General features: G+C 42.3%; 1 long non-coding RNA gene across 1 annotated transcript; it reads left to right on the top strand.

Moving 5' to 3' along the window:
• Window positions 1–23,057: 23,057 nt before the first annotated feature.
• Window positions 23,058–68,671, top strand: LOC144589172 (uncharacterized). Its single transcript, XR_013545118.1, has 2 exons — window positions 23,058–23,139; window positions 65,900–68,671. It is a non-coding gene; the product is annotated as an uncharacterized LOC144589172 (long non-coding RNA).
• Window positions 68,672–72,089: the final 3,418 nt, after the last annotated feature.

The raw sequence follows: 72,089 nt of genomic DNA, 5'->3' as shown, positions 1-72,089 counted from the left end.
TGGGTGAGATCAGACATAAGCACAACCCAATGTCAAAATACAAATGTGTGCAAGAATTACAAAGAAAACATGAGAAACTATGATTTTTAGATATTACTTTATTAAGCCCAGAGATACTGTATATTAAAGGAGAGCACTGGAAGTAATTTTGGATATATACATTTTTAAAATGGATACATGGCAGTTAATCTCAGTGAGCTCGGCTGATGCATAAGTGAATGCCAATTATTAGTTCAGACATTCCTTAATGATACAGAGTGATGTGATTAGAAAATGCAAAGCCTAGGCAGAAAGCCTTAGTGGAAGAGAATTTGCACAGAGATATTTGGCTTTTCTCTTGTAGTGCCCAGCAACTTCTTTGGGCCGAGACTGACCAGGCAGAAATTGCCAAAGGTGAGTTGTTGGGTGCCCCTGTCAAATTCATCATAGTGGCAAAAAATAATGTTCTCCCCAGAAAAGAGGACATATACAACCCGCATCTCAGAAGTTAATAATGCTCCCACCTTACTTCTAGTGAAAATGTACATCCAGGAGGCTTCTGCTCCATATTGAGAGATGTCATGTGGGCCATGTGTAATTTGTTTCTCAGTAAATATAAAGAAAACTGGAATCTTCAGGATAACAAAGGCTGCCAACACATGGTTCAGAGCCATTGGCCCACATCCTCTGTTCTGTGTCCCACCCAATATAAGGATGTTCTTATTAGCTTTCTCTTCACTAGTCTGAGGTACTGCTATTTTGGCAATCAGCTGGCGTGATTCATATACGAAGCTTTGCATATATAAGCAGCACTGACTGACATATTTTATTTAGTAGTAAACTGCCTTAAAAATGCAAAATCATCTCGATACCTTTTCATATTTACCCAGGAGTATTAGATGGTAAAAATAATGCATAGAAAATGTGCTTGGTTGACAGTAGCAGCTCGCCTGTCTCATTACAGTTTTGCTGGAAAGTGATTTTTATCTCATAGCATTACTTATGAATCAATACAATATACAGGATACCAAAAAGCTGCATGTTGCAATTCCCCCCCCTTCATTCTTCTGTATACAGAGTCATGTATATAATGAGGGGGAATACATCTCTGCTTATTGAACACCATTCAATGATTTATTAAATTATGTTATACCTTTTAAACAGGAAAGTAGTTTTATGCATTTGTGAAACCAAGAAAACTCATTGCAGACTGCAAACTTTCAGAAATTTTGCATAATCTAGACAGGCTCTTTTTCTAAAACCATGCAGTGTTGAATTGCTGCAGGGGGAATACATTGTAGATGTGATGCAAGTAGGGAATTTAAATTCAAATCTTATGTTTTGCAAGATGGGGGCTGATCTTCTGCTAAGATGACTGAGTTTATTTATCAATATTTTAAAAAGTTATATCCCTCCTTCTCAGCAAAGAGTCTGGGTGGCTAACAGCAATGAAACATCCATAAGAACAGCAGATTAAATTCAATAGGTAGCTGTTATTAGAGCCATCTCCCCATCTGACTAATGCCTCTGTGGCTTTTGATACCATTGACTGTGGAATCCTTTCGTAAGAAGGAGGTTGGGAGCACTATGCTGTGGGTTCCCACAAAGATCCACTCCCATGATGCTTATGTATCTACATAACGAGTGTTGCAAATTGGTATCCATGGGCTATGAATTTGCAAATGAAGCCCAGCTTTTTTTATATGTTTGAAGGAAAGGCTCTGCACCCGCAGACCATGGCGAGCTACATAAGGCCAATATCTGAGGCTGAATAATAGTAAAATGTAGGACCAATATGTCGGTGGTTCTCCAGCCGGAGAGCCATTGTAAAATTTCTGGCCAGTAAAAGTTTACTATTGTGCACAAGCCACAAGAGATACTGCCTTGCATTTTACCGTTTGCCCTCTTTTTATCCATGGCAATCAACAGGCAATTCAAACAGAAAAGCAGATGAAATCTTTAGTTCATTCTTGAATGGAAGATACTGCCTTGCAGTCTTGGGGAACTTTACACTTAAAGAGTATTCAATTGTTCCTTGCCTGAACACACAGACTATGTAGCCCCTACCTGCTCCTTTTGTGTGGAAAATTAACAAATCTGAGGAGATGTTCCTGCTCATGTGAAGGCTGATACACATGCACAGGAACCATGGAAAACCAGGGCTCCTGTTGATGTGCAGGGCTTACACAAGAGCAGCAACATCTCCTCTCCTCAGTTCCACCACCTTGCCTTTTAAATTACTTTTAAGTTACTTTTAGTTAATTTTATGTTGCTTTTTTTGTATGTGTACTGATGTTTAATTTTGATTTTTGTATAGCTGTTAAGTTTAAAGTTTTCAAATTGTTATTGTGTGATAAACCACCCAGAGTGGCCTTGGTAGCCAGATGGGCAGTATAAAAGCCAATCAATCAATCAATCAATCAATCAATCAATCAATCAATCAATCAATCAATCAATCAATCAATCAATCAATCAATCAATCAGTCTTTACTCTTGCCACTTTTCACATGTAGAAAGTGACAATGCAAAAGGGAGGAGCAAACTGCTCCTCTCTATATGTTGTGAGTTATGGCCAGGTAACTGAATGCTCGTTCAGCACCACCCAACATGCCCACGTGACACACATTTTGTGCCATGGTCATAAGGAAGGGAATATAGCTTAAAGAGGAGACGTGTATGAATAGTTACCAACAATAGTTACCTACAATGAATAGTTAACAGAAATCCCACAGATACCAAGATAACTCCATAAATCATGTGAAAGAGGGACTCCGTTTCAGCGCCACAATAACTAGCACCGAGGGCAGCAATTTGTTACAGAAGGAGCCTCCATGACATCCAGAGCATTGTGGAAGGCTATCATTTGCTGGATGTGTCACATCCTCAGAGCAAGAGGAGACCCTTGGCAGATTTGATAGACAAGAGTGCTGTGGGGTGAACCATTCTACTAGGGTGTGTCACATTTCTGGTGGCAGGAGAAGGACATCTAGGCCATTAAGGAAAGCATTCCCAGTAATTAAGGAACATTAAGGTTCTTTTGACAAGTCCTCAACTACCCATTAGTCTGTCAGACAAAACCATAGTTATTGGCTGTTCATGTTAATCTAGAGAGAAAAGCCTCATAAAGTACATTCAACACATTGGCATAACTTCCAGTGTAAGCAGGGAAAAGCGCAGCGGCTTGGCACCTCTTGTTAATGGAGTCATCAGAGAATGTCGGCGTAATCACCTTTTACATCACTATCAACTCCATTGTACAGTATTGTGTTAGGATTGGACTGGCGAAACTGCAATGCACACCCACATATGTATACAGTACTTGCCATGTACATACATAGGGACAATGTTGTACCATCTTAAGACTAAGGGTTCACACATGTAAGACTGCAGACAGAAACAATGGCTTATGAAAGATCCTAGTCACCTTGGTTGTTTCCCCTCCCCCCTTACCACAATGTGTAGACATCCAGTTCTATAATTATTCTATCTATTACAAACACACACTCTTTTCCCCTTTCTCTCTCAATTTCTGTGAATTCAATGTAAACAGTGAGGTACAGCGAGGTCTGGAGTACATAGTAATCTGGTGTTGCCACATTTGCTCATTTCATGCATGGTTTTACTGACACAGTTTCAATATTCTGCCCTCTCAAGGCTGCCTGCTAGCCCTATTCTTTTATGTTCTGTTATCCACTAAAGGCCCCAATACTTTGGCCATCTTATGAGAAGAGAAGACTCCCTGGAAAAGACCCTGATGTTGGGAAAGTGTGAAGGCAAGAGAAGAAGGGGACGACAGAGGATGAGATGGTTGGACAGTGTCATTGAAGCGACCAACATGTATTTGACCCAACTGCGGGAGGCAGTGGAAGACAGGAGGTCCTGGCATGAACTGGTCCATGGGGTCACGAAGAGTCGGACACGACGTAATGATTAAACAACAACAATCCACTAAAACCAGACAATGTTTTCCAGAATTATCCATTGTACATACAAATGTCACTATTAACTTTCATGATACTTGAAAAAAAAGATCCATGCTGTGTGATTACAAAAAATGTGGCTCATCTTTCGTCATATTTTCCTGTGCAGACGAGTTCATTCATGGTCAGATAAGCAACAAAGCCCAAAATGCGAAACATACCTGTGGCCCAAGATATGTTGTGTAGTATTTGGGGTTTGTAGTATGTGTTTGTGTATGCTTATGCCTCGCACACAAGCATACACACAAATATGTGCATCCACTCATTCATTGCTTGAAGAAAGAATCAGGAGTTCTAGCTTGAAGGAACAGCTCTTTCGGCATTCAGCAGTGCTAGCATGACCATATTCCAGATTCCAGATCCCAAAGGACTCTTAAGGGCCTGATCCGGATCCATTTCATATCGGACTGGATTCCAGACATCGGAGGGTTCAAACTAAAACTGACCTATAACAGGGAACCATCTACTCTTTCTTGTGCAAAAACACAGGCACTCTCACCTCTGAAATTGCAAACTTTGCAGGCACATCTCATTCAGAATTTGAAACTTTCTGTAACTTATTTTGGCACGCCTTCTATGTATTTGCCTTCTCCCCCACCCCTACCCCTTTTCACCAACTGGAAGCTGTTTAGTTCAGAAAAAATCATCAGGGCTGGATTACATGGTTTTAAAATGAGCGTTCAAACAAGCTTTTTAGACCATGTAATGGTGGCCCCAGTGAATTCCATGCATTGTGCTCAGGCTGAGGCTGAAATAAATGAAAATGTGACATGGCAGCAGAAACGCGTTCAGTTGAGAAGACGCCAAATTTTAGTTCTTTCTGGGGATCAGCAGTTTATCCCAGGCGTAAGTGTCAGGTATTTGAACTGTACACCATTGTAGAATCCCATATTTAAAACTTTGGGTTTTCTTTCTTTCTCCCTCTGAAGGGAAAATATCCTCTCATGTTGTGTTGTCTCTAGAGTGAGAGGATTCAGTACCAATTGAGTCTGACACGACTGGCAAATGCCTTGGCTGCCTCAAAAGTCCTTTGTTGCAAAATTCCCTCAGCTGTTTGCCCAGTGAAGCTGGCTTTTTGGAGACTGCTCCGATGGCCTGATGCCAACACCGAGCACTTCGTAGACATTGGGATGGAACTGCAATCGATAGTAGAGCAAAGCTTTGTACGAAAGTTTCCTTTCACACATTTGTTTCAGCTGCTTTTCTCACAGCGGAGAGGGATCGACACAAGTCCATAATGAGGGAAATGTCAGCTGGGAACGTGACAATTTCAAGCCACAACATTTGCAGTCTTGGAAGCAATAACATAATATAGCACAAAAGGTTTTCCTCCTTATGGATCAGCCAATACTTTGTATATAATTACAGTAGTGCAGGAGAAGTTTCCTCCCAGGGCTGGCTGAAAACATGTTGAAGCCCGAGGTGAAGCAGCAAATGGCATCTGTTAGGTATGGCACTTTTGGAATTTTTGGACTACAGCCCCCAGATGTCTTCAGGAATTCCTTCAGCCAGCATTCTGGGGGATTTGGCCGAGAAATCAAAGTCCTTACAGTTCTTTTTAATTGCTTACAGGCTGAGAATGGAGGGTTCTTCTTGGCCATGCTGCTGAGTTCATGAAGACAGAGGAAGTGGCTGGGAGGGACGAAGCTCCACAGAAGCGGCAAGGGCTCTGGGGCCAGGCCTTCCTTTCTGTTCACTGTACTCCCTAGAGCAGCAATGGCGAACCTATGGCACACGTGCCACAGCTGGCACGCAGAGCCCTCTCTGTGGGCACACGAGCCATAAGTTGCTGTGGATCACTACCCCTGGCAGCCAAAGCTGAGGAGGTGTCTGTAGCTGCAGTGCTAGCACCCCGACAGGCAGAGGGCCAGGATCGGGAGCAGCTGGTGCTGGTGGCAGCAGGCCGGCTGAGCTATAGGCAGTGGCGGGGTTGGGCATGACTGGAGGTGGATCCAGAGTGGGGTCTGGATGCACCTCTGTGCCCGGGATTCCACTTTCTGCCACCATTTCCGCTTCCACTGCCGCTGCCACCCACCACCTGCTGGGTAGTGGGTTTTTTTCCCCCCAGTTTGGGCACTCAGGCTCAAAAAGGTTCGCCATCACTGCCCTTCTCAAAGGATTACCAGGCCCCTGTGCCTTGCATTTTGCTTGTTAACCTCCCTGAAATTTAGCTGATGGAATTTCTGCAGACATCTGGGTAGTACAGTCTGCAAATTCTGAAAGTCCTCTATCGAGTATCCATCTCATCAAATTCCTAGGCTTAAATTCAACAGCTGACAGTAGTCAGAGTCTGAAACCCTGTTGTGCATGGGTGTGGGTGCCATGGTGATGACATCAGCTGTAGTGGTGAACTGTATTGATTTAAGGCACCCTTTGGGGTGCCTTCAATCATAACTCATAAACATTCCACTATTTATGAGTTATGTATACTCCAAAATTGCATTTATCTGCAGTGAATTCCCTTTAATCAGCAGCAATTTGACATTGCTGATGACATCATTGTGCACCATTGCGGATATGGAGCTGCACAGCAGGATTTCAGCCAGAATGTACTTCCTGAGTCAACTGCTCAATACTTTTGTAAATCCATTTAGTTCAATGAGTTTTGAGAAAAAAATGGCTCATTATAACCACTCTTTTGCTCTACAGAGCTTGTGGAGATGACCGTTAAGCCAGAACCATACCAAAAATTAAAATACACACTTTATTGAAATATGAGACATGTTCTTTTTCTTGTTCCAAGCTCTTTGAACTAGTAACAGATAGAAATGCATATACTGGCATGGATACCACTAAGCTTCCAGGTTAGAGACCTGCATTGAATATACAGTGGTGCCTTGCATTACGATGTTAGTTCGTTCCAGCGAAATCGCTGTAGAACGAAAACATCGTAAAGCAAAATTTAAAAGCCGATAGAAACGTATGCTCTGGTCCATGGGGTCACACATGCTCTGGTCCATGGGGTCACGAAGAGTCGGACATGACTAAACAACTAAACAACAGAAACACATAAAAACCTGTTTAATGCGTTCCGATGGGCTTAAAACTCACCGTCCATAGGGCGGCCATTTTCGCTGCCTGTCTTGTGAGAAATCCGTCCCTAAACACAGCGTGGAGCCATTTTATTTACCTGGCGGCCATTTTGAAACCGCCGATCAGCTGTTGGAAAATCGTCGTTTTGCAAAGAATCAGAATCGGTTCCCAAAGCAGGGAACCGATCATCGGAAAGCGAAATTCCCCCATAGGAAACATCGTTTTGCGATCACAAAAGTGATTGCAAAAAGTTCATCGTAATGCAATTTTGTCGTTAAATGAAGCAATCGTAATGCGAGGCACCACTGTATATGGGTATTGGTTTTCTCTGAATCCCAACTAGCACTGATATTTAGCTTTTAGTAACACTTGATCAGAAGAGTGCCGTGGGTCCTTTTGTCATTTAGGCTCATGTCATATATGGGATCCTTTCCTTCTAGTGTATGAAAGTAATTGTGAAATTGATATCAAACTTCTAATAACTGAGGTGCATTTTCATATGAGTGGAAGGGGGTATTGGAATGAGTACTGGGTAAATGTGTACTGGAGTGGATGGAGAGAAAAAAGAACAGTATTGGGAGACAAACAAAAACAAACGATTTGGAATTTTTGAATTACAAAACCCATAATCCTCCATTCTGGGAGTTTCACCTGACAATGTCACCTACAGATACCAAAATGTGTCTTGTCTGGATAGAAGGCCTAGCTGGTAAGGCCTAAGAAAGACCTAACTCCACCCTAGTATCCTGTTAGAAAAGCAAGCTTCCCCATGGTTTGCTATGAAGTCTTTCTTTTCAAACAAGACGCTAGGGGAGAGTTTGGCTTATCTGAGGCCATGAAGCCTGCCAGCCAGACTTTTTCTCCAGGAGAGATGCATTTCTCTAGGTTGTATCTCTAGGTATGGGATGTGTAGTCCCAAAAAAATCTGAATGTCACCCCCCTATAAAACAGTTGGTTGGAGGAAAATCACACACATGAAGCCTGCCTTTTCTTTGGCTGCTGTCTGCACATTGTGCCACTCGTAGCAGTCTTTGTAGTATTGAACAAATTGATCCTGATTTATGTGATACATGTGGAGTATCTCATAGGACTGTCTATTCTAAAAGCATAGTGAGGAAAGTGGCCTTCTAGCCTAGACAAAACTGCTTACATGAGCTGGTACATAAATAATACGGGGGGGGGGGGCATTTACAGAGGAGCACACTTGTCTTTCTTCATATGATAGACCCAATCTAGGTTTGGAGTTCAAGCTACTTGAATATACTTTTTTTAAGGAAAAAAAGGACTGTAGCATCTTTTTTTATTTTTTATGCATAGGCACTTGACAGGATTGGCCATAATTACTCAATATCCCTTCTTCCCCTGCATGAAACCACTTTCTCAGTAGTTTGGCAAAGGATTTCTCACTTTACTTGCCCCATATTGCAGATCCTGTCAAGGTTACATATGATAATGCTTGTTGTGGACTCACAGACAAGACTTTAAATGGCTGTCGTACATTACAGGGGCTCCCCTTTGTTATGTGTTCACTGTGGTTGGCTCTAATTAGAGCACCAAAATTACTTAAGAAAACAGAAGGAGTAAGGTTGTTCTCAAACCTTGTAATTATCTATCCACTGCATGAGCTTCACAACAGATCAGTGATTTCTCCTTAGTCTTCCTTAATGCACAATCTTTGAAAACTATTTCCACAAGTTAATGCTCAAAAACTTTAACACTGCCAAGTCTTTATCCATTGCCCTCCCACCCTGGAATAACGAGATGAGATGCAGGTGATGGGTAAAACTAGGGCCACACTTTATTGAAACATATCATAACATGAAATGCAGGGGCCTGCGGTAGTGAGGAATCAGGTTTGGTGCCAAAGGTCTTACGAGACCCCTCACCAACCTTATATGGGTGAGTCTCACGCCCCGTTGTTGTGCTGTCCTCCAGACAGCATGACCACGGGTGGCGTAATTTCAAGTCCTCCCCCCCGGGCCTGTAAGCCGCCTCTTTTTTGGTGGCCCTCAGCTTGGGGAGCCTGTAACCTCACAATCTGCAGTGCCTAGAGGTTCGACCTACTAACCACAGCATTTAACTGCATGGGCACTCACCGATTCAATTTCCTTCCACACTACCTGCCACGGAATGGGCTAAACTAAATATGCCCCATTCCCCCCATCGAGCCGAAAATTTCGGCATGCAGGCCCCTTTGCAGGCCAGTCAAAAAAAAATCTCCAGCCCATCATCCGACAAGTGAACACCATCACTCCTGTAAAGCCATGGTCGATCCAAACGGATGTCCGGGTGTCTAATAACTGAACCTAACTCATTAACAACTGCTCTACAAACTTCCTTATTAAGTTTCCTATGTGCCCTATTCAAACAGCTGGCACTGCAATTTGCAGGCAACACAAAATGTGGTATGATTGTGGACTAAACAACTCTGGAACTTGGATACTTTGTCTTCCAGCTGCGCAAGTCTCTTAATATATCCAGAACAAGTGACTTGCCACTTTGCTTGGCTAAGTCATTGCCACCCAGATGGATCAACAACACATCTGGGGGTGTACTGAAACTTGCCGCTGATAACAACTCAGTGAAATCTCGCCAACGCATTCCTCTCTGGCCGATCCATCTCAACTTAATGAATGGTCCAAGACCCAAATTACAGCCCCAGGCCAACCTGGCTGCATACTTTGCTGCCCAGAAAATGAAGCTGTGTCCCACCTGCTGGATCAACCACTGCCAGCCAGTCCATTCCACTCCTGAAACAAAATACCATATTTTTTGCTCCATAAGATGCACTCCCCCCCAAAAAAAAATGTGTGGGGGGGATGTCTGTGCGTCTTATGGAGCGAAGGTGGCGATTTTGCCCCCATTGGCCCTGTGGGGGGGAGCCTCCCAAGGGTCTGATTGAGCCTTCCAGGACCCTTGCGATGCTCCCCCACCCCCCCAGGGGGCCAGCGGGGGCAAAATCGCCACCTTCCAGGACCTTTTGTGAGGCTTTCAAGCCTCTCAAAAGGTCCTGGAAGCTGGCAATTTCGCCCGTGCTGGACCCATGGGGGGTGGGGGGGAGAGTCGCAAGGGTCCGGGTGAGCCTTCTAGGACCCTTGTGACGGCCCCCCCACCCCCCACGGGGCCAGAACGGGCGAAATCGCCACCTTCTGGGACTCTTTTGAGGCTTGGGAAGCTTCAGAAGAGTCCCTGAAGGTGGTGATTTCACTCCCTCTGGCCCTGGGGGTGGGGGGTGGGGGGAGCCTCCCAAGGGTCCGAGTCTGCCTTCCAGGACCCTTAGGAGGCTCCCCCCACCCCCCACAGGGCCAGCAGGGGCGAAATCGCCACCTTCCGGGACTCTTTTGAGGCTTTGCAAGCTTCAGAAGTGTCCCTGAAGGTGGCGATTTTGCTCCCTCTGGCCCCGTGGGGGGTGGGGGGAGCCTCCCAAGGGTCCCGGTCCACCTTCTAGGATCCTTGTGATGCTCCCCCCACCCCCACGGGGCCAGCATGGGCAAAATCGCCACCTTCTGGGACTCTTTTGAGGCTTGGGAAGCTTCAGAAGACTCCCAGAAGGTGGCGATTTCGCCCCCTCTGGCCTCCGGGGGGGGGGCTGGCTGAGCCTCCAAAGGGTCCTAGGGTGTGTTCCATAAGACAGACCTCTCCATAAGGCTCACCAAATTTTTAGGAGAAGAAAACAGATTCTTTTTTCCTGTTTTCTTTTCCTAAAAATTTGGTGTGTCTTATGGAGAGGTGCGTCTTATGGAGCGAAAAATACGGTACAAAGAGCCAGAACACCGGCCTACAACTGCGGCATGTCACAAACATAGAGCTTGTATTGGTTACATGACAATCTACCAACGCTCTTGACTTCATGGTTGTTTTTCGGGCTCTTTGGCCGTGTTCTGAAGGTTGTTCTTCTTAAAAAATCAATTGAAAACTTGGATGTTTATGCAGGCCTTCCCTCCAGATAATACCTGATTCCCTTTTCTTTCTTACTTTCTTTTTTCTTGTATTTTCCCCTCTTTTTTCCTCTTGAATAATTTGTATACTAATGTATAAATATTTTGCTATATTTTATATGTTGTGTTTGTATGTTGGAAGCCACCTAGAGTGGTCGTTTGGCTAGATAGGCGGGGTTTAAATACAATAAATAAATAAAATAAATAAACCCCTGCACTAACATATGGGAGCATCCAATGGTACCAAAAGAGAAAGCAGAAAAGAGGAGATATAAGGTAAAACCCCAAAAGCTGTCCTATCGGGAAGAGAAGGAAGCAAGAGAGTGAGGAAGAAAGATAAGGGAAGAGAGGGCTAGAATAGCCAGAGAGAAGCAAGAAAAGTCTACATGGCAGAGCCCTGTTGGGATGGAGAGATTTGAAACCCCTTAGCATGGGAGACCCAGGAGCCGAGGGCCAGAATACCTGGAGTTGAGACTCCCCGGGGAGAAAGCCAGTGTCCTTGCTGCCATTTTCATCAAACCTTACATTAGGGGTCTATAACCTGAAACCCGAGCATGGACAATTGGACTATCTCATGGAAAACACTTTTACAGTTTAAGATTATAACCCTTTTCTCTTGCCGTTACACACGGAAGAGAAGTTGGCTGTTCCAGTTCATGTTAAGCTTTTAGATTTACCAAAAATCAACATTATGAATTTGAATCCACCAAATGAATCATTATTTCCTAATCCAAAGGAGGAATCCAAAGAAAACTCTCTGGAAGCCCCAAATGAATCCTCCCACAGCACGGGATTTATTTACCTTACACAAGAGGATGGATCGAAAATGTCTCTGCGAGTGTATCCTAATAGGCATGATGGCAAAAACTGGGATACCTTTAAGTCCAGCTCTAGTTAGAGGGAAAGGTGTACTGTCTATGCTTAGCAAGATTTACTTCCCACAAGATGATTTCCTCAGTGATATAGCCCTCAGCAACCAGGCATGCAAATTAAGTCCATGTTTACTGACAAATCACAAAGCAAAGCATGACGAAACCAAGAAAGCATCTGCTATGAAAAACAAATGTTTTTGACCACTTGAAAAAGAACTCTACCAAAAGCAAAACAAAGCAAAGCATGCTGCTCATATACCACCCCATAGTGTTTAGAGCACTTTCTGGATTATACAAGCTACACATCCCACCCCTGCAAGCTGGGTTCTCAATTTACTGACCTTAGAAAGATGAAAGGCTGAGTGAACCTTGAGCCGGCTACCTGGGATTGAACCTGGGTTGTGAGCAGAGTTTTGGCTGCAGTACTGCAGTTTAACCACTGCGCCACGATGCTCGGATATCAGCTATTTTCCATATTTTTATATTTCCAGAAAATGTTCTGAAGATTAAAGCAGTTAGATTTCACGGTCACATCCCAATACATTTTGTATCTTGAGTCAAGGGTCAAGACTTTTCTACCCTCCAGCTCCATATGCAAAAGGCCACAGGCCTGGTAGCTGAGTGTTAGTAGCAATGAACAGGCAATAGGTCAGAGTACTCCATAATCTCTGAGGGCAGCAAAGTCGCTTAGGTGGTTCCCTGCGGAATTTGCCACCTGTGGGATCTAACTCACTCTACCTAATGGTGGGACCATCCTCGAAGAGCTGTAGAACTGAACATTTTTGTCAGAAGAAAAGTCTTAAGCACCATTCGTATGGGCTGTAGCGCAGCCATGTTCAGCTGTTTGATCAAGCCATGTGATGACTGTACTGATCCAACTGTTCTGTGACCTGTGGGAACTGATGTCCTTCACATGCTGACAAGACTAATGTTAGGAAATGGCGTTTGTTATCCCTCATTTTGTCAGTGGTTATGTGAGGCTCTGAAAACTTTCAAAAGCCACCTGCTCTTCACCCACATAACCAATCAATTTTGTAAAAGTGCCCATGACAGAAACACACTGAAAGTAAAGAAAAATTGACTCTATGAGAGCGAATCTTGAAAGGACTGGTTCTGAGAAACAGGCAAAGAGGGTTCTCTCCCCCTCACTGGTTTCTAAACCTCTTTTACAGTAGATTTGCTCATGAGTTCATGCATATACATTCTAATAAGCTAGTAGGAATACTGGTGTAAGAGCCACCTCTGTGAACACTGTCTTGTGTTCTTCCAGAAATCAAGAAACCATCATTTAGTGAGAAAAATGCAAAGCAGGTAGAGAACACATTTGTGAGTGCCATGGCCTGCTTTGTAAATGAAGAACGATCCCCACAGACCCATCTTTTGGCACGTTAGAACCATATGCTTCCGTGCACAGTCTCTTTATCTCCTTGGTTACACCAGAAGAGTGGGTTTAAACAACAAAAAACAACAACATATCCCTTCTAGCATGGTTGCTGCTCTCAACATTTCTGGTCTCCCTGTTAATAACATGAAGTTAACTAATTAACTAATTAACTTAACTGGTGCCTGTCATTCAAAACCCGAAGCACTACCACATAGAGGAGAACTGGGGGGGATTCTTTTCCAGAAGTGTCTTTAATTCAAGTTTTAAACATAATGATACCGAAGCAGCTGCCACTCTCATCAGGACTCGAGGCGATCACCTGTGAGGCACTTAAGGCGGTTGTCCTACGTTCAGATATTTTAACGAGTTTCCTGCCAAGTCTGCTTGATGTCCTCTTGGGTCCGGAAGCCTTCAGGAAGATAACCATGATTCGCCCAAAGATCCTAACAAGATTCTTGTTAGAAATGAGAGAAGGCGGGTTGGTTATTGCTTGTTGTTTCTAATAGTGCTGACATCTGTGGGGGTGATCAAAGATGCAAAGAAGGGCAGGATCCATGGACCTTCATTTGTCACTTGTGTAGGTAACAGAATTGTGCCATGCAGTGAAAGAAGCAGCCTCTTCTCCCATATTTCCTCATCCTTGTTGATGTTAGATTGCAGATACCAGGTACTCTTCTTCTGGAGAATGGTTCTGCTTCCCTTGACCCACACCCAGACCATTTGCTGTACTGATGAATGGGGCAACTGGGTTTATTAAAGATGGAGTTTCAAGCTCCCGGAGGACAGTCCCCTCTTTTATATTGGGGAAACTTCTTAAGATCAATTTTTGAGAGAATTCCCCCTCCAACATTGTTGTTATTGTTAAGGTTATTGTTAGGAGCAGAAATTTCTAATTGTCTCATTTGTAATTGAAAATCCATCTCTTTTTGTCTTAGTTCCATTTCTCTTTGTCTTAATTCCATTTGTCTAGCCTCTTGATCAGCTCTGATTTCTAGCTCCCTTTGTTTGGTCTCTTGCTCAGCTCTGAGCTGTAGTTCTTTAAATTCTAATTCCCTGGCTTTAGCTTTGAATTCCTGTTCCAGCTTCCATTTTTCAAACTCCTGAGGGCTTAATTCCTTTGGTTTCTCTGAGGCACCCTCATCAAATTCATCTTGCTCTATTTCAGATAAAGGGTCATGAGAGAGGGTCACTGTTTCCCTCCATTTCTGGAGGTAAAACCTCAGCCTCAGGATTCCCCCTTTTGGTACGTTTGGGTGGCATATTTACTTCTGAGATGATTACTACAGAGTGTGTACTTATTTTTAAAGGACCTGTCTTTCTTCTTTTACTTCCAGTCACTAAAATAGTTCTACTTCAAGCAAAGGCTTTCTCCTCTCTTCCGTCACATCTGCTCTGACCCCTGGCTTCTGCTTTTTCACAAGCGCTCTCTACTCTTAGAGCCTAGAGCCTTAAGCTAGCCTTCTGGTCCTCAGATCCTGAGGTAAAACACAAGAATTTTCTTTTAGAGTCGTTCCTTAACTTAGACCCCCCAGATCTGGGTTCAGAAGCCCCCACTACTAAGATTTTCCCAAAAGCTCTAGTGAGGAACCAAACTTCTTTGCCACAGACCTCTGTCTAAAAGGTACCCTTGACTCCAAAAAAATTCTTTTTAAACTCAGGCTTGACTGGAATTCTTTGAGTTCAACTCAGGCTTCACTGGATTTCTTCGAATCCCACCACTGGTCACCAAATTGTGACATCCACCCTCGTGCCCCTTTTGCTTGACCTTCAAGCCTCAGAGCACATGAAGGTAAACACTCTCCTCTTTAACACTGCTGCCACCAGGTGATCCCTAAATCACCATTACCTCAGAAAGATTCATGTCCACTCTTCAAGTTCTTTTAAATACAACTTTGGTTTATTGATTACAGAGATTGATTCATAAATATCTTCAGCAGCTAATCACACCTCAGAATTTCCCAAACTACACACTCTATTACTTTCTCTGACTTTTCTCTACTGCCTGACTCTTACATTTCTCTTACTTACTCAATCTTGCTGACTCTCTGACTCCGCCTCTTATAGCATTTCTCTTGGCTCCGCATCTCAGCAACATTAATATGCATGAATCATTCCATTACATAACAAACATGAACCATTACATAATATAACATGAACCATAGACCTAGTTAATAGAGAGCGCTACACTGATTTTTCCATATAAAAGACAATACGTTTTCCTAAAATTGTTCAGGTAAAAATTGAGGGTTGTCTTTTACACAGAAGTAAGCCAAGGAGATGTATGGAAGTGAGAGCTGGAACCTAAAGAAGGCTGACCGCCAAAGGATTTATGCTTTTGAAATGTGGTGCTGGAGGAGATTCTTGAGAGTCCCCTGGACTGCAAGGAGAACAAATCTATGCATTTTGAAGGAAATCAACCCTGAGTGCTCACTGGAAGGACAGATTCTGAAGCTGAGGCTCCAATACTGTGGCCATTTCATGAGAAGAGAAGATTCCCTGGAAAAGACCCTAATGTTGGGAAAGTGTGTAGGCAAGAGGAGAAGGGGACGACAGAGGATGAGATGGTTGGACAATGTCACTCAAGCTATCAACATGAATTTGACCCAACTCTGGGAGACAGTGGGCCTGGCATGCTCTGGTCCTTGGGGTCATGAAGAGTCGGACATGACTTAACGACTAAACAACAAAAAGCAGAGGAGAAAACTGAAACTGTGTACTGTATGTCTCTGCAAACCGTTTGCCTCCAGTCACACTGCCTATAGCATGTCTCTGTTTGCAGACAATCACAAGCCTTATGCAAATAATGCAAGTTGATGCCGATGGATGGCGGGCCAGGATCTGGAGCAGGTGATGCTGGCTGTGGCGGGCCAGCCGTGTTCCTAACGGCCAAGCTATAGACAGTGGTGTGGTTGGGCTCGACTGGTGTGGGGTCTGGAGGCACCTACGTGCCCAGGATTCTTCCCTCCTCTTCTGTTTCTGCTGCTGCTGCCCATCATTTTTTGTGGGGGGGCAGTTTGGGCACTCAGGCTCAGCCATCACTGGTGTAGGCAGTGCAACAGTGACCTGTAAGGGTGATGCATAATATCACAGTACTGTACAGTTGTGCCCCGCTGGACGATTACCCCGCTCTACAATGAATCCGCATTACGTTGACGTTTTTGCGATCACTTTTGCAATTGCAAAACGATGGTTTAAATGGGGGAATTTTGCTTAGCAATGATCGGTTCCCTGCTTCGGGAACCAATTTTTGCTTTACGATGATCAGCAAACAGCTGATTGTCGAGTTTCAAAATGGCCACCGGCTGAAGAAAATGCCCGCCCACTGTTTTCTAGGACGGATTCCTCACTTTACAGGCACCGAAAATGGCCGCCGTATGGAGATCTTCGCTGGATGAGCAGGTCTTCAGCCCATGGTTTTCAATGCGTTTCAATGGGTTATTTTCATTTCGTTTGACGATGATTTTGCTCTACAGCGATTTCGCTGGAACGAATTAACATCGTCAAGCGAGGCACCACAGTACTGACATGTAAATGTTGCCTAATTACTAAATAAAAATGTGTTCCTTTCTAATGTTTAAAATATTGATTTCTGAATTTTGGGTTAGAAAATTGGGGGGGGGGTGGTATCTTATATATAGGGGTTTCTTATACAGTCTTTCTGTAAAGAGGACACCATACCAACAAACAAATCCATTTTCAAGTGAGCGTCTGAACTGAATTAAGACTTAAGTTGGGGAGGGGGGAAATGCATGAAAAAAAGAGAAAGCAAAGTACCTCTATATACCATACCTTTGGTATAGAACCCCATCTATTTTGTGATTTTGCTTTCAGTGATATGGTAAGGCAGATATTACGTTTACCAAAAAGCCAACCATAGGCTCTCTGCCTCAGAACCCTAACACCAGAAGAGTGAGGAAGAAGAAGGACGTATTGCGAATCTAACAGCAAGAAGCAGGATTGGACCAAAATGAAAGAACATTTTGTGAGCTCCTTACAAAATATTTTTCTTTGTCAATGCTCCTAAATCATCCACCCTTGAAGCAGTTTAAAAATCAGTAAAAATTGTGTTTAGAGTTATTTTAGTCCATTCCACTACTGCTTAAAGTCAAATGACTGGCATAGCCATGACACTTAAAAAAAAAAGGATTGCAATTTTACAGTTTGAAAAAATAAAATAATACAGTGAACTTAATGAGGCATTGTAAGATCTGCCCCCTCACAGCCTGCAATGTTGCCAGTTGTCACTGCTGGCCGTCTGACCAACTGAGAAGGACTTCTTTTTCACATAAATCGGAACAGGATTACGCACATTATTGAGCATTATTGCCCATTGGATTCAGCACTCAGCTTGTGACCAGCTGGCAGAAGAAATTCAGCAAATCTGAAAAATAAGTGGTTTTATATACATCCATGAAATTCATTCTCTAGACCCTGCCATAGGGGATTAAAAGGCCTCCAGCCAGCACAAACAGTACAGGCTTTCATCACTGCAAATGATTTTTGTAAGCCATTCCCCTAATAGCTGCCTTTCAGAATGCACTCTTTTTTTTTCATTCACAGGACTGAATTGCAGCATTGGGAGTAGCACAAATGCTGAAGGACAATTCAGTACAAATATTATATTGGGAAGCACGAGTCTGATAAGTTTGCTATCCATTTGAACACTGAAATTCTACTCATCCCTGGCAGATAGGACAGAGTTACATAGACCAGTGTTCCGAGTCACCATAAGGAATCATATTCAGTTCCCAGTTGACTCAGTTTAAACATAAGTAGAAAGTGTGTGTGTGTGTGTGAGAGAGAGAGATAGTATCCTATTGTGGAGCAGAAAGAAAATCACAAAAGTGCCCCCTCCGCCCCAGCAGGCTCCCTGTCACATGCCCATTCTTGCACTGGTTGTGAGATTGTCCACACAACTGGTCAGTCAGTGGAGATCCTGCCAGAGTAATGGGGACCTTTAAATGATTTTTCTTCCACTCTGCCTTTAGGCAACAGGATATTGGGGTTGCGGGACAAGTGGTTTAGGTATCTGGCTGCGAAGCCAGAGGTTGGGAAGTTCAAATCCCCTCTATGCCTCCTTGACAAGGTCTGGACTTGATGATCCACAGGGTCATTTACATCTCTGCAGTTCTAAGATGTTTATTTGGGCTCCACATGGTCATGGCTACCTCATGAGCAGCCCTAGATGTTTTGCTGCACATCAGAACTGTGTAGTCCTTACAGGCTGAAATCCTGTTGCTTAGCATAGTAAGCTGCACTAGATTTGGCCCATTTGAATCGGTGGAACTGATGGAATAACTGATTCATCAAATTCATACTGATTCAGTGTGACATACTACACTAAGCAACAGGATTTCAGCAAAAGCCAAGCAACTTATTGCCTGAGACAGAAGATCCCAAAAACATTTCTCTGCATTCCTATGAATTTCCTTGCGCACAAATAATAGAAATCGTGCAAAAGTGGGTTTCCCCATTTGTTCACCGTTCATCATTTGTGTAGCCAGTTACACAGTTATTAACTTAACCGGTAGATGTGGGGAAGCAGAGCAGAGAGACACCTAGATAGATGAAACGCTTGTGTGATTGGCCTTATATGAACACAAAAGACAGTAGGAGTCTGTCCCCAAAGTCCGCTGCCTGGGTAACTGCGGCAGTTAGTTGGTCTAAGAGTAGGGCCAGGCTTGAGGATTGGTGTGCCAGAGACAGCTGGCTCAAATGGCTGCATAACAGATATGCTGATACTGATTTTGTAGTAGATAAGGTCATGGCTTGAATGCAACTCCTGCTGTTGTGGGTGGCAAACAATCGCAATTCAATGTACTCGTATAAATTGACATGTATCTGCATGTGCTTTAAGGCATGTGATAGTCATCAACATTGTCTCTCTTTGGCTTGAATTTTAGATTGAGGTGGTGTTGCTATTCCTTTTCAAATATGTAGCTGTTAAAGCTTAAAAAGTTGAGCTTCCTTTGTTTGTTTTGATTGGTATCAACATCAAAGGAAGGAAATCTTTAGAGTGTGCTGATAAAGGTTTTGTAGCCCAGCCTGTTCTGAGTACATCACACATCCTTGAGGCAACTGTTTTAGCTCTTCAGAAAATAACCGGGGGTATCCTGTACTATATGCCATATTTTTTGATCTATTGTTTTTCCAGAACAGCATATTTCTTTTTTTTCCACCACCACCCCAGCAGAAAATATATTAAAAAGGTGGGGGGGGGAGCAGAAAGAAGGGGATGAAAGATGGTGAAAAGTCTAGGGTTGGCATTCACTCGAATTTTCATTAATTAAGGATGGGTTATAGTTACACAGGGTCAGGATATAGTAGGATCTCTCATCTATTTAAGATGTGATGGTCAATACATTACTCCTTTCTGGACTGAGTGTTTCCCCCAAAATAAGACCTAACCTGAAAATAAGCCCTAGTATGATTTTTCAGGACGCTCGTAATATAAGCCCTACCCCTAAAATAAGCCCCGGTGAAGTGAAACCCTGCCCCCCCACCATTGTGCAGCGACCAGAAGATGACACGACTGTATGTGAATAAATGGTTGTACATGAAAAAAATAAAGCATTCCCTGAAAATAAGCCCTAATGCGTTTTTTGGAGCAAAAAATTGATATAACACCTTGTCTTATTTTCAGGGAAACACAGTAACATCCTTATGAAGACCTCACTTTTCAGGAATAAGCAAATGAGTACATGAATGGGCTATATACATTCTAGCTGTCAGGGTCACCTCTCCTGGTCATGCAGGGTGGATGCTTCAAACCACTCTAATAGACCATGAAGTACCATATGGAGAGTAAGAATAGATGGACGGAATAGCTGTTTGTTCTCCCTAGTTTAGCCAGACACATCTCGATGAGGAATCTTCATGTCCCAACTGAATAGTGCTTTCTCACCTCTACCGCAAGAGCTGGACAAGGATGCCTGGTTGGTCACTCCGTGCAAAACAAAAGTCTTTTCTTTTTAACAAGCAAACTGCCCGTAAACAGCAAGAACAAAAGGGCTGGCTGATTATCGTAAAAGATGCCAAGAAGCCAGCACGAAGCTTCGGATTTTTAGATTGGTCCTTGAATGGAAGGAGCAGCTAGTACAATTGTGCACAAGGGACTCTGTTTGCATGGAGCCATCAGGTCAATAGCAACAGGAAACATTTTCCTCCTTGCAGGGTAAAGGTCCAGAGAGTGTAACGCACAGGCCTCTAAATAAATGACATGCCTAGGTATGCTAGGTGTCGATAGGTACCAAATGCTGCAGTACTTCGCGTTTGATGCTTGCCTTATGTTCCCTTATCTTGAACAGGTGTGTGCAGGAGTCATCTGAAGACCACACAATCCCATTCCGTTCAGTTTGTTAGCTGCTCATTTCGAATCATCCGTCCCTCCCTGAGAGCTGCACATTCCCTCATCGTTACTTCTTGAGCTAAAATCAGCGGTTAGTCCCAGCTCTGAATTGATCTACAGAATTTACATAAATCCTGGCTTGCTAGATCCCATTGTTTCCAAGGGTCTGCTCCAGTGGAGTCCAGCATTTGACTTTAGATCTTCAGCTGACAGTCACATCTGAGCTGTTTTACAGTGCAGTTTCGCAAGCTATTTGGGTAAGTTATTCTTAAATTCTTAATAAATAGTTTTGTTTAGCTATCTATTGGCATTTTTTTTTAAAAAAAAGCAACCAATTATTTCTGAGTCTCACTCTACTTAATTCTTAAAGAAATGTTTTCATTTGGAAGTGAGCATTAGGCTCTTTTACACAGCCTGGATCAGCTTTGCCTAGCGCACCGAGACTACTTGGTATATTCTTCTATGGTTACAAGTTCTGGAAATTGGGTGTACCTCCACATAAATGTGAATCAAGACTGAGCTGGCAGTGTGTTCAGGCCTGGAGGTTATTAATGGGGATTGTGACAGTTCCACTTCAAAAAAAGGAGCAGAATAAAGATGTCTTATAGCCTGTCCCACCTCTCAGGATATTCTTCTTTATTTATAATCTCAACTGCAATGCTGATGAGGGTGCATGTTGTATATATAGCAAAGCTGGCAAAGGCCTTAAATACTACTGCAAATCAAAGATTTACATAATTGTTTCATAGATTTACACATTCAGATTCCCTCCCCCATGGTGTTCAAAACGTTTTTAGTATATTTTCTCATTCCAAAGTTCATCTTGCTCACCTAGACCTGGCAAGCATAAAAGGTGAGCTGGTTGCTCACAAGGATATGAACAAGTTGTCCAAACTATTAAAACTCCATGCAACAAAACAGAAGATAGGCAGATGTATAGAAATATGAAAAAATTGGACAAGATCAAAAGAGAAAAAGAAACAGCTAGACAAGTGTGGATTTATATCTCTGTGTTGGACTTTAGTTCCCTCTCCAGCTGTGTAAAGTGTTGAACACATGACCCATTTTTGTATACGCTATTCACACAAACCTGCTGAATCCATAAGATATTTTAAAAGTGTTATCTTACTATTTTGTATTTGATTCAATGGGTCTGCCTTAGCGGAGTCTAGCAATTGGATTTAAGTTATCACTGGTGTGATAAATCATCATCATCTCTCTCTCTCATTCTCCCAAATAACTAACTACACGGCTGCTCAAAAATCTAGATGTGGACTTAATTAGGTTTCAAAACATCTTATGAGTGCTCCCTCCAACCCCTCCCAAATTTTAGATTTGTAATTATAATTAACTGATCACAGATATCATTTAATTAATTAAGCTATTTCAAATGCCGTTTGGTTAGCTAGTGCTCTCTGCTTAGCTCAGTTTCAATTAACTTGTTAGCATAAAGATTCAATGATACAGTTGACTTATACACTTTATAACATATGGAACAGCCATGGTTGACAGGCTCTGTAAACCAATCACATAACAGTGCTTCCAATGTAACTTGCAATTTTGGAAAACACAGTCCAGAAATACTTCACTGTTTCAGGAGTTTGGTATTTACCATCTGAGTCTCTTCCTTGTCCCTGCTGCCAGTATCAGACCTAAATCGGATGACACACACAAAGTGAGCAACCTCCATTTATAGCCTACGTTTAAAAACCTGAAAAAGCTCCAAAATACAAGAATATACAACACTGTCCTACAGCCTTACATGGCCATGTTGAAGCAGCTGTATATTCTGTTCCTGACAAGTTTACTTCTGCACTAAGTACTGTATTATCAAAAATCACAGCTGACATGCAGCACCACACTGCCATATGTTCCAGCCCAGTTTCATAATTCAGAAGGATGCACTGCATACAGGCATTCAATATCTTTTTTTGTATAAACTTTTCAAGAAAGAAGCCCTGCAAATAAATGGCATTGCAGGTAGGAGGGGATGTATTATTGCATAAAAGAAAGCTATGATGATATACATATATATGATATTTGCCATCTCTTCTACATCCTTTCTGTTAGCAAAGTTTTAAAATAGTCTGTTAATTATAAAGAATATGAGATGTAGGAAAAAATTGTATTTTTAAGCTGTAAAAATCTTTCTAGTTTATTGATTCCTTGCCAAAAAAAAAAAATTTTTTTTTGAAAGAAGAACACAAGCAGTACTGGTCTTCTAATTGACATATTGAATTTCAGCTACTGCTTTTCTAATGCTCCGAAAACACTACAATGTATTTTTAAATAATGCTCACATTTTTAAAATGTGTGTTTTAGAACTTACACCACAGATTGAACAAATCTCATCTGCAGCAATATGTGAGAAGTTTTAAAACATTTTCTAAAATGTCTGTCAGAACATCTCCAAAACCTGCTGTTTTTTTCTTAATAACAATTATGTGCTGTCGAATCAATTCTAACTTATGGGACCCTTTCCAGGATTTTTAAGGTAGAGAATCCTCAGAAGTGGTTTACCCTTCTTCCGGAGGCACCTAGAAACTGGCCGTCTGGCTCTACTCACAGAAGACACAGTGGGAAATCAACTCAGCTCCGCAGCCAGGTACCTAAATTTCTGAGTTATGTAGTGTTGTAAGAAGCAAGAACACTGTCCACAATTTGGGGCCTTCCAAGTATTTTGGGATACAGTGTTCTTCATCCCTGACCACTGACCAGGCTGGGTGAGGATCATGGCTGTTCAAGTTCAATATCCTGTGTTAGGTTGTCTACACATGAGCTAGAACACTTAAGCTATTGAATCACCCTTATTAACCGAACATCTCAAGATGTGACGCCATCCGCCATCTTGCTTTTTCTAAATGATTCAAGAATGATCCTCAGCCTCTCCTAACTGGTTTCCGTGAGCAAAAAATATGCAGGGTCCCAAATTCCAAGCCCAACCAAATATGCGCAATAGAAAGTCAGAATGAGTCTAAGAAGGAAAAAAATGAGAAAAGTACACAAAAATAAACCACAGCCAATGTCTTATTGGTCCAACATATACAATGTTGATGAATGCCTCTTCAGAGTGCTCTGAGTAAGGGCTAACTAAACATTACTTCCATTTTCCCTGATTTCTACAATTTGCCTTGACTTTCACTGGCTCCCCCCCCCCCGCAAATTCAACACTCGTTTCAAAACAGTTTAACCTGTAGCAGCCGGTACTTTAATTTGCCTTTGCCCACCTTGTGGAAAGTAATGCGCTCCTCCCTTCATCCCACCAGTTTATTTCTTTCTGATGATGTTGGAGTCTCTTTTTAATTGTCTCCTGCTATTTTTATGTACAGTGCTTAGTTTTCCAGATTGATGAGAAGTCGTCTAATGTGTGCAGATGGGAAACGCTTATTATGCTAATAGTGTTCTGCATTGTTAGCAGAGATTATTAGACTAGTTGTTAGAATTGCCTCCAGTGGAATTAAGTAGGTGACAAGGTAAAACGAAGAGATAAATGGCAGCAGCCAGAAAATGGATTTGTAGTCAAGAAAAGTGGCTTGAAGTAGAGAAGTTACTGCAAGGTTTCTTGCAGGCCAGGGTGATCAATAATAATACCCCTTGCATCAATAGTAGGAAGACCGAGTTTGGCTGAAAGGTAATCAAGGCAACTAATTCAAGGGTTACAATGAATCTGCAAGAACAGCCTATACTATTTGAATGAATTCCAAGCATGAGATGAATTACACCAAATCTCTAAAAGTGATGGATCCTTCTCCGAGAATAGCTCCATGAAAAGCTCTCTCCTTTTTAAAGCCTCATGACCTTTCAGAAAACCAATATTCAATCACAAGTCTGCGTCCCGTACCTGTTGAGAAGTCCCTAGATATTCCAGCTATAAGGTTAAATTATCAGGGCAACTCTCCAAGATCTTCCTAGTGGCAATATTAAAGATGGAGAAAATGGGAGATGTCAGAAGGCTGACAAAGAGGAAAACCAGAAGACTTAAAAATATGTACGAAAGAAAAGAACAGCTAGATCTTTTCAGCAATCGAGATATTTTGCCAAATATTTATAATATGTACTTTGAATTTGTTTTAAAAATATTTAATCCAAGAAAACACATAATGTACAATTAATCTCTTTTGCATTCATAATAAGTCAGAGAAGCCTAAACACTAGAGGCAGGTGTCCTGGCTTACCGTGTCTACTGAACTCCCTTATAACATTCCAGACAGACACTCTTTTTTGTGCACGCTTGTGTTCCATAAGTAGAAATGTCACTGCTCAATATGAACCTTCAGTTTAGTAATTAGGAGCTCCCAGAGGTTAGGAAATTAATTCCCCACTGTGCCTTCCTGACAAGGGCTGGACTCATCATCATCTTAGAACTACAGGGCTGGAAGGGACCAGATGGATCATTGAGTCCATCCCAAAACAAGGAGGCCCAGTGGGGGGATCAAACTCCCAACATCTGGCTCCACAACCAGAGACCTAAACGCTTGAGATATCCAGCAGTTCAACTATAGTATCCAGATTGGTGCTCCATAGAGACCGTTCCACCTCTGGAGTTCAAAGATTTATTAGTAATACAACTGATCAAGTTCCGTAGACTTTTCCCACTAGTCAGGGCCACTACGAATTTCAACTAAGAGTTTTGGACATTCTTGTGTCTTTTGAAAGTGGGGGAGGGGATGGTTTTCCTTCAATTATTAGCAAACTTTTCACCAAAGGCCTCCAGTAATAGTCATTTTCTAAATACTGTACATGTGATGTGGTTTTTCTTTTAAAGTATGATGTTTCTTTTTGTTCATTTTTTAAAAAAAGTAAAATAACAGTAATGTGTAAATTTGTTCTTAATTTTTAAATAGTCTCTGAAATTTTTTTTTAATGACCAAAGAGACCAAATATACCCCAAATAACCTCCCCATAACATTTTTGAAGTACATAAATTCTTCTTTATATGGTGGGAAAAAACCAATACCAGTCTTTATTCTGTAAAAATAACATTGTTACACCCTCATCACCCCCTAAAACAGACCTGGGCAAAGTGCGGCCCGAGGGCCACATATGGCCTGCGGACAGTTGTGAACATCAAAACCATTTATAGCTTTTTGTCTAAAGTTGATCAGTTGCTTATCTTTAACATGCCGCAAAAAAACTCTTAGGTATTTGTGAAGATTAACAAGTTTAAAATAAAAACAATCATAACATCACTGTTTCATTTTATTAAGTAAAGTTGGTTCAGCCCCCAAACACAGTTCAGATTTTTCATGCAGCCCCCCCCATAGAAATTAATTGCCCACCCCTGCCCTAAAATAATGTAATATATGTGACACTGCTACTTACAGGATGTTACTCTCAAGCTCTGATCCAGCCTTTAGGATTTCAAGAAATACATTTTTCAACCTGCCTCTACCATCTACTGAAGACTTGTATATTCTGAAAAGGATTTGATTCTGCTGGGCAAGTTTAATTAGATTAGCATCCTTCAGTCTCAAGAGACTATGGTAATGTGCTCTGTATGGAGCACTTGGAACAGCGTCTAGTATGGCTAAGAAGGCCAATTCGAGAGTGACAATCCCTTCCACACTGAGGGCAAATACAATCTGTCCCTTGTCTAGTTCCCTGATTTTGCTGCTTTCATGACTGCCTCTTTGCCTTGGCCTGCTGGACAAGGGTCTCTTTGAATTGGGAGAGGCTGTTATGCACCGCCTGCCTCCAGGCAGGATGCTCAGATCTCATGATTTCCCATCTGCTGAGGTCCATTCCTAAGGCCTTCAGATCCCGCTTGCAGATATCCTTGTATCGCAGCTGTGGGCTCCCTCTGGGGCGATTTCCCTGCACTAATTCTCCATACAGGAGATCTTTTGGAATCCAACCATCAACCATTCTCACAATATGCCCAAGTCAATGTAGACGTCGCTGTTTCAGTAATGTATACATGCTAAAAATTGCCAGGTGATACCAAAGATGCATCGTAGACGCATATGGAATGTGTTCAGCTTCCTCTCCTGCCATGCACAAAGGGTCCAGGACTCACTGCAGTACAGGAGTGTACTCAGGACACAGGCTCTATAGACATGGATCTTGGTATATGTCATCAGCTTCTTATTGAGCCATACTCTCTTTGTGAGTCTTGAGAACATGGTAGCTGCTTTGCCAATGCATTTATCCACCTCGACATCTAGGGAGAGAATGTCAGAGATCGTTGAGCCAAGGTACACAAAGTCATGAACAACCTCCTATTCATGTGTGGAGATGGTAACAGAGGGAGGTGAGTCCACGCCCTGGCCCATGACTTGTGTTTTCTTCAGGCTGATTGTTAGTCCAAAATCTTGGCAGGCCTTGCTAAAATGATTCATGAGTTGTTGGAGGTCTTCAGCAGAGTGGGCAACAATGGCTGCATCATTGGTGAAGAGGAAGTCTTGCATGCATTTCAGCAGAACTTCAGTCTTTGCTCTCAGTCTAGAGAGATTAAAGAGCTTTCCATCTGATCTAGTCCGGAGAGAGACACCTTCTGTTGCAGTTCCAAAGGCGTGCTTCAGCATGACAGCAAATAAGATCACAAAAAGGGTTAGCACGAGGACACAGCCCTGTTTCACTTCACTTCGGATGTCAAAGGGATCCGATGTTGAGCCATCAAAAACTACAGTGCCCTTCATTCCCTCATGAAAGGACCTGAAGATGTTAAGCAGTCGAGGTGAACATCCAATCTTGGGAAGTATTTTTAAAAGGCCATCCCTGCTAAGCAAATCAAAGGCCTTCGTGAGATCTATGAAGGCCACAAAGAGTGGCTGTTGTTGTTCCCTGCATTTCTCCTGCAGCTGTCTGAAGGAGAATACCATGTCTGTGGTGAATCTATTAGCTCGAAATCTGCACTGTGATTCTGGATAGACTCTGTCTGCAAGCACCTGGAGTCTCTTCAACACAACACGGGCCAGGAGCTTCCCTACAACACTGAGAAGAGAGATGCCAGAGTAGTTATTGCAGTCGCCCCTGTCTCCTTTGTTCTTATACAATGTGACAATGTTTGCATCCTTCATGTCCTGTGTTATTCCACCTTCGCTCCAGCAAAAATGAAAGACTTCATACAGTTCTGTGGTGATGATCTCTTTGTAGCACTTCAGCACATCAACAGGCATGTTATCCTTTCCAGGTGCCTTGCCGGAGGCGAGGGAATCCAAGCCCACTTTTATTTCTGCTAAAGTTGGTTCGCTGTCCAACTCTTCCAAGACAGGCAGACACTCAATGTTATTCAGTGCTTCTTCAGTTACTACATTCTTTCTGGAATATAGCTCAGAGTAGTGCTGCACCCAGCGGTCCATCTGCTGTGCTCAGTCCTGGATGACCACACCTTTAGCAGACTTCAAGGGAGCAGATTTCTTCTGTATTGGACCTAAAGCCTGCTTGATACCATCATGCATTCCTTTGATGTTACCTGTGTCCACTGCTATCTGTATCTGAGAGCAGAGCTGGAGCCAATAATCATTGGAACATCTCTTGGCAGCCTGTTGGACTTGGCTACAAGCAGCTCGAAGAGCTTGCAAGTTGTACTCACTAGGACAGGCTTTGTATGCTGCTAGAGCTCTCCTCTTATCCTCAATGGCTGGAATCAACTCCTCCGAGTGGACTTCGAACCGGGCGGCTGTCTTTTTGGTCTTCTTCCAAATGTGGACAAGGCGGTGTTATACACAGCGTTCTTGAAGTGTGGTTAAGAAGTATAAAATAAGTAAAATTAAAAACCCATTCTTAAAGACAATGATAAACATATGGTATAAATATAGAAAGAATTTATGTTCATCTAACTCTCCATTTGGATTAGTGACAGAAATAGAGAATTTTCCTGTCAATATGAAAGTGTATTTAAAGAAAAAAGTGATTAGATTGAAAGATTGGTTGTACAAAATGAGATCAATAGAGCAAATGAAGCAAATTCTTCAGAGTAAGACTATTTCATGGTTGAACTATATACAATTAGAAAGATGGACTAATGAATGGGTAAGGAAATATAACAAAGGTAGAGAATACACGAAGTACGAACAATTTCTATTATCATATGAAGACATTCAGATGACTGATTCAGTAAAGGGCACAGTGAATAAAATTTACGGATTCCTGCTCAATTTAGAAGAAGAAGAAAGCGATAAAGAAGGGGTGAAGCTAGTGTGGGAACAAGACCTTGGAAAAAAGATAAATGAGGAAGAATGGAGGAAGATATGGAATATGAGAGTTTTAAGATTTATGTCAGTGAGAATAAAGGAAAATTTCTTTAATCTGTGTCTAAGATGGTATTTAACACCAACAAAATTAAATAAAATTAATGTTAGTTATCTGAATGTCTGTTGGAAATGGTACATACTTTCATATGTGGTGGGAATGTGAAAAAGTACAAAGATTTTGGAAACAAATTTTTAAAGAATTAAATATGTGGAAAAGACATAAAATTGATTCCTGAGATCGCTTTGTTATCAATATTTGAGAATGTGGAATATGATAAGATGATTAAAGAATTGATAACTAATTTATTAACAGCAGCAAGATTAATAATAGCTAGGCAATGGAAATCACAATCTGAATTTCAAATGGATGAATGGTATAATGAAATATAGAATATAACTATAAATGATAAATTAAATTGTAATCTAAAGGTTAAGAAAGGAGAGTTGAAAAAGAATATTTTTTATGAAATATGGGGCAGCTTCTTGGAATATGTATTAACAAGAGGAAAGGGGAAAGCTCCAAATCAAGAATAAATACAATTCTGGAGAAGAGAACAATAAAAGAAGAAGAAGAAGAAGAATATAGATGGAGGAAGAAGATTAGTGCAAGAGGTCCCATCTACGGTGGTGGGGAACACAGTTATATTGTATTTTGATTTGTGTATTTTATGTTTATGTTTTACTTAATAAAAAATAATAATTAAGAATTTTTTTAAAAAAAGTGTTCCCATCATTCAGGTGTATTTGCATCAGCTGGGCCTGGAAGGGTTTCTTCAAGCGCTTGGGCAAATCCTCCACTTTTCTTTGATTGTGAGTCTAGCTGATGTTAATACGTGGTCTTCCTTCCTTTTTCGTGTGATACAATCTCTTTGTTCGCAGTTTTACTCTACTACACACCAGGGAGTGCTCAGTATCACAATCAGCACTCTTGTAACTGCATGTGATCATAATACTAGGAAAGCTGGAACGTCTAGTGAGGATCAAATCGAGCTGATGCCAATGCTTGGATCTTGGATGTCTCCAAGAAACTCTGTGTTGAAGCTTCATATTAAAGAATGTGTTGCTGACACAAAGACCATAATAACAGCAAAACTCCAGCAAGCGTTGGCCATTTTTGTTCATCTTCCCAATGCCAAAATGGCCTAGACAAGTGGGCCAAGAATTGTGATCAGCACCAACTCTAGCATTAAAGTCTCTGAGAATGAACAGTGGCTCCCTGTCAGGGACTTTTTTTGATAGTAGCTGCCAGATTGTCGTAGAATTTGTCTTTCACTTCTGTTGTGGACGACAGCGTTGGTGCATATGCACTAATGAGGGTGACCAGTCCCGCTGATCAGTGGAGCTACTGAAGACTTGTTTATTCTGAAAAGGATTTGATTCTCCTGGGCAAGTATTACTACAATAATACCCAAGTTTGTTTGTATTTGCTCTGCTTACCTTCACCGCATTTTCTTTGCTATTCAGGGTGTTCTGATGCTGCTGCGATTCTGATTGTTATAAGTTGCCCTGAGTGATGTGAAATGCATTAGAAGAGTGGGGTGGATGTGTATATTATCTATAGGTTTTTCTCTGTCCAATTCATTCTCGTTGTGGGCACACCATAAATATGTCGCGATTTTCAGTACTTCCCTCTATTCACTTTTTAGCAAAGCTGCCCTTTGAACAGAGAAGGTTATGGGAGGAAACATCACGGTGTACAAAACAAAAACTGAAAGGATGCAATTTTATTTATTTATTTATTTATTTATTTATTTATTTATTTATTTATTTATTTATTTATTTATTTATTTATTTATTTATTTATTTATTTATTTATTGCATTTATATGCCGCCCATCTAGACGTTGTCTACTCTGGGCGGCTCACAACTTAGAAGATAAAAACAATTTAAAATATACAGTTTTACATTAAAAAACAAAATGATATAAAATATAATATAAATTTACGGTTTTAACAGTTAATTTAAAGCAGAGTCCCAAGATGGCAAGAATAAAAGAAGATAAATAAGAATGACTTAATTGACTGAAGGGAAGGCCTGCTTGAATAGCCAAGTTTTCAGCTGGCTTTTGAAAATTTTGGAGCTCACCCCCTAATCTGGAAGTTACTGATAGGCCTCTGACCATTACGTCTTTCGCCTTCTGGAAGCAAGGGACAGGTAAATCACACGGCTCCTCAGCTCACCTTGAGTGAAAGCCTCCGGGGATTTAAAGCTAGCTGCATGCACAGCTATTTTGCTGCAAAGCTGCCTATTTAATTTGTCTATGGAAGTGGACAATTGAATTAGAAGGTGGAAAAGAGGCCATTTTCTCCCCCTTCGGCCCCCTTTGCTCTGTTTTCTCAGCCACTGAAAGGTCAGGAACCGGCTTCATCTGTCAAGCTTAATCAGCTGATGAAAAGCCTACAGATGCCCGAGGTTCTGGCTCCACTATTTTAGGCATAAATCTTAATGGGAGAATCACTCTGTAATGTGTTACTTCCTGAAATGTGGAGCTGCTCTTTTTAGGAGTGCTGCAGGCTTCTGGTAGCGCAGGGAGCCTCCCTCGGTGCCACACTTTGGTCTGGTGATATATGTGACAGCTTCCTGAATACTGATTTGCTTATGATAAGGCTTGGGTATTTATTCAGCCTCCGGTGAGGGATTTCAACAAAGTGAATAGCTGTCTGTGCCTTCCCTGGAATGTGAGGCAAATAATTTAAACATTCATAATTAACAGGCTGCTGCTTAACAAAGGAGGAGGCCAACTGACAGAAATCCTATACGGACAGCCTCTTTCTTTGGTTTTAAAAGTGTGAAGGAGCAAGGGTCACATTTGATGGCAATCCCATATGCAACAATAGGATTAAAAAAGACAGGAAGTGATAGGCTGAGACAGAGTTGGGGAGTTAGGTAGCCTTTATAATTTTTAAAAGGAACTCTTTGGTACTTTTCAAAAGGAATGAAATTGTTGCTTTTAATTATTTTATTTTTTTGGAAAAAAAAGACACACATGCATCTAAAGGCAGCAAGCTGCTGGTTTGTGCTCGCACCACACATGTTCCCTCCTTCTTATTACCTCAACACTCACAACAGGACATGAGGCACAGCATGAGTGAGCATTTAAACCACTGGTTCTTAAACTTGGGTTACTCAGGAGTTTTGGACTGCAACTCCCAGAAGCCTTCACCACCAGCTGTCCTGACTGGGGTTTCTGGGAACTGCAGTTCAAAAGCATCCGAGTAACAAAGGTTAAGAACCACTGATTTAAACTATGGGCTGTTCCTCTGCCAACATTATGAGAAGCCATTTTGTGTGCTGCCAAGCTAATTCTGACTAATAATGGCTACCCTTTCCAGGGTTTTTGAGGCAGTGAGCACTGAGAAGTGGTTTTGCCATTCCCTTCTTTTGGGATCGCCCAGAGATTGTGCAGCTTGCCGAAGGCCACAAAGGCTGTTTTTTTTCCCCCTTAGGGAGCACAGTGGGGGAATCAAACTCCACAGCCTGATACCTAAACCACTGAGCTATCCAGCCAGCCACGAGGAGCCGTAGCTCTGTAGAATAAAAATGAGACTATCTTCTATCAAAACACAAAAGGAATGAAATAATCCTTTGTTGCCGTAGTTATAATATAGTTTAATTACACATTCGTTCCTGGGGAAAGGAACAAACTATATGAAACTGGTTATTTGTAACTATTTACTTCCAAGCTCTGAGTCAAACAATGCTCTTCTTTTGGAGAATTTTCACATTGACTGATATCCTGATCCTAAACACATTTAACCAGTGGATCCTGTGGAAGTCAGTGGGATTTAATTCAAGTAGGAACAACTGGGAGATTCTAACATTATGAAAGAAGACTTCTATTTATTCCAAAGACATTTCCCTTATTCTCCTCTTTCCTGCAGTCTCAGAGGACATGCAGGGACTGCAAGAAGGTAAATGCAATCACCCTGTTGTATCTTTTTTGTTGGCCAAAGGACACAATTGCATGCAAAACATTGTGCTTTGATCCGAACAGATTGGATTTGAGAATTCAACCAGTTGCCACTTAACATCGATGGTACACAACATTGTACTGTCTAGTTGTTTTGGAATACGAAATATAATCCCTCAGAGCAAGCCTGGGGCTGTTTAAGAGTCCATCCCACCCACCCACCCCACCCCACAACTTCAGAGCCCACTTTGGCAATTCAGACTGGCCTCTGACTCATTTCAGACTGATTCAGATTCAGCCCAAATCAAGATTCAGAAAGCCTAATCTTTTGGTCTCCTATGGACTTAGGCTGGGAAAATAAAATGGCTATAATACTTTGGTTTTTCACACGGGCACATGTCATCAATAGACATGATAACCCATGCTGCTTTCAGCACTCTAGCAGTACTTTAAGAGTACTGGGCTTTGTATTTGATCTGTTGAGCTATCCAGTCAGCTAGAGTGCACTGAAAGGAATTCATTTTTCCAGGTCAACATATGGTAAAACAGGTAAAACAGATCCATCAGATTAAGTTCTAAAAGCATTTGCTCCCCATATGCAGTACTTTCACAGTTGCCCCCTTGAAAAACCTTACAACTTATCACAGCAGTGTCATTAACTGAGAAGATATAGAGAATATAAGTTAAGAGTTTTGCTCGCGAGTGAGTTCAGAGCATTGGCTGAGAATCCCTCTGCCCCAAAATTTAAGGGGGATAAAAATCAATTCAGTCTTAGTCTCACCATTGTTTGATTAAATAACCTTACAAGGATGCAGCAGAGTAGGAGTGGTGTTGCACTTCCTGAAAACCATGCAGCAAAGAGATACATAACATTTCTCTTTTGCGGTCGCAAAACAATATACTGTACAAGATATTTGCTATAGATAGTCAATAAGGAAATGATACCTAAGGTCCTGGAGGGAGTTGGTGGAAGAGAGGCGACCTAAAGGTTATGGGGCCTTCAGAGCCTTATGAAATAATGATAATTGGCTTGCAAATGCTACAATCCAAGTGGGATCCATATGGCTGGACGGGATGAGCCCCTGGCTTAAGATGCAGCAGATCTTGCTTCTCAGCAGAGCACTGGGAGAAGGGGAACAAGAGCCATGTTAGTGTGGCTGAGACTCTTGAGTTGGACCATGGATATGTGTAACAATCAGTGGTCTACTGCCACTGTCCTATTTGGGCATTGGGAAGGCTCTAACTATGCCAGGTATGCATTTATGCCTGACCTCCAGCATCTTCCTGGATGGAAATCAAACTTGGTATGTTCAAATTGGAGGTGTGAAGAAGGGCCTGCAAGCGAGTGTTTTCAAACTTTCATTCTGAGCACATGCATATCCGACTAAAATCTCTTATTTTTGTGGGGGTGGACCTTGGGGTGGGATGCATATGCACATCCTTGTCCTTTCAAATTATATCTCTTCTTACTAGAGATGGGCACGAAGCACATGATGCCATATTGTCTAAGCTGTCAGTATGGCATCAATGGTACCACTTGTTCACTTTCCCCACCCATCCTGGCTCCCCCACAGATCTGCTGGCATGCACGGCACCTTCCCTCCCCATCGCACAGTCTTCCATTCCATCCAGGGCACAGACATCCCTTCTCTGCCTCCTCCAGCAGCTGACCACTCAGATGGGGAGGCAGGAGGTGGGGCAGGGGTTCCCACAGCACAGTCTGTGAGTGGGCAGCTGCTGGAGGAGGTGGAGAAGGGATGTCCATGTTCCTTCCAGAATGGAAGATTGCATGACAGGGAGGGAAGGAGCACAGCACACAGGTCAGTGGAGGAGCCAGCTGGGGTGGGTGGGGAAAGTGAACATTAGATGACACGGCACAAAATGCTTTGTGCCCATCTCTGCTCCTTACTGCAGTAAAGACTCTGCTCATGACCTGAGTTCAATCCAACGGTCTCAGGTAGCTGGCTCAAGGTTGACTCAATCTTCCATTTTTCTGAAGTCGATAAACTGAGTATCCAACTCTCTAGCGGAGCAATGTGTACCCTGGATAATTAAATTGAAAACTGCCCAGAGAGTGCTTTAAGTACTCTATGGGGCAGTATAAAAGCAGCACATTTTGCTTTTGCTTTGCTTTTACTTTGAGGCTATAGTTTCTGAATAGGGCTAAAATGAACATCACAGAGCTATTGTAAGGATAAAGTGGGAAGAAGGAGAAGAGGCACGTGAACTGCCTTGGGCTCATTGGAAGAAAGATGGAACAATGATGACCATGGTAGTAATAACGACGAAGATAATGATTATGGTAGTAGTAATAATAATAATAAAGCATACGTGATTTGCCAATTTTAATATATCAGATATAGGCCAATGGATTATTCCTGCTATTTGTTCTTGGGAAGGAATCTCAGGCACTTTCGTTGTTTCCAACTTTTGTTCTGCCTGAAGGTACCTTTGAATCTCCGTTGTTGAGCGACACAAGGGAGAGGGGGCTAACACTCTTGTGTCCAGCCTGGAGGTTTCCTAAGGAGACAGCTTGTTGGCTGCCGTGGAAACAGACTGATGGACTAGGGAAGCCTTTACTGTACTTGGATGTGCCATGGCTCCTCTTACATTCTTATACAAACTGACATTAAACATATGCAGAGTGTTAAATATTTTGTGAAGCAGAACAATTTACCATGAGAAAAATACCTGAGGGCTCCTCCAGTTGAAGCACTTGTTCTCTGAAACGTACCTGATTGTACTTCAGGGTTTCTTCCTCCTTGTAGACGATGTGTGCCTTTACATGACAAAGTCCAATACTTTCGGTGGGAGGTTGCTTTGTCCCCACAGCAAGGCATGGTTTATATTGCAATTGGATTTGTTCCAGGAGCCAGAATTTCGTGCTAAGCTGCTTCACCTACTTGTTCCCAGGCCAAAGCTTCCCAACAGGAGCTTTCAGTACAGTAATTAGAGTCAAAAAGTCAGGCAGATACAAAATCCAACCAACCACTTACAGATTTCAAGGGTTTGAAGATATTCTTCTGAGGTTCAATGGTTTTGTCAGAGAATCTGAGAAGCAATTTTGAAGTGCTTGGAAGTTCAGCAAACAATCTGATGATCCTTCAAGGACAAGAGTCCTACTCAGTTTGCTCTGCATAAACACAAAATTACATAAATGGTGCATGCCATTGGTCTGTCTGTCTGTCCCATGAGATGTACCCAGATGATGTATTCTGTTGTGCCCTCATTTGCGCAGCCAGGCCCATTGCTGATGGGCAGAAAACTGCAAATCCTCTTGCACTATTTCACTTAATGCACAGTGCTGTGCAATAAGATTCTGGTTGTTTTATTCATCATAAGCTTTTGCCATCGGCAGCCCACTTTATCGGATGCAAGTCGGACTTCTAATAGAGTGGGCAGTGGTCGACAAAAGCCAAGTCAAGGAAGCATACTTTCCTTTGGGTGGATATTCTAAAGTTGTGATTACCTTTTTATTTTATTTTTTAAAGAGGAAAATGCAGGCGGTGGGAGCAGAGTGCAACCGTGTGGGCATTACAAGAGGTGGTGTTGGCAGCAGAGCAGCAGGAGCTGAAGGTGCAACGGGTACCCCTCTGCACCCTGGCTGAGCCCAGTGCAAGGTAGGCGAGGAGGAGCTTGGGCAGGGGATGGGGAAAATGAGGAATGATGATGGAGAAGGAGGGTGCCTCAGGGGCACTCCTATTGGGAATGGATGGAGGAGGAAGGCTGCAGATCTACGGGTTAGGGGGTGCAATACCTGCTCCAGATCCTGGCAAGCCACGCTATGACACTGAACAAGTTCAGGGGATGCCCCAACCTGCTCAAAACCCAGCGCTCTCCTAGTAAATCTAAGCTGGGCACTTCCCATTGGGATTATTTTTTAAAATGTTGTTGGACATTTTCTGATATTTCTGGGCCTTGTACAACCTGTCATGGGTGCTAGGAACAAAACAGTTGATCCTCCAGGCCCACCAAAGGTATCCACTTGCTGGTGTGGTGAGAGAGGTCTCTACGGAGTGTTACAGGCCGACCTTCTTTAGCACTTACATGTGAGGGCTGCGAGGGAGTCGGACTAAAAGCCCGGCTCGTCTTTGCCCCTGAGCCAGGATCGCTTGCCCAGAGGCTGATTGAAAGATACCCTGTACCCCTCATTCAGCTTCACAGCGGCCTGCACAGATGGGCAGGGATTAGTTAGGTTGGTGCTAAATATTTTTCTACGGGGATCTCTTTTCTGTCAACTTATAAATGTTGCTGAGCACCTCCAGCCATCAACTGCCTCTTGTTTCTATTGTAGTCGGCAGGAGTCGGAGTGCGGAAACGTTTTTGGACGGCAAATCCCAGAATCCCTGGCCAGGGGTCATGTCAATTGAAATACACGCTGTGTTGTAGTCCAAAATATATAACCCTTCCAAATGCTAGTTTTGGTGGGAGGGAAGAAAAGAAAAGAAAGCAAGCAAGTGGTGAGTTATATTAGCCATGCCAAGAACACTGTTACAAGGGACCCTCTTGCTCAGGGAGGTGAGCCACCAGGCAGGGCCTGTTCTACCTTTCTCAGCCGCTGTCCCAGACCTGAAGATCTAGAGACTGTTTGTGGGGGACAGCCAGCTTGAGAAGTGCCAGTTTCCCTGCTGGCAGTAGCGGGCGGCGTGTTCATTCCAGCTGCTTGCTGAACCATGCTCGGCTCTCCCTAATCACAGCTTCAGACACCAAATGAACGGGTGTGAGCGCTTACTGTCATTAGGAAAAATGATGACAATTAAAAGTAATTAATAAACCCTCTCCCATGACAGGACATATGCATGCTGTGTGTCTTGACTGGACCAAGCATGGAAATCGACACACCTCATTACCCAAATGAATTGATATTACACAGACCAACTTCCACTATAAATAACGTACTTGAAAGAAATCTTCCATTTTCTCATGCATATATATTTCCGACTGCGTTCTGTTCTTTCTAGTTAGGGGGAAATAGAAGGCACCTTGCTAATCACATCAGTCCAGATGGCTGGCTCTCTTCTTGCCAAGGAAGAGTACCGGGTACCCTTTTAATGTTCATTTACATAAGTTGCATGTAAATAAAGGCCTGTGTGCACCTGGAACCTTCGTTTCCACCCATCCCAATTCTGTTTTGGACTAAGGCCCAAAATGCATTGTGTACACCCGGAGAAACATAAATCATTGGTGGGCACAAAGGGCACTTAACACCTTGTAGAATCTAGCCTGTTGTGACTATTGCAGATTAATTGCACTTTTTAAAAAAAGCTCTTGCTCCCCCCCCCCCCGTTTCTTGATGTTGAACGCCTTGTTGAATGCCAATTTTGGCTACATCTTCCTTGGTGCTTTGGCCTTTGATGCTAAAACTCAGCCTGAAGTTGACAGCTTATTATTAACCAAGTTTTGTGTGTGTTCTATAGGCAAGTCCAATTACATTTTGCAATATTTTTCTCAGTTTTGCTTTGTGCGTTTCCTTTGGGTGCCATGTAGTTTGTCTCTGTTTTAATTAGAATAGAGGAAAGAGAGACCAGCTGCTGCCAGTACAGTAGGACTCCCCTCTTTGCTGGATCAGCATCTACAGATTCACTTATCCACTGCCTGAAAATATTAAATCAAAAAACCCACACAAATGTGTATTTATTTCCATGGTGTATTTACCAGAACTAACCACCAGAGGGAGTCAGAGACAATGCTATGTACAGCATTTATTACGTCTGTAATTTTTGGCGTCTATGCACGGGACTTGGAACTAAAACGCCCGTGGATACTGTAGTCCTACTGGACTTCTGCAGAACCATAGAGCTGGATGGGATCTTGGAAGGTCATGTAGTTCAACCACCTGCCCAGTGCAAGATCTGCAAGTGCAGGATCCAGTTTTGGTATCCCTAAGACTAGGAGATGACTGTAAAAGCACGTCCACCAGCAGTCTATTCCATTATTGAAAACCTCTTAGCACTAGGAAGTGTTGTCCTTGTGTTTATTCAAACATTGATTTTCTGGTATCGCTATCCATGCAGGCCTGTCCTCTGTAGCAACAGACAGCAACTTCACCACAGACCTTCAGAGATTCAGAAAGCCTGTTCAGATGGGAGAATCTGGAACGGTCTGGTTTGCGCTTAAAAGGTTCTTATCTTCTGTGCGATCTAATTTATCTCTTACCCTGTTTCCCTGAAAATAAGACCTAACCTGAAAATAAGCTCTAGTGTGATTTTTCAGGCTGCTCATAATATAAGCCCTGCCCTAAAAAATAAGGCCTAGTGAAGTGAAACCCCGCCCTCCACCACCATGCAGCAACCAGAAGATGATGACATGACTGCATTTGAATAAATGTAGATTGTTGTACATGAAAAAAATTAAACATCCTCTGAAAATAAGCTCTATTGTGGGTTGTGGTTTTTTTTTGGAGCAAAAATTAATATAAAACCATGTCTTGTTTTCAGGGAAACAAGGTAGTTAGCGATCCTTCCATTCACACTGGGGAGGTTTATTCTCCCATGAGAAGGGTCCACACAGGTATTTGGATTGCTGGTTTACATGCCAGCAAGGTTTACCTAATTTACTCATGTGTACATTTACCTGGGTAACTCCCAAGTAAGAAGGTGACCATAGCAAGCATGAGGAGTTGAAGGTTGGGGAGAAGGAAGGCAGGTAAGAGCTCTTTTTTCCTGCCCTTCTCCTCAGCTGGGGCTCTGCTGAAGCTACGCTGCCTTGTGGGGTGGTGCCCACGGAGTTGACATTGCTCCCTTCCCAGTCTTTTCCTGAGGCCGTTGTTTGGTGGGTGATGGTGAATTTTCCTTTTTTGTTGTTAAAGTAAGTGAGATGTCGAAATAGCAATGCATCAACATAGCATGGTATGACAATTTCACTGTGTCCGTTAGGGAGACAGTTTAAAAAAAAGAAAATGAAAATAGAGGAGGGGTTTTCTCTGCCCTCCCTTTTAATGTCATAACCCACCTAATATGAACTAGGCATCCACACAGGCCACACAATGGGATAAACAGAAGTCCACTGAATCAGACCAAAAAACCTAGCACTGGGCCAGGAAGGTGCAGCAGGGTCAGGTCTTAAAAGGGGCAGGACGGGTTGATCAAAGTAGAAACACAGGCGGGCACAGTCATTTGGTTCGAACCAAACCTTTCCAACAGCAATCAAAATACCAACTTATATACACATTTGGACAGGCCTCAAAATAGTTTCTGAGTCTCCCTTTTCTCTTCATGCTAAACAAATCTGCATCTTTCAATTCTTCCTTATCGGGCTAGGTTTCCTGATCGGATTCTTCAGTAGCCTAGCCATCCTTTTTTGGATCTTCTAATTGACCTACTCTCTCTCTGCCCCTCTCCCCTACTTCCCCTCCCATTGGAAACAGTCAATATCCCTCTTAAATGGTAAACCTTGCTTGTATGGATGTGCACCATCTAAACCACTGGTTCTTAACCTTGGGTTACTCAGGAGTTTTGGACTGCAACTCCCAGAAGCCTTCACCACCAACTGTCCTGACTGGGGTTTCTGGGAGTTGCAGTTCAAAAGCATCTGAGTAACAAAGGTTAAGAACCACTGATCTAAACAAAGGGCTACAAAAGCTGTGTTAAGTGTGAATGGGAAAACTCTTTCAAGAGATTTCATCAGAGCTGGTATTCACTACTGTCCAAGTACTATTAGGATGCTGAAAGGCTTACTTCAGAAACAGGTATAATGGGCTTAATTTCTTCTGACTGCCATAAACTTGACCTTTTTAAAAATAGCTCCTCCACTGGTGCAAAGTATCACTCTTCAACACGTCCTTTATTTATAATTTATAAATAAAAACAATTCATAGAAGTCGTAATAATTATGTGTCTGTATAAACTTTAAAAAAATTATGTTCGTAGATTTGACCATTATGCCAAAGAATGGAACAATGCAAACAATCAATGTTAACAAAATTCAACTGAAACAAATACAATTAAGGTATAAAAACAGATGTAATAACCCCATTAACAAGATATTAATAAAAGAAAAAAAATGCACCCAATCATTTTAAAGTTCTTCAAAAGCAACCTGGCCTAGATTTCCTATAAGCCTTCCTACTTCGTAGATCACAGGTTCTTCAGGGAACCTGCAGGAAATGACATTCAGTGAGCTATTCTCATGCAAGATTTGTATGGTGCTACTTCTCGTTCAAAGGGGTAACATCTAATGAAAAGGCTGACAATATTTTCACCCTCTACTACTGAAAGATTGAAGGATTTCTTCTCACTATGAGAGAATTAATTCACACAGCCTCCCATTGTGCTGCTGATAATGCTCCTGCTGCTTGTACCTCTGTCTTACTGTTGAACTGTGAAAGTACCACATTTTAATCTTTTTTCCCCCCTTCTTTTTAAAACAAGCATATTACTTTTTTAGTATCAGGGAGGCTGTAATCACGTACTCGTTTGCCTGGGAGTTATTAAACTCTGAAGGTTTACTCTTAAGTTGACATGGTGTGGATGGCTGTGGAAACAGTACAACTCCATTCAAGAATGGTCAAAATTCCTGCTGTAAGGAAATGAAAGAGGGAAGGATGTTCTCCCCTGAAGAATGTGAAAAGGGGATGCAGAACTTCTCCTTTGAGTTCATAGGAATTTTCCCTGTTTTCCTTGTTGAATTCTTGTTGCTCATTCACTACGAAATAAAAGAGGTTTAGCAAGCTGATAAAAATGGCTAGACCTTAATAGATCAGCTAAATAAATATCTCACGGCAGACTCAAAGACTTAGAACAGCACAACTGTTTCCTTAACAAGGACTAGGAGATCATCGGCCACAACCATCGGTCTTCCCTTTTCATCTGGGGTGGCCTTCAGTCCTTACAATAGCTTGGTGGGGGTTGCTTTTCCTCATACTCTTATGAACTGTCCCTGTTTTATTGCAAAATATTATATGGTGCCTTGATCTGGAATGGTCAATTGAGACCCACTAGCTTGACAAAAGGACAGCTTCTAGTGGGAATGAAGGTGACTATAAGTGGTTTCCTGACAGGAATCAATCAATACAGTGGTGCGATTCCCCCCCCCCCAAGCTTGGTGGCAGATATGAGGACTACCATAATGAGTACCTATACCTCCGAATTTACTATTACACCACAGTTGATGGTGTAACAGATTTTTGTTCTTGCTCAGTCTATGGCCACATTGGCAATTTGAATTGATTTCTGTTCAGACTTTAAAAAAAAATCACGTTCAAGTCATGTGGTATTTAAACTGGTCGCTGCATTCACATGCAATGAATGGAAATTGATTGATTTTGGGTGATTTAAATTAATTTTGGCATCTACACTGATGAAATAATTTCCTGTTTTAAGAGCATGCTGTTTTAAAAGGTTTTGAATTTTTTTAAAAAAAATGTGTGATACGGCAATAAATTAGTGTCCAGGAACTGCCACTTGGTGTCATAATAGTCACTAGAAGGGGGAAAACGGAGAGCTGACCACAGCAGGTTAATAATTAAAAAATGAGAATGGGGGGGGGGAGTTTCCAGCTCCTTTGTGGGGCGATGCTCCTGGCACACAGACCATCCTCCATGTCTGTGCACTCTGCACTTGCTCTGTGGTCTTCTGGTGCTCTGCCAGCGCCTTCATCGGCCAAATGGGAAGAATGGGGTACGTGTTTGTAATGCCAAATGTGTTGCTGAAGTGATGCAGCAGTCAATCCTTTAAGAAAGAATTAAAAAAAAATAAATAGAGGGGAAACAGCGGTGTTCCTGCCACCCAAAATCCATATGCACACAAATTAAAACCACAACAGTATTCATATCCACAAACAAACAAACATTGAATTGGGCTTAGAAGCGAGGTATTTTAAAAAGCCCCTGCTGGCCAGTTGAAAAAAAAAAGCTTGCTGTGTAGCCCATATAAATCGATTTTACTCTGAACAATAAAATCTCAAATCGATTTAAATGACCCTTAAATGCAGTTTCTTTTGCCAGTGTGACAGCAGCCTTAGAGCAACATTTGGGTTTACTGTCAAAGAGCAACGTTCTAAAAATGTATGTGCCTTTGAGCCACAGGTTGAGCTAGGGCAGTACAGGGGACCCTGAATCTGCTTTGGAAACCAATTTTTGGGTTTGGGAAGGTATCCCAATTCAATCCAGAGTCATTTGTGCTCCATCCAATTCGACCGGTCCCCGAGATCCAAATTCTTGTTGACTTGCATTGGAAAATTGAAATGCCTGCCATGCATTTGTTTTTCTGTGGACTTGCATGAAATGTGGAGACCTGCTAGATCCTAAAGGTTAAAGTAAATCTGGCCAATGTCAGAAACGTAGTTTCAAAGGTGTGCTTAATCATGAGCACTAAAGTTTACTTTTGAAAAAAAAGACTGAAGTGATTTGTGCCCTATTTGATTCCATTTGTTTTCTGGACATAGATTGATTTGTAAATTTGCTCTCCTTTCTCTGGAAATCTGACCATCTCTTATCTCAGACAAATCAGTCTGAATCAATCTGATTTAGTCAGCAATTTGATATTTGTCTGAATATGATGCACAACTCTGGGCTGAATTTTAGAACTGGGCAGATTTAATTTGGGGGCAAAGATACATGAGCATTATGTTAGATATTAATATTGGATATTGATCTTTATTGCCTCTGGGCTTATTTTATATTGGGGTTATTATTGTTATTGTTTGGATCTCATAATTTATGTCTTTGTGGGTTGGGGAGAGCAATTGTGGTTGCCTGGAATAGTGCCTGGTCACTTGGTGGCCAAGATAGAAATGTAATTAATAAATAAAAATAATATAAACTAGATATTTCTTTATTTATTACTTATTGGCTACATTTCTATTCTGTCCATCTAGTGACAAAGTACTGCTCTGGGCAATATGTTGCAGGACCACACAGTTTATTATAAACAAATTACCCCGAGAGAGGCCCAGAAGGAGAGAACTAGAAAAGGTGGTTGCCCTTTGCCTCTGGAACATTTTGCCCCCTCAGATTCACCTGGCAACCTCGCTGGAAGTTTTCAAGAACAAGCTGAAGACTTGGTTCTTCAAGCAGGGCTTCCCCCCTTCCATCACTTAGTTTCCTGTTTTTACCATCTTGACTTTGCTCATCTCTCTTTTTTGTTTTGGTATTGTTCGCTTTAAATCTTGGTTTTATATTGCTTGGACTGTAAGCCGTCCAGAGTAGATTTGTTTAGAATCTAGATGGGTGAGGTAAACGCCGAATAAACCAACCAACCAACCAACCAACCAACCAACCAACCAACCAACCAACCAACCAACCAACCAACCAACCAACCAACCAACCAACCAACCAACCAACCAACCAACCAACCAACCAACCAACCAACCAACCAACCAACCAACCAACCAACCAACCAACCAACCAACCCAAACACTAGAGAACCGTTGCCTTTGGAGGCAATGGTTCTCAGACATGTATCTGCTAAAAACAGAAGAGGTCTTATTTTCTTCCTTCCTCTTTGAGCAGTCAAACCCATCAAAAAAGTGGGTTTTATCATCACTTTCTTGCTACAGTTGACTTCCCCTTCTGTGGTTGATGAGAGTTTCTGTAGTTGAGGGGTGGGCAATTAATTTCTATAGGGGGGCACATGAAAAATCTGAACTGTGTTCAGGGGCCGAACCAACTTTACTTAAAAATAAAATGAAAGTGATGTTATGATAGTTTTTATTTTAAACTTGTTTATTTTCATAAATACTAAAGAGGTTTTTGCCATATGTTAAAGATAAGGAATTGATCAACTTTAGACAAAAAGCTATAAAAGGTTTTGATGTTCAACTTGTTCAGTGAGAAAAATCCAGTCTGTCTTGGGCTTGAACAAGTGCTTGAACACCGGACTGGAGTGAAGACCGGCAGGCTGGACAGGAGCGGCTCACGGGCCGTACATGGCCCTCGGGCCACACTTTGCCCAGGTGTACTGTAGTTGGTATTCCAGGCGATCTGAATGAAAGATACCAGGTGGCCTTCCCTGCTTTCTACCCCTGGGGAAAATATTCATGGTTCTGGCCAGCCTGGTCAGGTGAAATGCACTGCAATGCGAGACCAAAAACAAAAGGAATATTTGAAATACTTAAAATTCCTTGGCCCTCATCTAAACCTGGATGCAGCCATTGCTGAAAGAGAATGCATGAGCTTTACATGAACAATACCCTTTGCACAAAGTCCAACGGAAGCTCTTTAGAGCCAAGTAAAACACTGTTGCATTCAAGACATCCTGTGCTGTATTTACATATTTCCTGAACAGGATGTCATCAAGATGCTCATGGTGATAGGACGCGAAACACTATTATAACAGGCTTGCAAATGGAAACTGTAACAAGAGATGTTGATCGTGATTGTGATGGATCGATTGATTGCAAGCAATGTTACATATCTATTGATAAATCATGTTGTCCTTAAATTGTGGCATATAATCTAGGGCTAACCTTATTGCTGAAGAGGGAGGGAGCTGCCTTAGGTATTTCATCATGTTGTTGTTGTTTAGTCATTAAATCGTGTCCGACTCTTCTTGACCCCAAGGACCAGAGCACACCAGGCCCTCCTGTCTTCCACTGTCTCCCGGAGTTGGGTCAAATTCATGTTGGTAGCTTCGATGACACTGTCCAACCATCTCGTCCTCTGTCCTCCCCTTCTCCTCCTGCCTTCACATTTCCCCAACATCAGGGTCTTTTCCAGGGAGTCTTCTCTTCTCATGAGGTGGCCTAAGTAATGGAGCCTCAGCTTCAGGATCTGTCCTTCCAGGGAGCACTCAGAGTTGATTTCCTTCAAAATGGATAGGTTTGATCTCCTTGCAGTCCGGGGGACTCTCAAGAGTCTCCTCCAGCACCACAATTCAAAAGCATCAATTCTTCGGTGGTTAGCCTTCTTTATATTCCAGCTCTACCATCATGACAGGGCAGCAAATTGTTGCAATTGGATGGCGTATTGTTGTATTTTTACTGTCAGATAAGGGAAGCTCTTGTAGGATTTTCTAGCTGTTCTGCTAAAATAGCAGCCAGGTCTGAGTGCTGTGCTTCTTGACCTCAAGACGTGGGAGAGCCCTCTGTTGCTCTTTAGGGAGAAAATGTATTGGGCTGGCTCTACCAATGAGGCAGCTGCCTTAAGCCACAGTTGTTGGGGGAATAGGGGAAGGTGGCAGCAAAATATTGTTGGAGGACAGGAGTGTGTAGTGTGGCATGTAATGAGTCCCCCCCCTTAATTAGTTTGCAGCCTTGAGATGAAGTGAACGGCTCTTCCATGTACAGAAGTGGAGCTGACTGGTCAAGAATCACCTTGATGGGGCACAATTCACTACCTGTCTACTCCACTTCTATACATGGAATAGTGGAAGGCTGTCATCTTGTTCTTTGTCTCAGGTGGCAAAATGTCTTGGGCCTGCCCTGCACAGAGACCAATATAGCCAATTGCCTAATTCTCAAATTATTAAGTTTCTTTAGACTGCAATTCTCCATTTCTTTATATTATTTACTTATTTTTTTTACCCTGCCTTCTTCTTTAAAAAGGACGCAAGGCGTCTTGCATCATTAAAGGACAGGAGTAAAACTAACAACAGTGAATATACAAATACAAAATAGGATCAAAAACATACCATACTAAGAAAAACACAAGCAACTCCAAACCATACTCAAAGCAGTAAGGTACAAGTATCCATTTAAAATCCCATTGAGGGAGACCAGTCACTCATGGAAAACTTGCCTGAAGAGGAAGGTTTTTGTCTGCTTGTGGAAGGACCAGAAAGATGGTGCCTGCCTGGCCTCTTGTGGGAGGGAGTTCCAAAGTCTCAGAGTAGTAACCAACAAGGTCCTCTCCCATGTACCCAAATGCACCCATGAAGGTGGTGGGACTGAGATAAAGGTCTCTCCTGATAATCTTGACACTCAGGCTCATAAAAGGAGACACGGTCCCTGAGATAGCTTGGGACCAAGCTGTTTAAGGCTTTATAAGTTAGAACCAATACTTGGAATTCTGTCCTGAAATGGACATTTAGTTGCTGCCCACCCCAATGCACTCAGACTTACTTCTGAGTGTCAGACATATATAACTAATTGTGTAGTCCTTATTCTCTCTCTCTCTCTCTCTCTGTGTGATGTACATTAAAAGATGAAGTAAGATGATATGATTACCATATTACATATTTCAGCATCAATGTTTGTTAGGCTACATAGCTTCCAAAAGCACAGGGACTGCTTGCATAAAACTAATGTAGCCCAAGAAAACCATTGCGTAATAAATATTGCCTTCTAATGAGCACTAAGTATATAAAACTAAAGGACTTCCTGTCCTCTGGATCCGCTTTGCTTGGATGAAGGTGTGAGAGATGTCATCCTCAGGATCAGTTGCCAACAGTAGGTTGTCCCAAAAGCGTTGTCACCACCACATGCACCCTGGCCTCTGTCCCCGCCCCCCACACCAGCCAAAATGATTCCCTCTCTAGTATTGTCTCTTGTATCAATTGGGTAATTATGCGGACATTTAAGACAAGGAGATGCTAGAGCTGAAACTGACGTAGCCATGCTTTTCCAATTCCAGTACTATGAAAGGGTCTTTTAATATATAAAGGGCTTGTCATAGATAGATTTGGGGGGGCGGGGGAGAAGAGAGAGATCCCCAGATCAGATTTGAAGACAGTCAGCTATTCTTAGGATCCAGCTGTCAGCCATACAAAATAAGAGTTCTTAGGATCCAGCTGTCAACCATACAAAGAGAAGGCAAATATGAGATATTAAAATGAAACATCTTTCAGCTATCTGTAATTTGGCCCATAAACGTGACTTCTTCTGTTTGGTTATGGACTTCTAAATCTGTGTGGTGCAAACACATGCTATATGTTCTAGTCACAACAGGAGGGAAAGAAAAAGAGGAGTGTGTCAAATCCCACATTTTTCTGAGGTGCATTCAGAATCAAAATTGCTTACATGAAGGTGTGAAAGATGTCTGGGGGGAGGGGAAAACACCCTGCAGAATTTTAGCAAAGGTAATGAGGTGGGCGGCAGCACAGATGATAACGTGTCAGTGTTGCTGCATGTCACACAGATGTGTGGGTGTGACAAAGAGTACTATCTCTGTGGGCGGAATGAGTCTTTTTGTGAAAGGATGTCAGAGTTTCAACATCCTGTCCTGGAACTGATTTTGTAAGAAACAGACAGAAAATGTTGCTTTCTAGAAAAACAGAACACTACTTTGGATCCCTGGAGTGTTTGTCCTAGAACGTAAATCCCGCATTGCGGAATTTGAGATAGCCTTCCATAAACCCTGGTCTTATAAGACACCGCTGTGCAAAACTAGGTACTACATGATTCAGGGAGATGGAGAAGTCTTAACTCCAAACAAAGCAATCTCGGAAGCTGTGGGAGCAGAAGATGGTTAAATCTTAATCCTCTCTTTGTCCTCTCAGTATTTCATAGTACTTCTGTTTCAATTTTCCACCATGACTGCCCCAATTTCTCGCCCTCATTCATTTTAGCGATTTTCAAAATAGGGTTCCTATGAGGGCGTTCAGCCCTATAGAAAGTAATTCGTTATCGGTGCTCCAGTGCCAGATACAGAGTTATGTAAAGAATGTGACGGTCCCTGCCCAGATACATATAAAGTAATATTGGCCAAAACTGTGTTGCTTAGCATAGTAGATCATGTTAGAATAGGCCTGCTGACTTACTATGCTAAAGTAACACAGAGCAGGCCCATTTGCTTCAGTGGCATTTACAGAGGAATTGACTCACCAAATCCCCATTAATTCGATGGACCTACTCTAGTGCAATTTACTACACTAGGCAAAAGAGTTTTAGCCATTGTCAAAGCAAAAGTGAATAAAGAGGGCATGAAGTTAGAAGTCAGTATATGGCATATTGATGTACAGTATAATCAAGGACTGATGTATAATATTTCATAAAAAGATGCATGTACAGTTCAGTGCTTTCATCTGCCTGGACTTTAAAAATAAAATTGTGGTTCAATAGGTTCACATTCTCCCCCACTTCTTTCCCCCCACAACCCTGCTGTTGTTGTTTTTTCCCCCTGTTGAAACAATATAATGGAACATATGTAACATTTTGAAATGAAATTGCATGGAAATGAAAATCAGTATTTGAAGTCATTTTTATACATTTTTCATCTGTTTTAAAGTTTCTACAAGGAAGATCTTCCAAAATGTTATTAACCAAGGCTCTGGGTTGAGAGAAATTTCCCATTAAATATTGGTTTCATGTTACTGCAAAGTTGCCTCCAGCACAATAAATCAGATCCCCACATTATTTGTTCATTGTTCTCTTTATGTGTTATTTGCTCCTCGCACCATGTCCTTTTGAGGCCTTGTTTTTCCTTTTGGACACAGCTATTTGCCACCAACTGAGATTAGTCAGAAGGAGAATTTCTCTAGAGTAAAATGCAAGTCATTTTGAATGATAATAGCTTCTGATCTCCCTCATGTAGGCAGGGTCAAGTTGGATTCTCTTGGTTTCTCCTTCTTCCTGTCTTGTGATTATTCCATTCACCTTCTGCATTAGTTTATGAATAAATAAATAAATAAATAAATAAATAAATAAATAAATAAATAAATAGATGATGATGATGATGATGATGATGATGATGATGATGATGATGATGATGATGATGATAATAATAATAATAATAATAATAATAATAATAATAATAATAATAATAATAATAATAATAATAATAATAATGTGCTGTCAAGTTTATTCCAATTTATGGCAGCTATTTCCAGAGATTTGTAGATAGAGAATACTCAGAAGTAGTTTACCATTCCCTTTTTCCGGGGGTGCCCTGGGACTCTGCAGCTTCCCCAAAGCCACACAGGCTGGGTCTAATAAGAGGACGTACAGTGAGAAATCAGACTCCCAACCTCTGGCTCTGCAGCCATATATCTAAACCATGGAGCTATAGAAAAACAAACATTCCAAACCTACCTACATACAACTCCATTTGTGTATCCATACATTTTTTGTCTAATACACACATTTTGTGTGAGCAAGTTTCTCAAATGCTTTTTCTTCATTTTCTCTACTAATGGATGTAACTGTTCGTACTTTGTCACAAAAATGGCTTTTTAATGCTCTTTAGTACAGCACCGCAAAACTTGGAGAAGTGAACCTTTTGGAGTTTTGGTTCATGCATTAAATCAGGAAGTGTAAACTGGTTCATTCTTATCTCAGTACAAAAAACTTTGCCCCATTCTTGTTTAGAGATTATGTAAACAACATTTTTCTGTTCATGCAAGATTAGTGATACTAGTAATCAGCTGTTAAGGAAATGTTTTAGGGGATCAGAATGTCCACACCTGCCACCACCTTAGGGAGGCTGATAGGAATATGGTTGCTCGTGAAAATGCCTGACTTTGCCTGGGATGAACCCATCAGTTTCATCCTGGTGCTCTCCTTCTTTCTCTTCTTCATATTCCCCTGCAAATATTTTCTTTCTTCTTGGCCTTTCTTCCTTTCCACTCTGCCTGTTTCTGGGACAGTTGCATTGACTGAGTATCTGCATGTCCTGCAGCTGTTCATGGTACAGGAGCTCTGTAGCGTGAAAAGGTGGCAAAGAGAAGGGGTCTGAGAGGAAGCAGAGAACAGCTTGAGTGAGAAGTGCAATCTCCCAGTGCCCACATGCAAAGAAAACCCAATCATTTGGTCCCAACCCTTGGACCACACAAATAAACTGGAAGCCAACACGGATTTGTCAAGAACAAATCCTGCCAAACTAATTTGATCTCATTTTTTGATCAAGTCACCTCCATGATAGACAGAGGGAATGCTGTGTATAGTATATCTTGACTTCAGCAAAACTTTTGACAAAGTGCCCCATGATACCCTGCTTAGCAAGCTAACTAGGTGTGGGCTGGATAGATAGGTGTGTCAGGTCGATACACAGTTGGCTACAGAATCGTATTCAGAGGGTGATGATTAATGGGTCCTTCTCTAACTGGGAGGAGGTCAGAAGTGGCACAGCCCAAGGCTCAGTCCTGGGCCTGCTGCTCTTCAATCTTTGTATTAATGACTTGGATGAGAGAGTGCAGGGAAAACTTGTCAAATCTGCAGATGATACCAAATTGGGCAGAATAGCTAATACCCTAGAAGACACATGCGGTCCAGGTCAGCTCGCAATGCGGCCCAGTGCAATTTTTTATTTTTAAAGAAATTCCAAAGTTTCAAGTCACACTGCTGGCGCTTGCGGCCGGAATATGGCCGGGGCACGTCACAACGGTAGGGGGGGAGAAGGAAGGAAGGAAGGAGTGGGTGGGGGAGGAGAGAGGGGGCTGCTTGACTGCATTGCGCCATCCCCGTCAATAGGTGGACCCCCTCCCGGCCCCATAAAGCCGCCGGAGTCGAAGCTGGCAGCCTCTGCTGTCTGAGATCGCAGCTGCCAGTAAGCGCGCTTGGAGCGGGGCTGCGGAGGAGGCTAGGGCTGCCCCCCCCATGCGGCCCAAACCAAATTTATGTGCGGCCCAAACCAAGTTTTCTTATGTGGCCCAGGGAAGGTGAAAGGTTGGACACCCCTAATTTATAGAGAGAGAATGACTGATAGTTTCTCGCTGAGTGGATTCCTATGACCACACTCAGACTGCCACTGTCATATTCTCTATAGAAGATGAGGTTGGAAGGAAACAAGGCTGGCTTGCCCCTGTCTGCCCTTTATAGGGGCATTGTTCTAATACCTAAAGAGCACTATTCTTGTTATATTATTATTATTATTATTATTATTATTATTATTATTATTATTATTATTATTATTATTATTATTATTATTATTATTATTATTATTATTATTTATTTATTTAATTTATATCCCGCCTATCTAGTCCGATGGACTACTCTAGGCGGCCAACAACAAAGATAAAATACAATAAAATAAAACAACAGATTACAAAAGAATTAGAATAAAGAAACAATAAAGGGGAAAAGAAAATCAAAAATAATCTGGTGAGAAGGCCTGCCGAAACATCCAGGTCTTTAATAGATTCTTAAAGGTGCCCAGCGAGGGAGCTCCGCAAATACCAGGAGGTAAGTTATTCCACAAGCGAGGAGCCACTGCCGAGAAGGCCCTATTTCTTGTTTTCTCTTTTCGGGCCTCCCTCGGCGTTAAGCTCCTCAGCCTCACCTCCTGGCTCGCCCGTGTGATCCGGGTAGAACTTGGTGGGAATAGGCGTTCCGCCAGGTATCGAGGCCCTAAACCGTTTAGGGCTTTATACGTAAGCGTTAACACTTTGAAGTCGATGCGGAACCTGATGGGCAGCCAATGCAATGCAGCCAGAGTGGGCGAAATATGTTGGAATTTTTTCACTCCACTGAGTAATCTGGCCGCCGCATTCTGCACCACCTGTAATTTCCGCAGCAATCTCAAAGGAAGCCCCACGTAGAGCGCATTACAGTGGTCTAATCTTGAGATTACGAGCGCGTGTACTAAGGTGGTGAGCGCCCCCACTTCCAGGTAGGGCCGCAGCTGGGCTATCCGCCTGAGATGAAAAAAGGCGGTGCGGACCACCGATGCCACCTGTGATTCCATGGAAAGCACCGGGTCCAGATGAATCCCCAAGCTGCGTACCCCATCCTTTGCAGGGAGAGTCACCCCCCCGAAAGAGAGGGAGTTTCCCAAATCCCCGACTGTGGGAGGGCCCACCCTCAGTACTTCCGTCTTGTCCGGATTCAGCCTAAGCCCGTTCTCCTGCATCCATCCCAGTATAGTCCCCAGGCAGCGCTGAAGGCACAGGATGGCTTCTCCTGCAGTTGGCAAAAAGGAGATGTAGAGCTGTGTGTCATCCGCATACTGGTGACACGAAGCACCACACCCCCTGATGACCCCACCCAGCGGCCTCATATAGATGTTAAATAGCATTGGGGAGATAATCGACCCCTGTGGAACCCCACAATTGAGGCTCCACGGGGCCGAGACTCTCTCCCCAAGCTGGACTCTCTGGGGACAGTCCTCCAAGAAGGAACGGAGCCAGGACAATGCCAGGCCACCTATTCCCAACTCGGAGAGCCTCCCCAGGAGGATACCGTGGTCAATGGTATCAAAGGCCGCTGAGATGTCGAGGAGGACCAACAGGGACACTTTGCCCCTATTGGCCTCCCTCAATAGGTCATCACACAGGGCGACCAAAGCCGTTTCTGTGCCGTGGCGCGGCCTGAAGCCCGACTGGAATGGATCCAGGGCATCTGTTTCATCCAGGAGCGCCTGAAGCTGGTCGGCCACCACCCTCTCGACTACCTTGCTAAGGAAAGAAACATTGGCGACGGGCCTGTAATTGCCAATTTCGTCCGCCGCCAAACTAGGTTTCTTCCTAATGGGCCTAATGAGTGTGTCCTTCAGGGCAGATGGAAATCTGCCCTCAAGGAGAGACCCATTTATTATAGCCGTGGCCCATTCCGTTGTTAGCGGCCTGGCTGCTTTGATTAGCCAGGCCGGGCAAGGGTCCAAAGAGGAGGTGGTGGCACGACAGCGGTCGAGCGCCCTGGAAACAGTGTCAGGCGTAACAGGCTGAAAGGTGTCCAAAATCACCGGACAAGACGGGGCGCTGGACATCTCAGCTCGACTCACTGTGCTCAAAAAAGGTGAGAGGTCCCGGCGGATGGCCTCCACTTTTGATTTTAAAAATGCTGCAAATTGGTCCGGCGAAAAACTAGGGGGAGGCCCATCGCCCGGACCAATTCCGGAAAGGTCGCGTACTATACGGAATAACTCCGCCTGCTGGTTGGACGCCTCGCTTATCCGGTTAGCGAGGTATGATCTACTAGCAGCCTTTACCTTAGCAAGATAAAGGTTAGTAGCGACCCTGACAGCTATCCTGTTAAAATCCATCGGGGCCTTTCTCCATTTGCGCTCTAGCCGTCTCCTGACCCGCTTCCTCGCCCGGAGGTCCCGGTTAAACCAGGGGGCCGGGCGGTCTCTGCGGCGGAGAGGGCGTTTAGGTGCGATCATGTCAACAGCCCTAGTCGCGGCAGCAAACCAGCCATCTACCAGAGCCTCGACAGGAGCGCCAGCCAGGTCAGCCATAATACCTCTCATGGCATCCTGGAATCCAACCGGATCCAGTAGCCTTCGAGGGCGGACCATAACAATAGATCCCTGCTCCCTGCAGGGGGGGAGAGCCATTTTAATGGTACACTTTATTAGGTGGTGATCCGACCATGACAAGGGTACCGACTCAAGGTCAGTCACCATCGGACCACTCTCACTCCCATTGGTAGAAAAAACCAGGTCAAGTGTGTGACCCCCCACGTGAGTGGGGCCGTTGACATGTTGGGACATGTTCAAGAAGGCCATGGTCTCCAAGAACTCAAGAGCTGGACCAGAGGTCTCCGCCCCCGCGTGCACGTTGAAATCCCCCAGAACCAATAGGTTCGGGGAACCCAACAGTGCCGCGGAGACGAAGTCCACCAGCTCCGGTAGGGAGGTGGCTGGGTCGCGGGGAGCACGGTAGCCCAGCAAGATCCCAATACCATCCCTGGCCCCGATAGACACGTGGAGGGCCTCAAGACCCGGCTTTATCACCGAGGAGCGCCTAGTGACCTCCAAGGTTGATTTATGGACAATGGCTACTCCCCCCCCCGACCCTCCAGTCTACCCTGGTGTTGGACAGCATAACCGGGCGGACAGATGAGAGCTAGAGGGGGACCCCCCTCTCCGCCAATCCAAGTTTCGGTTATGCAAGCCAGGTCTGCATCCTCCTCCAGGATAAGGTCTTGAATTACCTGGGCCTTATTGGATACAGACCTGGCGTTCAACAACACCAGGCGTAGAGTGGAAGGCTGGCTGGTCTGGTTACCTCGATGCTGGGGGCTGGTCTCCGTCTCAGAACAAGGAACAGCCTTCAAACATCTGTCCCTATCTGGAAGTATAGAAATATATAAATATATCAGGTATCTGACTGCGGAGCCAGAGGCTGGGAGTTCGATTCCTCACTAGGCCTCCTGCGAGTAGAGCCAGCCTGGGTGGCCTTGGGCCAGCTGTACCGTCCCAGGATGTACCCTTGGAAGAAGGAAATGGAAAACCACTACTGAGTACTCTCTACCTGGAAAATTCTGGAAGGAGTTGCCATAAGTCAGAATTGGCCCAATGGCAAACAATTAGCATTAGCATCATTAGTTTTTGTTATTACTATTAGTGTGAGTTGATAGAATAATTACGGTATTCTTCAGCTACTGGTATAGTATGCAAGTGTGTGAAAATGAAAATGAAATGGAAACAAGTGAAAATTAAGGTCTCAGGTCATGAAGAGCCTTCAGTTTCTTCCAGTGTTGAGGCTCACTTTGAACTGTTCATAATAACATGTATGGCAATAATGTTTTTCTAGTGTATCTTTATCTAAACCCTTTCTTGGTTGTTAAAACAGCAGGATGTGCTGTTGTCCAAGACATATGAAAGCAGCAAATAAAAATAAACGTTCATGCTTTGTAATGTTAATAACAGTGCTAGACATATGTTGCTCCTTGTTTTCTTCAGTGTGGTTTTGGAAGGTATATGTTCTATGTGCAAATGTGTAGTCCTATATTAAAATCAACTTCAGTAAGCAAAGTGTTGTGGAGAAAACAGGAATGAGACCATGTGTTTCATATTGTTCATCTGTGCTGAATCCTGTCTAACTTCTGATTTTAATTTTCCCCTGCTTGTGACCCCCTACAATGCAGTGTTTCAGTCCCAGCCCAAAGATGGAAATCATGGCCTTGTTCGTCTTCATATTTAACTTTAAAAAAAAATTCCTTGTGGTGAAAGGGTGAGTGTTTGTTGACTAGGTATGTTCTGGGGAAAACTGTGATGCATATCCCTCATGTAGTGTGCAAGTTTGTCATGAAAAGGTGTGTGTGTGCGTGCGCGCATGCACATGTGCATGCATGTGTGTGCGTGCGCACATGCATGTGCGTGTGTAATTTGATTTTTTAAAAATATATGTTGAATGGTAATAACACTAATGGTTATTGTCTGCCTAATGGGAAGTGATTCTTGATTGAAAAGTAAAGCTAGGAAGCACCGGTCAGGCGTACAGAAGTGGTTGACTTCTTTCCTCTTTCTTCTTCCTCATAGATCCTCTCACTTGGAATAACGATGCTCAGAATTAAGCCATACAAAGCCACTTCCCAGTTGTTATGTGGTTCTCATTTCTCACAACAACATTCAGAACATACTCATTTCTTCCTCCGTCTTCTGATCACACATGGCCAGTGGTAGGATAAAGCAAACATAACGTGTGCTAACAACGCAACGCAAATCTTTTGTTTGTTTGTAGGACATAATACTCTTCAGTGATATGAAGAAGGCTTAGAAAATTTGAAACACACAGGCATTTTAAAGCAGACAAAATAGAAATATATAAATAAAGTTAGTATATAACTTTACTTTTTGGAACCATTTAATAGGCATTCAAGTTATTCAAATAAATAGATTACAGAGGAACATATCAATATGGTCCAGTATAAAGAGTGCCAAATATAATGTTGATGATTATACATTTCAAATAAGCTGATGGGAATCTATTCTCACTTTCAGATTGAGCGTGAAATTTATATATTTTTGCCTTCAATATACATACCAAATATTCATTTTTGACAGCTGTAACCTTAGGGTGTGACTACACTGTAGGAAAAAGGTGAATGGATCTACAGTACTGTGAAGTTTCATCCAGGAAGTTGGGTTTATTTGGGTTTATTCATTTCAGACGACTACATTGGAGTCAGCAGAGAAAAGGGAGGAAACAGGCACTCAAAAGCACTGTTTGCAGCATAAATCTGACTGCCCAGATTTATGGGAGGCATGTTTAGAGCAGAGTTAGCTTAAACTGTAAACAAGGCTCATTGATGACATCCTTCTCTCTCTCTCTTTCAATTTTTTCTCTCTCTCTTCCTGCTAAATCATTGCTTTTTAAAATCACCTAGCTGTCCTTAGTGCTAGGACTGCAAGCCTTTAGAAGAAGCAAAAATAAAATAAAATAAATAGGGAGGGAGGGAAGCAGACCCAGGCACCAGGTTTGGGGAGGAGAGGATTCAAATGGCAGCTAGTTCCTTTGCTGCCCTGCCTCTCTAGTTGCCGCGGTAGACGGGTGCAAGAGCTTCAAATAAAATGGCTACAAACTCTTTCACATCAGCTCAGGTGATTACCTGAGCCAATGTAACAGTTGATTCAAAGGAGGAGGAGAAAGGAAAAGAAAGGGAAAAAGAAAAGAAGACACCGCAGTGGCAAAGGAAAATCTATCGATGGTGATAGTGGTGGGGAATTCTGAGCTGATATGCATTGACTTGTATGTCATGTAGTAATGAAAAATAATTCCAGAACATTTCCTGCAAAATTTATCAATGCATTCACACCCGGCGACACATAATCTTATTAGCATATGGCTGCTTCCAGAAAACAGCAACACACATTGACGTAATTCAAACATCACGGCAAACGAAGGTTGCAGGAGACCCTGTCTAGTTTTCCCATGAGCAGCATATTGATACACGGCCCAATTGCTCCAGCTTAAAGGAGGAGTGGCCAAAGAAACTCCTGTAGCTGTACCTCATGTGGCCAATGGGACCAGAACGCACACTTATCCACAAGAAGCCATAATCTGGTCATGTTATACAACCGGAGATGTACTGTGGAAGAGAATTGTATGATGACAGCTGATGTACATCACATGCTGTATCCACTCAACTGACTGCAACACTTCGTTGCAGTGCCATGCTGATTGCTAATCTGTGCATAGTTTGTACGACCTCTCGTTGCTGTCTGAGGTGGAACTCATGCCACTGGTAGGCATATGGAAGAAATCATCCTTACGTTAGCTTTCTAAAGCTTGAACTAGATGTCGTGGTCAGAATTGCAGAGAAAGGGTCAGGCAAAAGTAGCTTCAAGCCACCCTTCAGTCAACAACAACCAAAACAAATTTATTTGTGTAGCTGTAGCCCCTACAAAAACAATATGATAACACAGAAGAAATGTACTCCTCTGGTAAATATTAACTAAAACCAGCATTACTCATCTTCACAGAAACAGGTGGGTTTTTTGCCACCACAAATCTTCCTCTTTAAAATGGCTGCTCTAAAAGTAAAGCAGCTTTATTTATTTTTCTGAAGTGTCAAAAACTTATTTTTGGGGCCACATATCTAGTAAGATTTGAATCTCTATACCCAGTGGTCTCATATTTTGTTACAGGATTTAAAAATGTGCCTAAGTTTTTTTTAAAAAGTTTTATTTAGTGGAATAGGAGAATACAATTTTTGAGGGGCAAGGACTTACAAGTAGAGTGTAAATTTTCATATTATTTTTTTTATCCCAGTGCTAAGAATTCCCCAGGCATAATTCTGGGACTTTCAGTTCACAACACACACCTACAAAGACCTACATTTCACTCAACTGGGGCAGGGCTTACATCTCAGACTGTATGGCCATCTCTGCCTTATGTTGTTATTGTTAAGGTTAAAAGAAGAGCACATTCCTACATATAAGTATATTCTAGATTGTTAGCAGAATGTTTCTGAAACTTGGATGTATAGTTCTTGCAAGGGGAACCATACTTTCTTTCTGGCAAACATTTTCTGGCATTTTGCTGGTGGCAATAAAGACTTAAAACCCCCTGAAAGTTGAAGGGGACTGATTGTTGAAACAGCAGCAGAGGTGCACCCTTGACTCAGCTGCTGGTGGTATTCAGCTCCACACTTTGATGCCTAGGGGTTACATGGAAGCATCTGAGTATGGAAGTCCAGGCATGTAGGGTTACTCAGTAGAAATGTGCAGTCAGGGCATATCAGTGTCTAGGAAACTGCACAGCAGTAGGGTGGAGGTTGACAGCATGGCTCTACTGGCCCTTCAGTATGGGAAACCCACTTCTCATACATAATATGTAAAAGAAAAGAGGCTTCTGACATTAGCTGAGCTGTGCAATTTGGAATCATCAACTGCTCAGAGAACTGCACAATTTCTAGTTCTGTTTCTCTGATCATGTACAGCGCACACACAGGCACACACACATGCGTGCACATACATATGTACACACACAGAGGTCTCCTGCTAAATGGATTCTGCGACTATGACAGTGCGATCCCATAGTATCATTACATCATTAAAGATTTTTCATATATCTCTGCATAAGTCATGTGAGATGTGCCCATCTGGTTTTGGAGGTACTGCAGGGTTTCTTTCTGCATTCACATCCTTGTGTCTGTCCATATATCAGTCCATCGTTCCTGATACCTAGTGGTCAAAATCCTGTTGAGTTTTGAGTTTGGTGAAACACAGTGGTTGAATTCTAGTAGCATATATACCATGCATGTCCAATGATGTCACCAGCCATTTGAGAATTTCATAATAAGGAAACTATTGAGACATTTACAGGGGATCAGAAATGTTTAATCTCTGGAAAACTACCATGGCTAATGATGTCAACAGTTTGACACATCATAAATTATGGTACTGGATTTCATCCAATTGGCATTATGTTGGGGAAATGCCCCAATCTAGCATAGGCATTTGTTGTTATCCAGCAAATCATGTTAATATGACAGCAAATGCCTACGCTAGCAACTTGTACCAATTAACCAAAGGGATCTTTTTAACCAATTGGTTTAAACTGGAGAGATTAGCTAACTAGGATTTTGACCATTAAGCTTCAATATTGCAGAAGAGTTAAAAGATCCGTAAGTCTTCCTTTGCTTTGCAGAAGAAAATTATTATCGAAATAACAAAACCCATGCGGTCTTAATGAAGGCTGCTGTCTTCAAAAGCACAAGTCTCACTCCTTTTAATAGCACTTGTGAGAGGAGAGAGTTTGGCCAGATCCAGAAATGTGATTCAATTAATCCCATAAATGAGAGAAGTTTTTAACTGTAGGAAACCAGATTAAGCGGTTGTTTTAAATTATGTTCCGAAGACCTTAGAGCTCATGGACAGAATCAACTGATCAGGTTCTTCCGCCAGTCCATGGAGCTAAGAATAAAAGTTAACACATCACCACACCTGTAGAAGTAAAGTTGAAGAACATGACAAAAACAGAGAACCACATACAGTAAAATGGGGTTTCACAGACAGAATCACATCCAACGTGTTCTGTTCTGCGTAAGCCGGTTTCGAGGAATAATAAGAGTTGCCTTATTTGGTAGAACAAGTGGGAATTATTCTACTTGGCGGTCCTCCTTTTACCTCACCTCAGAAGTCTGTAGTTCTTCAGCCTTTCATGCGCAGGCCTGTACTTCTTCATGGGGAAATAACAAGCCCTTGAAATAAAGCCATACTGGCTTGGCAACTGATCGCTGCCAGACTACAACTGACACAAGGACTAATTTGGGAATGTGCAGAGTTATGGAGTGACATTTACTGTATCTTTTTGGTCCTTTTGATAGAAGACACGGAGTCAAGGCAGGACTTCCCAGGTTGTTTGCAAAGTGTCAGCTTGAAAGAGTCAGGCTGTTCCTGGGTCAGCTCTGGGTGCAGCCCATCAAAGCAGCCTCCAGCAAGGATGAACAAGGCACTCTCCTCCTCTCTTGTCCATATCAGTGTTCTGTGGGATTGCTTACCAGCTATACCAACCATCAGCATACGGTGGTGATAATGGAAACCAAGAGCCTGAATGCAACCAGGAGATAAAGGTTTCCTTGGAGAAGCACAATAGAGTGAGCCTGTCAGAAAATGAATGATGTTTGCAAGACAATCTAGAGAACTGACTGGAGAAGTTAGGGGTTTATATATACTGTATGTATATATATTTCCGTGACTCTTGGAAGGTTTTAGTGGAGGGAAGAACTCTGTGCCCTATAGGTTCATTAATAATATGCACGTTACAGCAGCTTACAAGAGCAAATGAAAAAGATAAGATTTCTTCCCTGTTCCCAGCTAGCTGGTCTCTGTCTCTCCCAACTGACAGAGTTTGGGGTCTTACATATAAACTGTTTGTGCAGAATCCCATTGCTTATATGACAGTGTTGATGGTCATCCTGTGGGTTGAGTGGGATTCTTCCCTTATCACAAAAACAACTTGTTTAAATAGTGAAACACTGTCCATTCTGCAACTTTTTCACTGCTGACCTTTGGCTAAAAAAATAATGCTTAGATTTCAGTTGCTCAGAAGTAATAAATAATACCTGTTTTATCTGGACGTTGAGTCATGTCAAGTGAACTTCTTTCTTATTAGGTTGAAATGTTTTGTTATTCATCCAAGTAGCTTCTTCAGTCTGAGGCGAGCTGGTAGGAGACCCCTGAAAGATCCTCCACGTTGGTTTCACTTCCCCCGGTCTGAATAAGCTCCTTAGATGGACAAAGGACTAAGGGGTGAGGGATAATCCCACCTCTGCAGTCCTTCTCCACCCATTGTCATGGGTCGTTCACAGTGGTCTTTCTGGTGTGTGTGGTCCTGATCTTTCTGGGGACGGTTGAAAGGGCAGCATGATAAACAGCAGACAGATTGTGTCTAAGGCTGTTGAGTGAGGCATTTTCTATATGCACATGTATGGCCTCCCTGACCCCTCTCTCAAACCAGGTATCTTCTCGGTCCAAAATGGGTACATCTTGGTCATCAAATGAGTGTCCTTTGTCCTTCAAATGAAGGACCACTGCTGATTGTGGCCCTGAGCCATTGCCCCTCCTGTGTTCAACCATTCTCCTGTTTAGTGGCTGTTAGGTTTCTCCAATGTAGAACTCCAAACACTCCTCTTTGCACTGGACCGCACATACTATATTGCTCCTGTTGTGTTTTGGTGCCCGGTCTTTTGAGTGAACAAGTCTGTGCCTTTAGTGTATTTGTGGGTTTAAAGTGCATTGATATGTGGTGTTCCTTTTGGACCGAGAAGACAGGTGGTTTGAGAGAGGTGTCAGGGAGGCCATAGATGTGCTTATAGAAAATTCCTCACTCAACAGGGGTGGAGGCCTTAGATACAATCTGTCTCCTATTTATCATGCTGCACTTTCATCCATCCCCAGAAAGATCAGGACCACACCCACCAGGAAGACCATTGTTAACAACTATTAATGACCCATGACAATGGGTGCAGAAGGACTGTATAGGTGGTATGTCCTTTGTCCATCTAACAAACCTATTCAGACCAGGGAAGTGAAACTAATGTGGAGGATATATCAGGGGTCTCCTACAAACTCTCCTCAGGCTGAAGAAGCTACTTGGATGAGTAGTGAAACGTTTCAGCCTGACAAGAAAGAAGCCCCGTTGCCATGACTCAACTTCCAGACAACCTCACCTGGATGCCTAAGAATCTTCACATAAATACCTCGTTTAGAATATCTAGTTTTAGCATTTGGCATCTCCCCCTGCTAGGGGTGCAAGAGCAAGATCCCTGCTACTGGTGAGGGTCTTGCTCTGAAACTGGAAAATTGCTCCCAGCTAATACCCATATCCCTTGGGGAAAAGCTGACATGTAATTCCATGAAACACTGAGGCTGCAATCTTATGGAAATTAACTTCGGTATTAAGTCCCACTGATATCAATGGAACTTACTTCTGAGTAGCTGTAAGTAGAATTATGCTGCGGAAGAATGGCATCAAGACTATGCGGGCATATTTCTTACTCATTATTATTATTATTATTATTATTATTATTATTATTATTATTATTATTATTATTATTATTATTATTATTATTATTATTATTATTATTATTATTATTATTATTATTATTATTATTTATTTATTTATTTATTTATTTATTTATTTATTTATTTATTTATTTATTTATTTATTTATTTACTGGCCAGGTATGTAAACCATACCCGAAATTTAATATGGCTACCGGCCACACTTAAAAACAATACACACATTTCTAAAGATCTGATATTTTAACCAGTTTAAAGTGTTCTTCAGCTTAGAAAGACTTGCTGTAGGACTAATGACAAAATGACTTTCTTGAAGTAGGGCTCCCTTACCTCTGTAATAGAGAGATGGGAAATCATTTGTACTTCTAATACGGATCCTCATAGAAAACTACAATTTGGCAGTTCCCAAAACTTGATGTAAAGAAAGCCTCAGGAATTTGCACAGAGAAATGAGATGTACATTAATTAGATCAAGCTTACATTTTGAAAGGGAGCAGCTAAAATTTATTTATTTATTTATTTATTTGTTTGTTTGTTTGTTTGTTTATTTGTTTATTTGTTTATTTATTTATATGCCGCCCACACTACCCATGTGTGCAAATGAAAAATACACAATTAAGTCAATAACAAAAGTACATACTAAACTGTGTACACTAGTGAACAAGTCTTTCTCTCCCCCCCCCCCCACTGAAATACAGGGGGAAATGGGCAAAATTTCTGTGTGAGAACGATAAACAAAAGTCCTACAAACTGCTGTGAAACAAGAGTGTGGGTGGGATTTGGGGAAGCACAATACAACCAAAACAGAGTTTTCACATCCTTAGTTTTAAAGACTAGTAGCCTTTAACTTCCAGAATTATATTCTGAATTATTATTCTGAAAAGATACAGTTATTTGAAACAAAAGCTGTAATGTCCAGTTTGGGGGAGAAGACTATGACAAATGGTGTCATACTGAGTCTCCATTAATCACAGCTGTGAACCTGATGTGGGAGTTTCTGGTTGCCTGGGGAACAATCTTGAGGTTAGTTATCAAGGAGATAGGAGAGAATGCAGGGGAAGGGGAATTTATGTTAGGTCAGTTAAGGCAGCCTGGCCCAACCTTGTGACGTCCAGATACAGTATGTTAGACCAAGCACTCGTAATCCCACAGCCAGCTGTAAAATAACTGAGCTGGCTACAGGGTGATGTTGGTTGGAGGGCCCTACATTGAGAAAGGCTGGAATAGCAGTGAAGGAGGTGGTAGAACACTTAGAAAAGCTCTTGTGGGCATGGGAGAGAGATACACAACGTTAGTCTGCCAGTTGTCAGTTCTTTGGGACGCTGCTGTTCTGTTTTGCTGTTGTCTTATTTCTTGTTTGCCCAAAATATTCCGATCCGGCTACAAAAATAAATCCACCATGTTTCTGAGAAAAATCCAGGTTCCAAGACTGCGCTGTTTTTCAGGCAGAACCCACATGGGTAAGTTTTCATCCTCTTTGACCGTGAACTTTACCGATTTAGGCTATCTCTGATTACATTTTTTTTCATAAACGTTGCCGAAAGAGTTCTTTATTTTCAGCATGATGAAAAATAAATAAAATGCATGTTGAAAATAATTTCGGAATTCCTAGTGATTAGCGATACTCATTTGGCAAAGCATTCCCATTTGGGTTCCCTTTTAAAATGAAGTAGCAGTTGTTTAAAGGTGGTGATTCATTAGCCGCTTCAGCCTATTAACAGGACTGGGAGGACGTGGCTGACGTCATTCCATCAGAAAGCATCCATACACATGGAATTAATCTTGTTGCCCTTCTGACATGCTGTTCGGAACAGCCTACTTCAAATGTGAAAATATGACAATTGGTAGGCTTTGCACATTGCTGTGATTATTAAATTCAGATAATGCGTACAAGAGAAGGCATTCCAGATCTTTTTTTTCCTCAATCCCAAGGGGACACAGTTCTGGAATTACATGCAATTTTAACTAGCAGTTTGGCATATTTTTAGATTTTACCTCATTTGTGGTAGGAAACTATAACAATGTCTGTAACTCAGATCACCAGTATAATTATCCCACTAGAGAAGTGCTGGCAGTGTTTGTGTTTGAGTTTTGCAGTTCGCTAAAATCACATTACTCCCATTGTGTTTCTGCTTGAAAAAAGTTTTCATTTGTACCTCTTGCTGAATGCATCATAATGGAATAAATGTACATTCTGTGCTTTGTGTGTATTAAGCGCCTGGGGAAATGGAGGATCATAGTTTCTGTTGACCTTCTGCAAAGCAGTAGGGTACTGAGCAAAAGCAAAGCGAGCTGCTTATACACCATCCCACTGTGCTTAAAGAACTCTCCGGGCAATTTAATTATGCAGGCTACACATTGCCCCCCCCCATGCCAGCAAGTTGGGTACTAAGTTTACCGACTTCAGAAGGATGGAAGGTTGAGTCAACCCTACCTGTGCCCATCAGCATTGAACTCAGGTTGTGAGCAAAGTCTTCATTGCAGTACTGCAGTTAAACCACTGTGCCAATCAATTGCTACTCAAAAAGCTCTACCTCCTTACTAAAGATTGTGGACTAACAGAAACGGTCACAGATCTACTTCAAAACTGAAGATTCCTTGTTGAATTTCAAAGCAGGCAAAGTCACAGGGGAAATCATAAGAATGGTCTCCCACAGAGTAGCTTCATGGCATCATTACTTTTTAACATTTACACAAATGATCAGGCAACATTCCAAAACTCCAGGAGTTTCATCTGTGCTGATGATCTTGCCTTGACAGTCCAGGGGGAAACCTTTGCACCACCTAACCTCTTCATTAGAACAGGGGTCCCCAACCCCTGGTCCGTGGCCCGGTGCCTGTCTGTGGCCTGGGCTGGACAGAGAGAGATCTCCCCCCCCTGCACACACTCCTGCCCCCACAGCCTCTTTGTGCATGAGTGTGCGAGCGCCCCCACCCATTCAGGAGTGCCCTCGAGCTCCCCCGCCCTTCGCGCACACACGAGAGTGTGCGTGCACGAGGCGAGCACACCCCCCATCCATGAGTGTGTGCACGCGAATGCGGGTGGGTGCCCTGCCTTCCCCAACACAAGTTAAAAAGGTTGGGAACCACTGCATTAGAAGATATTTCCCTATATTAAAATCAAGAACAACAACCAGGTGAAACCAAGCCTTTTAAAAACATTGGTCTGTGTCTTCCATTTAAAGGACAAAGGAGCAGAGAAGAAGCTCCTAGTTAGTTGGGAAGGTAAGATTTGGGAACTCTGCCCTACCCCAAAGTAACTCTGGATTGAAATCCAGCCTACAAAAAACATTGTCTAAAGACCTAATTAAGAGTTGCCACCTGAAATGACGTACATAGGCAGTTTCAGACTGGACTACACAGCCATAAACAATTTTGTCCCTTTGCTACACCACAACAGAATATGTTAGTGCTGATTGGTACAAATCGTACATGCCAAACAAGTGGATGTAGCTCTTAACAAATCATGCAGGATTATTACAGGCTGCCTGAAACCTACCCCCATTGAAAAAGTCATTTGTCTGGCATTGCCCTGCCAGAAGTACGTGGACAGGTTGTTATTATATGCCATCAGGTCACCTTTGACTTATGGCGATCCTATGAATGAGTGATCTCCAAAATGTTCTGTCTTCAACTGCTCTGCTTATCTCTTCTAAACTCAACTCTGTGGATTCCTTTAAGGAGTCAGAACAACTTGTATTTGGTCTTCCTCTTTTCTTGTTGCCTTCAACTTTCTTAATGTTATTGTCTTTTCCAGAGAAACCTGCCTTCTTATGATGTGCCCAAAGTAGGACAGCCACAGTTTCATCATTTTTACCTCCAGAGAAAGTTGCGGCTTGATTTGATCTAGGACCCACTTGTTCATCTTTCTGGAACTCCAAGGTATGTACAAAGCACCATATTTCAAACAAATCATTTTTCCCCTGCCATTTTCCTCTACTGTCCAGCTCTCACATATGTGGTGACTGGAAATAAAAGAGTCTGAGTGATCTTGGTCTTGGCCTTTAATGACAGCAACTAATACAAAGAAATAGAGGAAAACAACAAAAGCAGGGGCGGGGGGGGGGAGATGTCTCTTCCAGAATATCTAAGAAATCAAATGGAAATTTAAACCTAAATTAAAAATGCTGAATGACCAACAGGCTAGCACTCTAACTGGAAATGAAAAATAAAGATGGAAATGGTATATATTCTCTATACAGAAGAGAAAAAAGGATGACAGACGCCTTTGAAGAGTAATCCTATGACGAAGAACCTGCACTTCTAGAAAGTGAACAGAAAGCTGCTTTGAAAGCACTAGGAAAAAATAAATCACCATAGATAGGTGGAATACCAATAGAGTTTCACACCACAGGGAATGAATCTGTCAAAATTCTAACAAGAATATACCAACAAATATGGAAAACAAAACAATAGCCCACAGACTGAAAACTTGTAGTATACATTCCAATCCCTAATAAAGGATATGCCAAGGAGTGCAGTAACTGTAGGACCATTGCTTTAATTTCTTATGCAAGCAAAGTAATGCTCAAGCTGTTGCAACAAAGGCTTTTATCTTACATAGATTGAGAAATGCCTGGTGTTCAAATTGATTTCTAAAAAAGGAAGACACTCAAAATTATATTGCAGATATCTGCTGTTTACTGGAGTGCACCAAAGAATTTCAGAAAAAGATCAGACTGTGCTGTTATAGGCTACAGCAAAGCCTTTGACTGTGTAGACCATGAGAAACTATGGGCTGTTCTGAAAGAAATTAATGTGTCTCAGCATTTGATTGTCCTGATGCGTAACTTGTATTGTGGTCAAAAAGCAATCATTAGGAGAGAATGGTTTCCTATAATCAAAACTGTTGGATAAGGGTGCATTTTATCCCCTTATCTGTTTAAACCGTACACAGAACATATCATATGGCAAGTCAGACTAGATTCAGATGAAGGAGGAGCAAAAATTGATGGAAGAGATATTAATAATTTAAGATGCCCAGCTAACATCATCTTACTGGCAGTGAGTAATGACTTTGAAGAAAGTGAAAGAAGAAAGCGCCAAAGCAGGACTTAGGTTGAACAATAAAAAACATTAAATCATGACTACGGATGAACTAGACAACTTTCAAAGTTTTGTTCAATCATCAATCCAAACTGCAGCCAAGAAATCAGAAGAAGACTGAGACTTTGAAGGGCAGCAATGAAGAAGCTACAAAAGATCACGTTGGCAGGTTCTAGCAACTAAGAAACAAAATATGACAATAGAACACCAAACCCATCCACTTCGTGGACACCAGTTCACTAGACAATGGCTAAAATCAAGGAAAACTTTTCTGCACGCATCTCAAGTTCTAAATAATAAACCAGAAAAGCCTAGGCTACACCTATGGAGAGCAAAAACAATACACCTTGTGAAATGGATGAATGTTGATGAGTGTCTCCCAGCAGGACAAGTTTCTAGCCATACCATTTGGACGTGACCTTTAAATTGTGCAGTGCTTCAGTAGGAAGGAAGGAAGGAAGGAAGGAAGGAAGGAAGGAAGGAAGTTATCTTGCCCCTCCCAAAGTACTATTGTGCCCCTCCCTCAAGTAACTCCAAGCTCTGCTGAAACCAAATCAGCCCCAGTGTGATATTTGTTCTGTGGTCACTCAAAAATAGCCTGTGTGTTTGAATGTGTTTTTTTGTGCAAAGGATTCAGTCAAAACGTAGAATGGATGTTCACATAGAAAATTCCACCTTTCAGTTCAAACAGTGAAGTGGGTTCTCCCTGGACATCCATTATCACCAGAGTGCTATAGAAATGGAATTATCTAAGGCTGGCCAGGATTTCTGGGAGTTGAAGTCCAAGAACATCTGGAGGCCCAACGTTGGGGACCACTGATCTAAGGAATTCATCCCCACTATCACCAAAGGAATCTTTCGGTCCTCTCTCATCCTATCCTGTTCCCATAGCTTTTATGCAATATTTTGACACAAAAACATAAGGAGAATACACACAGAGAGAAGACCGTATGTATGTTACGTATATGTAAGATTTACAATGTTTCTGGCCCAGTAATACTGTCCCTACAAATGCGTTACCATGGTAACTTCTTTTATTTACACTTTTTCTTGGTGGGGGATTATTGTCACACTGGGACAATTCAGACTGAAATGTAACAGCGAATTCACAGGCAAGTCAACTCTGGGTGAAATGTTTTCTAATTTTCAGTGTTAATATCAGATACCTAGATAAGAAAAAATAATAATCACTTTAATTATTGTGTAAGATCTTCTTGCTTTCATTTCTACTGCCTTTAGAAAATTGACTTTTGGGACATTTAGATTGCAGTGAAATGAAACAGTAGACAGTAGATATAATTTAAAGCTGGTACTTAACACGGATGTACAAAAGCATATAGGCTGCTGTGTCTGCTTAGAATTCAACTGAAGAGCCGGGCAAGACTGCAAAGGTCTCTGAGTCCAACACCCCCCCCCCAGCAGAAATCTACAGCTAGAGGATCCTCGGCAGATGGTTACCTAGTCTCTGTTTAAAAATCTCCAATGAATAAAAGGCTACCACCTTCCAAGCATCCCATTCCATCATGAAACAGTTCTTGTTGCCCAGAGGTTCTTCCTAAGTTTACACAAAATCTTTCTCATAAATTGAATCTATCACTTCTGGTCCTGGCCCTTGGAACAGCAGAAAACAAGCTTGCTCCATCTTCTGGGCAACAGTTCTTCAAGATGTCGGTAGTAACTCTTCTCAGCCTTCCTTCTTCTAGGTGAAACATGCCCAGTTCCTCCAACCACTTTCCTAGGGCTTCATTTCAAAACCTTTTACCATCTTGGTCTTAGTCTCCTTGACTGTACCATCTGGGCAGTATCCATCTTGACCTGTGCATGTTATGCCAGATGAGGTAGGATCAAAGCTCAATAGACAGTTACTAGTATTTCGCTTGATGTAGAGATACTTCCTGCCACACCACACTGTTGATTCATGTTTAGCTTGTAGACTAATCTAGCTGCCATCCACCTCATATTTGTGCATCTGATTTTTCCTGCCTAAATACAGAATTTCATATTTTTCCTTGCTCATTTTGGTGGTTTTAGTCCAGTTCTCCATTCTGTCAAGATCATCATGAATTCCAATTATGACTTCTGAGTATTAACTACCCTCCCCCATTTGGTAAGTCATCTGCAAATTTCATAAGCATCCCCTCTGCACTTTCATCCAAATAATTTATAAAGATGTTCTTAGAACTGCAGAGCTGGAAGGGACCCTTTGGATCACTGAGTCTGACGCTTGTCAAGGAGCATCTCAAAATTCTCAAAGATTATAAAGAGAGATTTTGATATTACCGTATTTTTCGCACCATAAGACACACTTTTTCCCACAAATCAGGGGGGTGCAAAGTCTGTGCGTCTTATGGAGCGAAGAAAACAGATTATATTTTCCTGTTTTCTTCTCCTAAAAAATTGGTGCGTCTTATGGAAAGGTGCGTCTTGTGGAGCGAAAAATACAGTATATTTGCGGTTTCCTTTAGGACTCATGAATGCAGCTTACCTGACTCTGCAGGTGTGGATTAATATAAAGTAACCAGGTCTTCTTGTGCCATCTCATCAGCTATTTTGGACAGCAGTCAGCTGTCACTTCCTCTTTTCATTTACCTCTGCTAGGCTGAGCACTTTTTGTGGTGGTGGTGGGAAGCGAAATACATGCTTCCCAGCTTCCTCTCTGTGACCCATTTGTGCTTTCCCCCATTCTCCTTGCAGGAGACCTCCACTTCCTTTCTCTTTTTCTTACTTTGACCATAACTACTAGACCTCTCTCTCTCTCTCTCTCTCTTTTTTTAAACTACTTTTAACCTCTCTCGAAAGTCTGAGTTCACTCTGAGCTTTAGGCCTCCTGAACTTCTTCCTATAAATATTGACTACTCATTCGTACTCTTTCTTTAGTGATTCATCCTCCTTCCGTTTCTAAAATATTTAAAATCTTAGCTCATCCGGAAACTCACTACACTTGATTCTTTAGTGCTCCCCACTTTTCTTTCTTGCAGAAATTGTTTGTGAGAGTGCCTTCAGTATCTCTACGAAGCTCCCATCCTTCAGGTACTCCCTTCTGTTTGAGTATTTCTCACCATGGGATATCATCTAATTTTTCCCTAGGGATATTAAAACATTATTTTTTTTTTATTTCAGAGCCTGCCTTATGGTACTTGCAGCTCTCCCTTCCTTCAGAACAAATCCCAAGAGGATGCGGTCACTTCCATGGAAAGTTCCCACTGTTCCCACCTTGTGGACACCATTCTGACCCTTTTTATTGTCTCTTCCACCTTCTGGAAGATGATGTTGTTTACAAGACAACTGAAGAGTTTATAAGAATGTACATTTTGGATGAAATTAGACTTCCCAAATATATCTACAGTTGAAGTCTCCAATTGTCGGTATATCTCTTTGAATGTTTGGTAATCCGATCTGGGAAGGCATCACCCAAATCTCCAGTGTGGAATTCTGTAGAAGACACCCAGAGTGATGCCGTTGCTATTCATCTATCCACTGATTTTTGCTCCAATGATCTTCACTTGTGTTCTCTCTTCTGGCTCATGACTCTTTGCACAGTAGCATACATCTTTTACATAAGAACCACTCTCCTTCCTTTTGTGTTTAACCTATTGCTTTTGAATAAATCACTACATTCCGTTGATGAATTTCATCCCAGCAGGTTTCCATAGTACCTATTATATTATATTTGGCTTTGCTGGTTGCGAGTTCAAGCTCATCTTGTGTGTTTGTATACTTTGTTCATTGGTATAGAACAGGGGTCCCCAACCCCTGGTCTGCAGCCCAGTGCCGGTCCATGGGTTTCCTTGAACTGAAAGGAACCCCACGGACCAGCACTTGAACAGGACCACGGACACAGATCTCTGCCCCCCCCATACATGCACGGTGGGCGTGTCGCAGTTGTGGAGTGGCATGTTGCGGTTGTGGAGGGGCGTATGGCAGCTGTGGAGGGGCTCTGCTGATTCTTTTCGGCTTCACTGTGAAGCCACTTTCTCATTTAAACCTTTAGACTACTACGTTATTCAAAACTTTGTTATTATAGAAAAATAACATGGAAAGGTACTTAACAATCTAAGAGTACAGGCCATCAAAAGTTTGAACAGTAATTTTGCAAAATACATCATAATTCACCCATCAGAATGATTCCGTAACAGGAATCACCACCTTCCCTTTCCCATCTTCCCCTTTACTTTCAAGTGACGCATGCCCGAATGACCTAATCTCCGGTCACATATGGTTTCAAACTATTTGCATAATAAACATTTTAAGTCTACCTTTAGACCTGTCCATTAAGAAATTTACAATGCTAAACTTTTGTTTCACAGAAAGGCCTTCCCACACAATTTGAGGCTTACTGGGTTTGACAAGACTCAGAACTAGCACCCGAGCCCCCACATTAAAATCATGGCACTTTGCTTTTATATGTTCCCCTCTTCCCTCTCCGGGGGCCTGAACATCATGTCCCAACTGCCTACATCACCAAAACATCACTCGCAGACCCACATCTTTTCAAGAACATATCACAACTAACTGCACGGGGAAAAGCCTGTTCAAATAGTTCTGGTTTTAAAAAGTAGAAACCTCCCAGCAGCAGATGGGGGGAAAACCCCACTTTGATTCGAATCAGCCTTTGTGTCACGAGCTGACAGTAGAAAATACTTCAAATTCACCCATTTTATAAGTGGAGTAAACCATGTAGTGTTTGACTGTCCAGTCATACTCTTCAAAGGGCAATGCCTGAAAAGCTCCCAGTCAGTATGAGAAATGTGACAGGGATGGAAAGCCCAGATTTATGGATTCCCTGGACAAGAGCTGTGGCACTGCTGACAGGCGGTTGTTAAGAGACTGTTGGTATGCAGATTTGAATGCCGGATGTTAATTACCGCATTGCCATTCTGACATCTGCTGCAGAGGTTCCT

The sequence above is a fragment of the Pogona vitticeps genome, chromosome 1 (assembly GCF_051106095.1).
Source record: "Pogona vitticeps strain Pit_001003342236 chromosome 1, PviZW2.1, whole genome shotgun sequence".
Classification (NCBI taxonomy): Eukaryota; Metazoa; Chordata; class Lepidosauria; order Squamata; family Agamidae; genus Pogona; species Pogona vitticeps.
Note: the sequence above shows the minus strand (reverse complement) of the source record. Positions and strands in the feature narration are given on the sequence as shown.